Source organism: Arachis ipaensis, chromosome B7 (assembly GCF_059453495.1).
Source record: "Arachis ipaensis isolate K30076 ecotype BB chromosome B7, ASM5945349v1, whole genome shotgun sequence".
Classification (NCBI taxonomy): Eukaryota; Viridiplantae; Streptophyta; class Magnoliopsida; order Fabales; family Fabaceae; genus Arachis; species Arachis ipaensis.
Genome location: NC_142442.1, coordinates 14,266,733 through 14,331,637, shown reverse-complemented (window position 1 = coordinate 14,331,637; position 64,905 = coordinate 14,266,733). Strand labels below are relative to the sequence as shown.

Genomic DNA, 64,905 nt, shown 5'->3' with positions numbered 1-64,905 from the left:
CCTTTCGTTACAGGAGAATATTGAAAGAAATCAAGCAAAGACAAGAAGGAAGAAGAGCAAGCAATAGCAACAAACAAGACAAGAAGAGAAGGACTAAATAAAGGAGCATCCAAGTCCATTCCCAGGCTACCCTCAACACCATGTGCCTCACATCCCCTGCCATGCACCTCACGCCTCACCAACCTCACCTCCCAAGGGCTGCTCTCCTGTCTTGTGCTTCATGCATGTGTTGGTGCGCTTCACGCAGCACACCATACGCCTCATGTGTAGCTTGGTGTGCTTCACGCAACCAAACAGAGGCCTCTAATTCCTTTTTGTTAGATTTGCGCTTCACACAAGGCTTCATACGCCTCACGCATCACTCATGGGCCACTCCCAAGATTTGTGATTCCTTGTTAAATCTCTCACTAATCTCCAATCTTTTAGAGCACTTGAATTGATGATTGAAGCAAGAGCACAAAGCCCATGATTTGAAGTATTGATTGGCAATTATGAAAAATTATCTATAACTTGATTTGAGAGGGAAAACTATTTGAAAAACATTATTGATTAGTTTAGATTTGATTCTGTTTTAATTTTGATTTGTTTTAAATCTTAAATTAGGGTTAGTATTTAAAGGGGAGAGACATTCACGTGACTCTCTTTTTTCAGCCATTTGAAATTCATAATTTTTTATTTTTTTAGCATCATGTGTAACTAATCTTTTCTTTAAGGTTTGGAGTTATGTTTATTATTATGGATTAATATTATTACTTTTTTATGTTTGATTAATGTATTAATATTTTCTTAAAAATTAAGTTTTTGTTCTTCATCACAAGGGTTTGAATATATTGGGAAATAGTTTGAATTTGAATTGAATTCTATATTTATCTTGAAAAAGTTGTTTGTTAGAATTAAGTTTGAAAACTTCTCTCAATTCTTTAAGTTTTGAACTTGGTTTGATAGGTGACATTATATCAACTAAGTTTAAGCATTGAGAATTGTGTGATTTTTGAATCAGTGTATGTGCTCACCTCTTATCATAATTCATTGATCAAGGAATTGACGGTTTGTTAAATTAAAAGAAATCGGATTATTAAGAGATTGATGTTTGATTAATTAGGGTTCGCCGTAAGATATATCTTTGTATGATCAAGTAGATAGTGAAAAGCATTCTTCCTAAAGTTTTAGTATTTGTTTGGGTGCCATTAAATCGATAAAAAAAATATTTTTTCAATGAAAAAAGATCTTTTTTATTTTTTAGTGTGTGTGACAAATTTCTAATAGTAAAAGTAAAAGCACTAGAAAAATTATAAAAAAAATCTTTTTTGAAAAGCTATAATTTACATCTTTTTTTAAAAGATCTTTTTTCTTAAAAAAAAAAGATGTTTTTACATAATAAATGAACAAAAAAGTACTTTTATCTTATTTTACCCAAACATAATTGATAGATAAAAAGATCTTTTTACATGATATATCCAAATATAAAATTATTTTTACTTTTATAAAAGATCTTTTTTGAAAATGGCGTCCAAACAAGCCCTTAAACATTTCCAAAACCTTAACCTTTTTTTATTCATATTACTTTCCTAACTGTTTACAATTTGTCTTCAGTTTCCTCTCTGTTGATACCGGATATTTTTAGAACCCTAATTTACAATTGTTTAGTTAGAATAATCGATTAACTCTTGTGTGCTCAATTCATTAATCTTTATGGAAACGATAATCCACTCTTATAATATTATTTAATACAATTTAATATACTTATCGAATTGTGGTTTTGCAAAATTCTACATCACTGAAATGGATATTTTTTTAATATTAAAAATCTTGTAGTCTTTCAAAAAAATTATCAAAACCCAGAATAAATATTCACTCTTTATAATCACACTTGTTCAAATACAAAATGCAAAAGTGAAAACGTCCACTAGCACCAAGTTATTAAAGATCAACGGAGGAATACCATATATTTTCTCTATCTTTTTGTTTTTACCCCTATTAAACTTATAAATTTTCTAAGTACTAAAATAGCATTTCAATTTGACATTAATATTGTCTTTTCCATTTCTTTCCCATCATATATAAAAATCTCAGATAGCATAAAAACTAAGTAGTGTAATAACAATAACAAGTCCAAATAGAGAAGATGTAGACTAAAATTAAAATCTCTTTCAATAAAGTAACTAATGTTCTTTACACATAAAAAGCCTTATAGACAAGAAAAATAATATACAGAGGAATTTTCCGTCTGTTGGTACATCGACAAAGCAACGCCACAGTACTTATATTCTCCAATGCTTACAAGCAAAGAACTATCTCCTATGCTTCAATTATTAGGATAGCTGTTTGGCAACATTGCAACACACCTCACAAAATGCTCCAAACGCATCAACTATGGAAACATTTCCAGTATTCCACAGTATTAATTAACAAAGACTAATAGCGGTATATATATAATGTCAGCAATCATTTATCTTCACTGCGGCAAGAAACAAGAATGTCATATCAGATCAATGCATCTTATAAAAGAAATTGTTTGGAAAACAGTAAGTAACTGAGTAATAATTAGATGAGAAAATATTAGAGAATATGATTTCAAAAGCATTTCCGAAATATAATGTGTACTTTTAGCCTTAGAGATCGGATAAAGTGCACATTGTAACCGTTGATGAAAAATCAAGGGCATAATCATCTTAATGATAAGGATATATTTATCTTTTATAATTATTTATGAGAATATTTTTATATATACAATAACAACAAAACCTTGTCCCACTAGGTGGGGTCGGCTACATGAACCAAATGACGCTACTGTGTTCTGTCATGTATCATGTTTACAGAGAGACTGTTTACATGTAGATCTCGTTTGACCACCTCATGGATGGTCTTCTTAGGTCTTCCTCTGCCTTTCACTCCTTTTCCATCTTCCATCTCATCCACCCTTCTGACTGGGTGTTCTGTCGGTCTTCTTCTCACATGTCCAAACCACCTGAGACGCGATTCAACCATCTTTTTCACAATGGGTGCTACTCCAACTCTCTCCCTTATATCTTCGTTCCTTATTTTATCCAATCGCGTACGACCACTCATCCATCTCAACATCTTCATCTCTGCCACACTCAGCTTATATTCGTGCTCCCCTTTAGCCGCCCAACACTCTGTACCATAAAGCATAGCCGGTCTTATAGCAGTGCGATAGAATTTACCTTTAAGTTTTAAAGGCACTTTTTTGTCGCATATAAAACCAGATGCACTCCGCCATTTTGACCAACCTGCTTGGATCCTATGGTTTACATCCTGTTCAATCTCTCCATTATCCTGTATGATGCACCTAAGATACTTAAAACTTTTAACTTTTGGTAGGATATTTTCTCCAATCTTCACCTCTATATTAGGGTTTTCCCTTCTCAGACTGAACTTACATTCTATATATTCCGTCTTACTACGGCTTATGCGCAGACCATACACTTCTAAAGTTTCTCTCCATAAGTCCAACTTTTTATTAAGGTCTTCCCTTGACTCTCCCATAAGGACGATATAATCGGCAAAAAGCATGCACTATGGCACAAACTCTTGGATGTGCTCTGTGAGTACTTCTAAAACTAATGTGAAAATATATGGACTTAAGGATGATTCCTGGTGTAATCCTATACTAATAGAAAATTCCTCTGTCACACCACCTTGAGTCTTCACACTAGTTGTGGCCCCATCATACATGTCTTTAATTGCACGAATATATGCGATCCTTACTCTCATCTTTTCTAAAACCTTCCATAAGACTTCCCTTGGCACCCTATCGTACGCTTTTTCCTAATCAATAAACACCATATGTAGATCTCTTTTATTACTACGATACCTCTCCATCATCCTTCTTAACAGGTATATCGCTTCGGTGGTGGATCTGCCTGGCATAAATCCAAATTGGTTCTCTGTTACTTGTGTCTCTTTTCTCAACCTCCGTTCTATCACCCTTTCCCATAACTTCATGGTATGGCTCATGATCATGATCCCTCTATAGTTTTCGCAACTTTGTATATCCCCCTTATTCTTGTAGATAGGTACCAAGGTGCTTTTTCTCCACTCATCAGGCATCTTCTTTGACCTTAAAATCTTATTAAAAAGCTTGGTTAACCAGTTGATACCTTTCCCTCCAAGGCCTTTCCAAACCTCAATCAGGATATTATCAAGCCCTACTGCCCTGCCATTTTTCATCTGCTTTAGAGTCTATTTTACCTCGAAGTCTCGAATCCTTCGATAGTAATCAAAGTTTTGATCTTCTTCCCTTTTACATAACCGACCAAGGCTCGGAAGAGTCTTCTATTCTTCATTAAATAGCTCGTAGAAGTAGCTCTTCTACCTTTCATTAATCTTCTCCTCTTGAGCCAGCACCTCTCCATCCTTATCCTTTATGCACTTAACCTGATCCAAATATCTCGTTCTTCTATCACGGCTCTTTGTGATTCTATATATACATTTTTCTCCTTCTTTCGTACCCAAAGACTGGTAAAGACCCTCATATGCTCTTGTTCTTACTTCACTTACATCCACTTTTGTCTCTTTCTTAGCCGCCTTGTATTTTTTCTAATTATCTGCATTGCAGCATAAAGACCACTCTTTAAAGCACTCCCTTTTTATCTTTATCTTTATCTTTTCTTATACACTCGCATTCCACCACCAAGACTCCTTGTCTCTTGGTCCTATTCCTTTAAATTTACCAAAGCTTTCTTCTGCTGTAACTTCTGCCATCTCTCTCCACATCTCTTCCGCGCTTTCTTTCCCATCCCATTTTGCCTATTCTTCTACCCGTCTTAGCAAGTTTCTTTGTTCATCACCTTTCATCCACCACCACCTCGTCCTTGGGTTCTTCGTATGATGTCTTTTTCTCAACTTTGCTCAACGTGAAAATCCATGACGAGCACCCTATGTTGTGTTGTCAAACTCTCCCCCGAGATAATTTTACAATTAATGCAAATTTTTCAGTCGATTCTCCTCAACAAGAAAAAGTCGATTTGAGAGCTTGTGATGCCACTCTTATAGGTTATAAGATATCCGTCTCTCTTTTTAAAACATGTATTTGCGATGAGAAGGTCAAAGGTTGAGGAAAAGTCCAAAATAGTTTTACCCTCAGCATTGATCACCCCGAAACCATGGGTTCCGTGAATACTTCCATACCCAGTCACTTTTCTTCTAACATGGCCATTTAAATCTCCTCCTAAGAAAATCTTATCTGATGAAGGTATGCCTTGGACCAAACTCTCTAGATCTTCCAAAAACCTTATCTTGTATTGTTCGTCAGAACCCACTTTCGGTGCATAAGCGCTAATCACATGAAAAGTACCTCCCTCTACCACAAGTTTGATAGAGATGATCCGATTTCCCACCCTCTTAACATCCACTACGTCCTTCTTCCACTGCTTATCCACAATAATTATATAATATATTCTAAAAAATAAATAAAAACAAATGCTGATAAAAATAAGTATAATTTATGTGACAAATTTTTATTCGTCCATCTTTTATATTGTATTGATACGTATAAATTAGTTATTGTGTCGAAGTAAGTACTAAAAATTAATTACATAAATAATTTAATTCGATATTACTACACGAAAAATTAATATTTTGGATTTTTTTCTTGATATTCCTTTTTAGGACAATAAACTTGAAATTTTGATAAATACATTTTTTAGAAAAATAACAAAGGTGGTATTAATTAAGAGAAGTGCTAGAAAACAACATATTTTATAATTTGTAGCCATCAATTAGTTATAATTAGTGTTTTTATTCTCATTCAAAGTATGTTTTTTCCTTGAAATCCACAAATACCCATCCCTTGCAGTACACATCTTGTTAGAGCTAGGAGTCCAATGCTAGCCCGAATGAGAACCAACCAAAGGAATTAAATTATTAACTTAATCAGACCAATAGGTAAAGGGGTAGCTAAGTGGTTAAATTTTCAATTAGAATTAACCAGAACATCACTAATCAAAAAATTAGTTTCAGAATTATGAATAAAAAGGGGAGTACCAAAAGGAGACTATTCATCACACCACAAGGATTGATCAGTAGATCCAATGTACCAAGCAAAACTATCTTTAATATGATTGTAAACTGTTACCATGTTCCTCCAAATCCTTGAAGCATTCTATGGAATGTTACCATCCCAATCAACACCATACTTCAAATATTTTTTTTAACATGAGTTGCACTACCCGAAGCTTATCTTTACTATTAAGAAGTTGCCAAACTAACTCATCCATTAATGCAATGTTAACACTGGAAGTGTCTCTAATCCCAAGATTACCATTCTTTTTGGGAGAAATAATGTTTTCCCAGTTAACAAGAGAAAAGCACATGTTATTGGTCTTTTATTTTAGAGATAAGTATTGTTTTGGTCCCTCACATTGAGGGTCGGAATCGAACCCGTCCCCGATGTATATTTTGATTTAAAATCGTCCTTAAAGTCGCATTTGAATTTAAAATCGTCCTTTAAGAAGTAAACTTTTTATAAATGACGATGATACCCTTCTGAAGTTTTTGTGTTTCGCGCGAAACACCTCACCCCTTCATATGCTTCCTAACCCTCAACGTAAACCCAACATTAATCATAACGTTTCACTTCACCAATGTTGTTCCACCGTGCCCTAGGGAAGAATCAGAAACGCTAGAAGGTGTTCTTGGAGTGAAGATCGCAGCCGAGTCTGGTTTACTGGAAGGCAGGGTCGTGCACATTCTATCAGGTATGTTTCGCTGTTTACCGTTTACTGAGATTAGGAATAAACATCACTGTGTGGTTTAGGTTTTAATTTTTTTCTTCTATTTGTGTGATATGGCACTGTGTATAGGTTGTTGGAGAAGCCAATTGTGTACTTTAAACTGAAAGTCTACCATGGGGGATGGTTTACCTATCGGAATGGGCCGTTAGAGTATGTGGGGGGAGAAACAACAGTGATAGAAGAAATTGATGGTGATCCGTGGTCCGTATTTGAAGTTTATGCAGAGTTAAAGCAGTTTGGATATGTGGAGGAGAATATCCCTTTGTTGTGGTTCAAGGATCCTACACATGAAGACTTGGAGAAATATTTGAAGTTGTTTAAGTCTGATGCAGATTCTATTGCTATGTGCAAAATAACTGAGGTAAGAGATTATGTTGAGTTGTATGTAGTGCACAAGGTTCAGGAAGAGGAGGTGTTTCCTGCTTCTGGATACATTGATGTTGGGGGGGGGGGGAATCATAGGATGGATGATGTGGGACAACAGCTGGTTGTGTATGGAGGAGAAGATGCTGGTTTAAAAAAATCTGATGCAGCTGCTGATATCTCTGGGGCCGAGAATACAGAGGGTGGTGATGATGTTAATCTGGATACTAATATGAGTAACTATAGTGATAGTGATAGCTTTGATTCAGAGTATGAACCATCTGAGGAAGAGGAAGAGACTGAAGATGATTTACACTTTACCAGCAGTGAAGATGAGCTTGATCCTGCTGTCAGTGGATTTCAAGATGTTAATGTGCTGAATGAAAAAAGTAGGGCAGTGAAAAATAAGAGGGTTGCAACTGAAAACTTTGAGGATGAAGATGGAGCAGAGAGTGATGAAATAGAGAATGACCACAAGGTTGGAGGTGCTGTGTCAGATTCAGACCACCAGGGACAGAGTTATCCAGTTCACAAGCATCAAAAAGACATGAGCCAATACAAGTGGGAAGTGGGCACAGTGTATGCTACCAGGGAAGAGTTCAAGGACACTGTGACTGCATATGCTGTGCAGAGGGCTCGGGCAATCACATTTAGAAAGTGTGATCTGCAAAGGGTTAGGGCAGTTTGCACTGGCGAGTGTCCGTTTTGGTTGTATGCTGCGAAGATGAAAGAAGAGGATACTTGGCAGCTTCGCAGCATGAACTTGACTCACACATGTACACAAACATACAGGGTGGAGATTTTGCACTCTAGATGGCTAGGGAAGGCATTCAAGAAGAAAGTGGAATCAAATCCGAAGGTGAAGATTAGGGAGTTAGTGTCAAAGGCTCAAAAAAAGTGGAACTTGACTGTCACCAAGTCAATGGCAACGAGGACCAAGCAGATTGCACTTGATGAAATCCAGGGAACCTTCCAAGAGCAGTATAAGAGGATATATGATTATGCACATGAGCTGATGCGGGCAAATCCAGGGACATCTGTTCGCTTACAAGTGCAAAGGTTCCCTGAACTTGATAATGAGGTAGCCTCATCACAGACCAGTTGCTGTATCTTTCAAAGGATCTATATCTGCTTGGAAGCATGCAAGCAGAGCTTCAACCATTGTAGGAGCTTTATTGGTCTAGACGGATGTTTTTTAAAGACACCACAGGGGGGACAACTGCTCACTGCCATTGGTTGGGATCCAAACGACCAAATGCTGCCCATTGCCTATGCAGTTGTAGAGGCCGAGACCAAGGACTCATGGACTTGGTTCCTTAGTCATCTTGCAACTGACATTGGTGTTGAGAAGATGGGAAGAACTACTTTTATGTCTGACCAGCAGAAAGTAAGCAAGTGTAACCGAATTTAACTTATGTACATTGACACAATGAATTACTATATCTCAATGACTATTTGGTCCTCCATTTTCTGCTTGCAGGGTTTGTTGCCAGCATACGATGATGCTATACCAGGTGTGGAGAATCGATTCTGTGTGAGGCACCTATACAGCAATTTCAGGAAATGGTTTCCAGGGTTACAATTGAAGCAACTAATGTGGAGGTGTGCTAAGGCGACTCACTGGAGGGACTGGGAGAAGAACATGGCCGAACTGAAAGCTGTGAATCAGGAAGCCTATAGGTACCTAATTGTTATCCCCCCTAGGTATTGGTCTAGATCTAGGTTCACCTATAATTCTAAAGTAGATACACTGGTTAACAATATGTCTGAGAGCTTTAATGCTGCCATAGTTGATGCTAGAGAGAAACCTATACTTACAATGTTAGAGGAGATCCGGGTTAAATTGATGACTAGGTGGGCAGAGAATAGGGAGTTGGCTCAGAAGTATGCAGGGACAATCTTACCTAGGATTAGAATCAAGTTGGAGAGGAGGTCTAGATCTGCTGGTGACTGGCGTCCATATTGGTCTGCTGCTCAGAAATATGAGGTTATGAATGGGTTAGATAAGTTTACTGTTGATTTAGAATCCTCTGAGTGCTCTTGTAGAAGGTGGCAGTTGAGTGGAATACCTTGTGTCCATGCAATTGGTTGCATCAAGTTCAAAGGGCTTCAGTTGGAACCTTATGTGGCTGACTGCTACAAGAGAGAAGCATACTTGAGGTGCTACGAGACAGTAATTCACCCATTGAACGGCCCTGACCTATGGGAGATTACACCACATCCTGATGTAATGCCTCCCCCATACAGAAGGCCTAGTCACAGGCCAGTCAAAAAAAGGAAGCCAGTTGCTGGAGATGAAGAACAGAGCAGCCGCACTCACATGTCCAGGAAGGGGGGGGGAAACAGAGGTGCTCTATATGTGGTGTTGTTGGACACAATAAAAGCAGATGCCCTAAACCTATTGAGAATGAGGTATATTGATTAAATTTTTTTACACTGCTTGTCTGAGAATTTTTAACTCAGCCTTATATTCTTCTGTATTGACTGCAAATGTGTCATAGGCCCAAAATTCCAAGAAACAAAGCAAGGGCAAGCAATCCAGGGGAAGCAACAACTCTATCCCTCCAGCTGCTAAGGGAGGAAAAAAAATTGCATCTACACAGCCCACTCCCAAGCTCACTGTCAAGAGAAAAGTTGCTTCAGCAACACAACCAACAAGCTCAGCCCAGTCCAACACTGTAGCACCACTAAAAAGGCCTAAAGGCAGGCCCAAGGGGACCATGAAGCCCACACCTTCAGCCCAACCTGATCCACCAACTTCATCATCACAACCAACCACCACTGTTCTTCCAGCATCTCAGCCATCCTTTGCCACAACTTCAAGCCAACCCACTAGGCACTACTCTGTTAGCTCTGCTGGAGGACCTCATGTTTCTCCCAGGAAACTGAAGTTAATGGCAAAGTTGCCTCCAAAAAAATGGGGATTGCTTTAGGGAAATGACAACACTTAGCATGTTGGTTTATTTTGTTTTAAGTTTGTGTTAAGCTTCTGGTTAATCCAGTGTGGTTGTACTGAAATATTGGCTTATATTTTGTTGCTTTTTGTTGCTTATATTTTGCCTTTGTGCTACTGTTGGTTGTAGTGAAATATTGGCTTGTTGCCAGCCAATCCTTTTGATGGTTAGGTTGTTTTGAGTTAAGTTTCTATTAAGGTTCTGGTAATGTCAAACACTATGCTTATTATGTATTTAGGTTGTTACCATTTTAATGACACTGTTATTTTATTGTTCAATCATGAAAATCATGTTTTGCCAAGAAAAACTTTCACTCTCATTTCAATATGCAACCATGCTTACAAGACAGTCATATTACATCTTCAAATACATTCAACATACCACAATCAAGAACCCCCCTAATACATAAACCCCAGCCAGACCAATTCACCACCAAAAACAACAGCAGAATATACCTACACATGTTTCATACCAGGTTCAACGGAATGAGACACTGTTGCGTTACTTTAGACCAACTCTGCAACAACAAACATACAAACCCAACCCACCCAAAAAATCCTAACACTGCAACGAACTTCAGCTTCCACTCTGCCACTTTAGTTCTTGATTTCATCATCGAAAGCTTCTTCCTTAACCTAGCAATTTCTGAATACTCCACCTCTGTCTCTGGATCTGCCCAACGAAAAAAATTGCAACCTTCTTGCACCTGCACATACCCACAGAGATCACCATCCCTTCCATCACCAGAAGACCCAATTCAGCAGAAAAGTAAATAAACAAACCTCAAAGTAGACACAACCCCAAAATCTGCGACCTGGGTTCTCCTTGGTCCCCGAGATTCGCAACACCGGCTTCTCACCATGAGAACAAAGTAGCAGCCTACCTTGTGACGAAGATGGGATTCGAGACGAGGTTGAGCTTCGTGCAGCCATGGCGGTCTCCCTCCAGCAGGTCCTCACGGTGAGCTCTGCAACAATGGCTTCCACGCTGCTTTACCCTTTCCTCCTTTCAATTCAATGTATAATTATTAAACTTTCCCATTCATTTTAATTTCCTATATATACATATATATATTTATTATTATTTTCGATGATCATAACTGCCTCATAACGATGCAAGGACATTTACGTCCGAAAATATTATAAAGGACAATTTTAAACTCAAATGCGACTTTAAGGACGATTTTAAATCAAAATATACATTGTGGACGGGTTCGATTCCGACCCTCAACGTGAGGGACCAAAACAATACTTATCCCTTTATTTTATAAGAATTGCCGAATTGAAGAGTTATTAATTTTATCACAAGCATAAACAGGAAGAAGAGACACTTTTGCATATAAAAAATAGGAATAGAAAAAATTACTGATTAGTATTAATACTGTGACTTTCAAGGTAGAGTTCCATTTAGATTATGAACATGATTGGTATTATTGATGAATGTATCGAATTAACAATAGCTCGTGATTTGATATGAAATGTATAAAAAGAAAAGGGTTAAATATGAATCTAAATATAATTATAAGTCAGTTTAGTATTACTTTCAACAATATATATTCAATTTCTGCCCTAGTAGTTATGTTTTCTGCACAACCTTGTACACATAACACAGCAGACCAATATGATAATATCTCTATGTAATTTTTACATATCATAAATAAAATGAGTGGATGTAAATATGCATTATTGAACACATTAATACATAAATATTTCTCAAAGAAGTGATGTTTTTAAAACTGAATATTTTCACTTCATTACTTGTCCTTCCTTTTACTTTGATGTTTTTGGCTCCATTAGCTTCAGAAAATGATGTTTTTCAATTTTCTATCCACTGTTATTGATATGAAAAGAATGTGCATAACTTGTAACCAGAAAATTTCAGTAAAGGATAGCACCATATTTTAAAACATTAATTAAGTTGGAACTTGGAACTACTTTGTGATCTGTCTATATATTCCCCTTAACACACAACATAAGCAGAGGATAAGAAGATATTATTGCAAAGGCTGCTCCAACCCCAACGATAAGCAATATTCACAATTTGTTTGGTGACAAATACAAACAACTCCTTATTAAATCAATATGAAGTTTCTGTTTTGAGATAACAAGCAATACAAAAGCAAGCACTCTTCTGCAGGGTTTGAACCTGATCATATGTTTGTGTTCATCATTTTAGTTAAATTAAATAAATGTTGTCAAGAAAAGATATTCAACCGGAAAAGATAATGTCTCTGTACTATAGTTATTTTAGTTGATAAGACTTGAATTTTACGTTAAAAAAAAACTTGATCTTTATTTCTTAGATGAATTTCTTTTTAAAATGAAGAATTTAATAAAGTAATAAAATAATATTTAATTAGTCTCAAATTTTGTTTGGTAACTGAAAATAAATAACAAAAAACAAACAGACAAAACTAAGGACTAGGAGAAGAGGACATCTTCCCTAATAAAATGGATTCTAAACTAGACCAAAGATGCAAATAATACAACAACAACAACAAAGCATTGTCCCATTAAGTGGGGTCGGATACATGAATCAAACGACGTCATTGTGCTCTGTCATGTATCATGTCTACAGAGAGGCCGTTTACATGTAGATCTCGTTTGACCACCTCATGGATGGTCTTCTTAGGTCTTCCTCTGCCTTTCGCCCTTTGTCTATCTTCCATCTCATCCACCCTCCTGACTGGATGTTCTATCGATCTTCTTCTCATATGTCTAAACCACCTGAGACGCAATTCAACCATCTTTTCCACAATGGGTGCTACTCTAACTCTCTCCCTTATATCTTCATTCCTTATTTTTTCCAATCGCGTATGACCACTCATCCATCTCAACATCTTCATCTCTGCCACACTCAGCTTATGTTCGTGCTCCCCTTTAGCTGCCCAACACTCCGTACCATACAGCATAGCTGGTCTTATAGCGGTGCGATAGAATTTACCTTTAAGTTTTAAAGGCACTTTTTTGTCGCATATAAAACCAGATGCACTCCGCCATTTTGACCAACCTGCTTGAACCCTATGATTTACATCCTGTTCAATCTTTCCATTATCCTGTATGATGCATCAAGATACTTAAAATTTTTAACTTTTGGTAAGATGTTTTTTCCAATCTTCACCTCTATATTGGTATTTTTCCTTCTCAGACTGAACTTACATTCCATATATTCCGTCTTGCTACAACTTATGCACAGACCATTAATTTTAAATTAAACTAGTGAGCCTCATAAATAATAAAATAAATTAGATACAATAATGTGAGCAGAGATAACAGATTCTCCATTGACAAGCGTGAGCATTAAGCACTAAGCAGGCTAAATCAGTTGGGTCAGAAACAGAGAACACTAACAAGAAGAGCATCACTCTAAACTCTTAATCTTAATTAAAGTCAAATCACATAATTTTGCTTTGCTTACCTCAGCAACAACAACAACCTAGTAAACAGTAATCCAGCAAAAGCATCTATATATTATATTTCTACACTAAACCCCCATCAATTCTCACGCCCTTTCAACCAATCAACTATACAATCACAACAAGGACTGAATTATTATTCTTATTTGTCGTTGTTGTTTCTTGTTTAATGGCTCTTCACTGTGGAGCTTTATGCTTCAAAGGCATGGTGGTGGCTTCTTATCAGCTTCCATCAGGTTCAGTCAAGCTCAGTCAGACTCAGCCCACTATCAAAGCTTCGTCCTTTTTTTGCTCTTTCCCTCAGCCTCTCAGGTTGAATGTCAGAGGTAATGATCTATGAGGAGCGGTAGCACTGTTTTGTTTTCAATTTTGAATGGGAACATTCTGTTTTCATGTTGTGATATTAATTGAGAGCTGAAATTGAAGAAATTTGCTTTTACTTGTTGTTTGTTTAATACCCTGTGAACATAAAAAGATCTCAATATATGTTCTGTATCTAGTAATTAGGAATATGTATTTGAGAGGATTTATCGTTTTCTTATCCAAATCTTATGCACATGCTGCATTTGGCACAATAAAGATGAGTGAGTAGTGCTTTCTATCTTTTGTTTGGAACATTGGACGAACGGAAATGCTAGAGGATTATCAGAATTTATTGTTTTTGGCTATTAATTAGTCATTAATGTTTAAAAGTATGGGATAAAATATGTTGTTGGATTATTAGATTAAAGGAATTGAGTGGCTAAGTGATGGCTAAAAGCAATAAATTCTGATGGCCTCCTGGCATTTCTCTTAGAGGAACTGGGAGTAGATTTTTTGCAACTTGGGGTATGAACTTGTATCAAGCACCCTGTGGATGATTTTCTAATTGGAGAACTTGAGTTTTTCTGTTTTCAACTTTGTATGTTACAGGAAAGGCAGTTGCTGGTGATGGCACATCTGAAACAAAGGAATCACCTCTTGTGGTTTGTTTTGGAGAAATGCTCATCGATTTCGTCCCAACTACCAGCGGCCTCTCTTTGGCCGATGCATCTGCTTTTAAGAAAGCTCCTGGAGGTGCCCCTGCCAATGTTGCTGTAGGCATATCCCGTTTAGGAGGTTCATCAGCCTTTATTGGAAAGGTATTTTATACTTCTCATTTCTCAAGCTTCTTTCTATGCATTAGTCTCTATAGGAAGGATTTTATTTTAATTTGAAACTTAACCACACTGCCAACATTGACATAAACAGGTAGGTGAGGATGAATTTGGATATATGCTTGCTGATATACTCAAGCAAAATAATGTAAACAATGAAGGGATGCGTTTTGACCCCGGCGCACGCACTGCTTTAGCATTTGTTACATTGAGGAGTGATGGAGAACGAGAATTCATGTTTTATCGCAATCCCAGTGCTGATATGCTGCTTCAAGTAGATGAACTTGATTTGGACTTAATTAGAAAGGTGAAACCAAAGTTTAGTTTTGTGGTTAGTCAAACTAAACCGAAATAGTTTCTATTTGAGAAAGTTGTTCAATGTTCTTTGTATTGTAATTTTGTCACTCAATCTAAGTAGGTTCAGTTACTCAAAATCAATTCATTCAACTAGCAGTTTGTGGATTTCTTTAATCACAATGACTCACTGAGTAATGATTGAAACATTCATCCTCATTGCTGATATAGCATTCTTGTTTCTGTATTTTAACTTTTAAGAACTCCCTTTGGGGTTTCTTTTATATCAGACAAAACATTAAAATGATTGTGAGTATGTTATAACATTTTACACTTCCACTCCATAGTTGTTTATAGTTTAACATAGTTGAATTGATCCAAAGTTTCTTTCTTACAGGCTAAGATCTTCCATTATGGTTCTATTAGTCTTATTACCGAACCGTGCAAATCAGCACACATTGCTGCTGCAAAAGCTGCGAAAGATGCCGGTGTAGTTCTATCTTATGACCCTAACTTGAGGCTTCCTTTATGGCCTTCTGCAGAGAATGCCAGAGAAGGAATTCTGAGTATATGGGAAACTGCCGATATCATCAAGGTTCTTCTTAGTCTTTTTAGTTCCCAATAGACTTTTTGTTCTCTTTTTCCAGAACACAGATTACTACTGGCAACTACAGTACTAACCGACCAATCTGATTATTATCTTTCAGATAAGTGAAGAAGAGATTTCTTTTCTTACAAAAGGCGAAGATCCATACGACGATGCTGTTGTTCGTAAACTATTCCATCCAGACCTCAAGCTGCTTCTTGTTACTGAAGGTGCAGATGGTTGTCGCTATTACACCAAGGTAACCCTTCAAAAGAGGCAACAGAATCATCTAAACTTAGTTTCAACTTATCTAATACTTCTTTTTAGCCACCCTCTGGTGTATCTTCAAAGGCAGTGCCTGTAACAAGTAACAACTCACTTGTTTCTGCACACATTCCTGTCAACTTTAAAATTGAAACAAGTTATTTGACTTATTTCTAGCACTATAGATGTATAAACCATTCTCCGGAGTTCAGTTATCTAGAAACAAGGCTAAAAACAAGGCTTAATTTCCGTGTTCTAAATCTCGCAGCCTTATTAGTTGGAATGAAAATCATAAAAACAATATCAGAGATGTTTCATTACTAATTTAGTCTATTATATTAACCATAATCAAGAAACAAGTCTTGAAAAAATATTGGTTCTAACAAAAAGGTATGCTGCAAGTTATAATAATGTAATCATGGTATTTAAGATTTAAAACCTGTCCTACCTATTTTTTCTGCAGGAGTTCAGTGGAAGAGTCCAGGGATTTAAGGTGGATGCTGTTGACACAACAGGTGCCGGTGATGCCTTTGTGGCCGGAATATTATCACAATTAGCTGCAGATCTTTCATTACTTCAGGTGTGGATTGTGTGGTTCCAGTGTCATTGATTTTTTCTTTTCAACCATGTGTGTTGAATTGTGAAACTTTTCTTTCTATTTGCATTTGGCTCAGTTGTTAAGTACCAGGCCTGGTTTGTCTTCAAATTTGGAAGTATCATAACTATTTAACCGTTCTTTGTTCCTATACATTTCCTTTTAACTTGCAGAAAGAGGAGCAATTGAGAGATGCTCTTAAATTCGCCAATGCCTGCGGTGCGCTGACCGTGACGGAGAGAGGCGCAATACCAGCTTTGCCCACAAAGGAAGCCGTTCTCGAAGCCATGCTCAAGCCTGTATCGTAAATTCGCGGCCTAATCTCTAGTTCTGTGAGGATCTACTAGTCTACTACTACTTGCTTTTTGTAAATTCTTAGCTGCTTTAAAAGCGAAAAAGCTACAACGAATAAGAACTAATTGTTTCAATAATTTGGCAAGTTCATGCTGACTCAAGCAAAGTTTTCATATAGCAAACACTCCATTCTTGAGTTCATCCAACATCAGAGCATGTATTGCTTTCACTACTTAACATAGTGTTACTTTCCATGTATCAACATTCGGTTGATGTGTCTTGTTATATGTACATATTGTACACAAGATATTGTGTCGATTCACATCTCATCTACTAGTACACTATTGAATGGAACCTGCAACTTATTTAGATTCAAGTGTCTTGTAGATGTGTTTCTGCATAATTAATATACCTCTTTTGATGAGTTAATTGAATTATATTAAGATGAAGACAAATTATTTTACATAGATATGTATAAATAAGATTCTACGTGCAAAACTGCTTTACACTAAGGCTGCATCAAAATTAAACTCATCATAAATCACTATATTTAATAGAAAAAATTACGAATTTGAGGAATATTAAACAAGAATGATTTCAAACTGGAATCTTTTGCTTCACAAAGCATCTTTGGTGCTTTTTTATTTTTATTAATTACTATTACAAAAAGAAATAAAACAATGCATCATTGCTTACTCCATGTGATTCTTTAGTGATTCATTAATTTAACTTAAACCATACTTTAAACATTTATTCATAAGATAAGATAACGTAATTGATCACTTTTCTAAATCCAACATTGAAAATTTGAAACTTGATTGCCAATGCCCATAAAAGGCTTGGTCAAACCAAAGGCCGAAATGGTAACCATATCATTCTCTTGTTTTGCATCCATTTTTTTTTCTCTAATCAATTGTTTTTTTATTGATCAACCATTCTTCTATTGATTGAATGGTAAATACTTTCAAACTAAATAGCGAAAACATTTTTCAACCATAAAAATATAGAGAGTAAAAACAATTTCTGAACTATGCTTATTTTTGGTAATAACTTTCTTACCTTAAGTTGCCATACAAGGACACTCCTATATTTAAGGGTGTCCCTCTTTGGCAACTGAACTAAATCTCAAATTTCAGTGCAACCCCATAAGGCCATAACATACAATAAATAAAAAGTAAATTAAAAACAAAATCGTTGTTAATTTTTCATACACAATAGTTATTCTACAATGGCTGAGGATTCTCCAGAAGATATCGCCGATCGCGAGCGCATATTCAAGCACTTCGACGCGAACGGCGACGGTCAAATCTCTTCATCAGAGCTTGGGGAAGCACTGAAATCTCTGGGGTCAGTGACCCCAGAAGAGATTCAAACGATGATGGAAGAACTTGACACAAATAATGATGGATTCATTTCGTACGAAGAGTTTACGGTATTTGCAAGAGCCAACCGTGGCCTAGTGAAGGATGTGGCAAAGATTTTTTGAATTCTTTGCCACCTTTCAATCTTTGTTAAATTAATTAAATTAAGTTTGCTTAATTGTCTTTTCTTTGTGCTATGTTCTCTGCATGACCTTTTAATATACACGATGACAATGAGAGCCTCTTTCATTCAAATTCATGATGTGTAAGCCCCTGGCTTTCAATTTTCTTATATTAGAACCGTTTTCAATGTTATTCTATGGTTTTGCATTATGACTAGTTTCAATGCACATTATTGTTATTTTTATAAAACAAAGGCATGCACCTTGACGCAATTTAGGTGTGATATTCTAATCTCAAATTGGACGTAAAGTAAAACCTTAGGTAAACTTGTATGAAAATGAGTTACAAGTTGTTATGGTGCTTCTAATCAATAATTTAATATTTGTTTTCAATTTTTTTTTTCAATTTTAAAATTAGTTAGTTTTAGTTAATGACATGACCATTCTCTATTTTATATTAAGTGTCTTTTTTTATGCAACTAGCTATTCTTTAAATATTGTCCTTTATTCAGTTTTTAGAGAAAAGAAAAAATAAAAAATAAGTAATTTCTCTGATTTTTTAAACAACTGCTGGTACGTGAAAGTGAATATTCAGAGAGACTTTGTTATGCAAAATACATATCGCTAGGAAGGTAAAAGAAAACTAAGAATATAATATTAATTTAATTATTCTATTAGTCTCTATAATTTCACTAAATTTATAATTAATTTTTTTTTCTTTTAAATAGATTTATACATTATTTTTTATTTTGTAATCAGATCTTTCCTAATATAAAAAATGTTAAAATTAACTGGATATTTTTTATTGAAAATATCAACAATTAAAAATCTAATTAAATTGTTTATCATATATTTTTTTAAAAAAATATTCTATTAAATTTTAACATTTTTATATCAAAAGAATCTAATTATAAAATTAAAAATAATTTAAAATTAAATATATATATATATATATATATATATATTTAATTAAAAATTTGATGAAACTGACCAACAAAATAATTAAACCTGTTTTGTTTTCCAACTTGAATTGATGAAGAGTCATTACACTTCATGCCTTTCACAAAAGGGGAAGTTAAAGAGAAAACATGTACAAAATTAACCATCTTAACCCCATTTTCTAATAAATTAGTAGCAATAAAAATTGAATATAAAACTCATGCATACTATCCAAACCCTTAACCCTTCATTACATCTCTTCTAATGGCTTCAAGCTCCTTTTTTTTCCCTTCTATTTACAACAAAATGTTTTCATCTAATCCTTAGTACTAAAGAGGGAACCATGACAACAATGAAGGTAAGTTATGTTCTTTAGCGGCAAGAAAGATAATCATCATCATCATCATCAAACTCTGATACTCCAAGCATTGCCAAAGCCAAGTGACTTTTCAAATCACTATTATTTTGTTGTAACTGTGTGTAGTAACCAGACTTCCTCCTCCTAGAGAGAACAAGTTCTTGTTCACCTTTTAGTATCGCAAGAATCTCGTATATGCCGGGCCTTCTAGATTCTTCGAATGTAATACAAGCAGCCGCCGCTTCGATCATCCGAGCTATTTGACTCGAGAATCTCGAATTGCTATAGTGGAGTTGAGGATCAACCAACTTTTCAATAGCTAATTTCCCTTTCTGTAGCAAAGCTTTAGCCTGAATATTGAATGCCAAATAAATGTGTCACAAAAAAAGAGACCATATCCATTTGAATTTGATCTGATGCTAATAATGTTCTTTATTACAACTTCTCATCTAAATTAATGATAGATGCAAAAATTTGGTGTATGTTTTCTTCAACAAGGAATACATTAATTATAGTAAATAATACTCATGTTAATTGGAGTATTTTATAGGAACAATTTTTGTTTAGAGCATGTTGTTTATTTTCAATCATAATCTATAAAATTAGAAAATTGACATACCCATGAGACCAAGTTCTCTTCTCCTTGAGTCCTCTTTGCTTCAATTGGCTTCCTGCCAGTTATGAGTTCTAATAAAACCACTCCAAAAGCATAAACATCAGTCTTATCTGACACCTTTCCATGTTGAAAATATTCAGGGGCCAAATAACTGTTCAGAGAAGGTAATTTGATTATGAATAATTAAAATAAGAAGGAAAAAAGATGCAATGACCAAAAACATGAGAAAACTGCAGAATTAATATGAAGGGGTTAAGTTCCTACCCAAATGTTCCTTTGGCAGCTTTGCATAGAAAAGGTACTGAAGGTGCAACAGTCCATGTAGCTAGTCCAAAATCACATAACTTCAATTTAACAAAAACAATCAAAAGTAACGAATCAAACTCGAGAGTTTAACTAAACTCATGGACTTCATGAAAATTTGAATTGTTAAGCTAATTTCGTAAGAGTACTGTAAACTTGATTGGGGGTCTAAACAGATAAAATTTAGTTTACTAGTTAACTCGAGATTTCGATAACAGTTTGATAACTTGACTATCCGAGACAATTGAATATCAAACTTGAAATTAAGCATCTTACCTTGGGAATTTTCTTAGAGGAAAGCAAAATGTTTGAAGGCTTAATATCTCTATGAACAACACATCTTTCAGTTCCATAATGCAAATAAGCTATGGCCTTTGCAATCCCAATTGCAACTTTAAATCTCACAGACCATGGAAGTGGTGAACCTCTACTTTTCTTCCTCCCTATAAAAATAAGTAAAATCTATAACCAGTAACATTGGAAATTGGTAACATCATAAACTATGGAGTGAAGTAAAAAGTAAAAACAGAGAAATTAAAGTACCACTACCATGCAAGTGATGTTCTAAGCTTCCTCCTGAAACAAATTTGTAGACCAAAAACAAGCCTTCCTCTGAATCAATGCAAAATCCCAAAAGAGGTACAATGTTTGTGTTGTGAAGAGAACTTGCAATCATCAACTCTCTGCAAAAGGCCTTGGCACACTCTTTGTCTTCTTTGTCCAACCTTTTGATTGCAACAGTTGTCCTCAATATACCAACTTTACCCCTAAAAACACAGCTCAATGCCCCTCTTCCCAACACTCTACCTATAAAAAAAAACCAACAAATGAATGAATCACAAACTATTACTAACAAATGAAATTTGATTCCTTCAACAACATGCACCAATTGTCCTCCATATTAATATTTACTTGGGAAACAAAAAAAGTTACCTTTGGAGAAATTGCGAGTAGCATGCACAATTTCATGATAATTGAACCTGATCAAAGTGTTGGGCACTGGGGATATGCTCTTCTCCAATGGCTCCATTGTCCTCCATTTCAGAGACTCACACTCCAAATTCACCATCAACAAGGCTGCCTTAGCAGCAGCAGCAGAAGAACTCATGTTGAAGGATTCTAGCTCAACCTGAGAACGGAAGCTGAACCTGAAAGATGAATGAACCGATTGAGGTTCATTGTTCAGCAATTCTGCTCCAACCCCATTAGATTCTGCCAGCAACAGAGCCTTCTTGTGATCCAAAGTTATGTTTTTGAATTCTTTGCCATCGATTTTTCCACTGCTACAAGTGCATGGCGAAGCAACACATGCAAATGCAAAGTCCCATATCAGTTTTCCCAAAAAGTTTCTGTCTTTGAGGTTCTTGAAGTGAGAATCTTGGTCCCTTGTATCAGTGGAGATTCCTTGGGAGAACCCCATCATGGATTTGATTCCCAAAAACAGCACAAATCAAAGACAATAACAAAAATGGCAGAGAAAGTTAGGAAAGAAAAAGAGTGATTAGGAACGACTTTCAAGAACAGAGAAATAGCAATAGTGTATGAGGGTGATGTCACTGATTTGTTAGAATCTTAGTTATGGCAGAAATGTTTCTTTAAATTGGAGACAGAAAGAAAGAGAAGTTAGAACTGAAGAGGAAGGGAATATTGATTCTAAGCCCCAAATGAGGATAGAGACAGAGAGAAAAAGCCATGAAGATTGAAGAGAACACTTTCCGTTTTCAGTTCTTATTAAAGTTGGTAACTGGTATCGGGAATAGGAATATTAATTGCGTAGTTATCATAAACTTTGAACAAAAGAGGTAGTTGAACAAAGTATAAGGGATCATGAAATTAATAATCTTTTCTTGTTAGACACTCATATAATAATTGATATGGACGAATTCTATTTTATTTTATTTTACTTTGTATGATCTTGATATGGATGAATATATTCTTAATTGATAATGTATTTTTGTGTAGTGGTTAATGTGGTTTCTTCAGTAATAATATATCACAGTAAAAAATAGTTCTTTTTCATGGATATAAAAAGTTAATTATTATGTTTTTTCTAATACTATGATTATATTATTGTAAAAATATTTATTATTTTTTATGACATATTTTATTATTTTGATAAAAACTATTTGAATAATATGTATAAATAAATACAAATAGTATTTAATTATTAATTTTTAGTGATTATATATAGAATTTGTTTAAAAAAAAAAAGAAATGTCTAACAATATGTTTCTAACTTTTCTTAAAGAAAAGTTGACTTTTATAAATATGTCTGAAATTAAATTTATAAGATCTTTTTTATATACAATACAGCTAAATTATAAATATAACAATTATAATCAAATATTTGTATACAAATTTTATATTATCAATATATGTAACTATTTTTTTTTTTTTTTTGTGAAAAAGTCAACAATAAAGAATAAAAGTCACTTAACGGTTTGCCGAGGTTGGATCAGTGGACAAATTATTAAAAATTGATATGATTTCTTTTGGAGTCGAAATTGATAAGAATTTTTAACAAGAGGAAATAGTGTATGTATGTGCTTTCATACATTGCACTTCATGCAAAGTCTAAACGATTTGAATAATAATGGATTTTAAGTTTTTTAAATGGGACACCAAATCAGTATTATCCTATAGAAATGAAATTGAATATCCAGGTACAATATAGAATAACATCAACATCGAGGTCTGCAATTTGGTGACCGTACAACCGATCGAAAAAGTAGTAATGCAAGAAAAGACATACAACCGCTTCCAACCCCAACAGCCACCATTGACAAGTCACCTTCGCTTGTCATGTTTCTCTTCATCACGTCAAATCTTTGCCTTATCCTATTAATTAATTAAGGTAAAGACTCACCTGCAAATATTTTTTTATGAAATTGATAATTAAAAATCATTTTATGATTATTTAATTAAATTTATTAAATTATTTAATAATTTTTAATATTAATTTTACATAAAAATAAATGTATAAAATTTTTTACTATTAATTAAACTCACTAATATGAAAGCTGATTAATATATAATATTAAGTAATTTAAATTAAGTAAAAACTTACTTAATTATTTTCATATAAAATTAATAATAAAAAATTATTAAATAATTTAATAAATTTAATTAAATTATTATTTAATAATTATTAATTATTAATTTTATATAAAATAATTATATATAAGATTTTTATTTTTAATTAAATATATTAAATTATTTAATAATTTTTAACTAATATTTTTAAATAAATAATTATTTTAATTAAATCATCATAAATTTGGACCATGCTTAATCTTTGTGGAGATAGAGACTATATTCGAAAAAGGCATGCACCTACATTATGGAGCATGCACCGCCCATTGATCTACAACCATGTTTGCTATAATTATTTGGAACTTGATTTAGAAATGATTTATGATTGTGATGGGCTATTTTATTTTTTATTTTATTTTCCAAATTATACTAATACTTTGTACAATTGACATGAAATATTCTTAAAAATATACTACTAGTTTTTTACTGAAGTTGAAAGTTCTTAACAATAGATATAAAATAAAATATTAAAAAAACGTTGATATCTATTTATACGACCAACTAGTCACATGCGGACTTACGGGGCGAGTGAGGTCTTGACCCCCTAATTTTTTTAAAAAAAATTAATAGTAATAAGTTATTAAGTATGATTTAATTTTTTTTAAAATTTATTTAGTATTTAGTCTAATATAAATAAAAATCTAATCTAACCTAAATATTAATAATTTTTAATATCTAAAAAATAAGTAACAATATTAAAAAAATATGAAAATATATTATTACTAATATTTTTTAATTAAATAAAATTTTTCAATTCCCATAAAGTAGATTTTTTTCTTCTTGTGAATGTCCTTTTTGATTCATTTAATATTAATTTTCTCTGTTTCAACTACTACAACAACTGAGAGTTCTTTTTCAGTTATGAATATTATGAACAATAATTCAGAAACAAAATGAAAGATAAATTTCTTGCTAATTGTCTTTTAATTATATTGAAAAGAAAATTGCAGAAAAATTTGACACAAATTCTATTATCGATGAATTTTATGAAACGAGGAATCGACCACTTCGTTAATAAAAAGTACATATATATTTTTTGTACTTTAAAATATATTCTCTATCAGTATATTTTTGTAATAATGCATTTTACATTATATAATTTTTTTTGTATAATTTTTTAATATTATATATATTATTGCCCCCCATGATACTATTTCTGGATCCGTCCCTAATGCAGACCCTCATATAAAAAAAGGGATAATACCCCCAACTTTCAATATTTTTTGTACATTATAAAAAAAATTTATAGTTTAGTCCTCTCAAAATTATTTATTCTTTTGTTAGAATTATTAATTTTTGCACCTTTCTAAAATTTAACCTAATTCTGCCTTTTTCATTAAAAACCACTCTATGTAACTTTTTTTTTGTGGAGTAAACATTTAACTTAGTTTTGATCTATTTTCACAAAAGATAAGATAATTATTGTTTATAAAAAGATACTTCAATCTCAATTTATTTTATTTTGGGATAATATAAATTTGTTATTAAAAATTTCATCAAATAATAATAAAAAGTGATTTTGTGAAGATTTTATTTATAATATGTGAAAATTTTAAATCCACACAAATTATTAATAAGTTTATTTTTAAAAAAAAAATTTATTAGTAGTGGTTAAGTAAAAAAAGACTATTGCTGGAAGTGATATTGCAAGAAGAAAAAATAATTACAATACAAAAATTTTTCAAAGAAAAAAAAATAGCATCGAACAAGAATTAAGAAAAGAGAATGATGATGATAGAATTGGTGTAAGTGTTAATAATAGTAGAGGACATAATAATGATGATAAATTATGATTGCATAATAAAAATAGTAGAGATAGAAGTTATAACGACGAGGATGAGAAAGATGTTGGTAATGGTGGTGATAGTTGGATTAATTATGAAAGATATGATTAACTACCTCGACAAAAAATAGAGAAGAAGATATAACTATTAATGAAGAAAGAAATGAAGTGAAAAAAATGTGAAGTGTAACACCCTACCACATAGAGCTTTACGTCTAGAACGTAAATCAGAGGTGGCAAGGCGCTATAACCTCTAAAAGTAAAAATACTTATATATGTGATAAGAGTAATATAACTAGGAACCTTGAAAGAAACGGTACGATCAAAATAAAAGCGAAGATACAACGCTCATGGCCAACGATAAGACAGAAAATTTATATAGAAAACCAAAAGATAGATATATATAGGATTCCAACCGGTAAATATAATCAAGTTCTAGACTCGACCTGCGAAGTAAAGACCGGCTAGAGTGTGTATATATATATGACCCCAAAGAATACCCTAAACCCAAGCTACAAACTTATTTTTCCAAGTCAACCTTTAGAAGGGACAAATTAAAACATAATATATACAAAGTGGAGAATCTATATATATACATGTATAAACATAAATAAAATACAACCTTAAATTTCAAGAGTTCTGAGCTTCCAGAAAGTCTCCAGAATGCTCAGTGCAGTGCTGTCCGATCTGCATCTGAAAAACAACATGTATGGAATGAGAACCGGAGGTCTTCAACATAGTAAAGGTGCCCCACATAGTCAATATAAATTAAAAGGTCCCGAAAAAATCAGAGGCAATCCTAGAACTCCGATACTCAGATATAAAGCTTAGAGTTAAAGTTTAAAATCATACTACAAGGTGGATTATCTAAAGTTCTTAAATCTAACTCAATTCTACTTATTTCCTCAGCTTCTCACCTTCCTCCAATCCTCCAAAACTCCGGTGCACAGATAAACAATACAGACAAAGCAAACACAAGTAGGATACATATACAGCAGGTAGTAAATATAGCAAGTAAGTATAATAAACACATAGTCAAGCTCAATTAATGCACAATCAAACAAAACACACATATGCATATGATGTATGCCTGCCCTATGCCTAATGAGTCTCATCCATCGGCTATAAAGTCAAACCCGATATGTCCGGTAGCTAACCCTGTACAGAACACCAAACACGGACCAAGTGGGACAACGTCTCAACCCTTGCATCTTACCTGCGTACCCGAAGTAAGGGAACAACCTCAGCCTTGCCTCTTATCCAGGCGGTGTTTCAGTTCTCAACCTGAAGCAAGCGGTGACAGAACTCAACCCTTGCATCTTTTCTGGAGTCTTGAACTCTTATCTGAAGCAAGTGGATAATACCACAGCATCTTACCCGGCTTATTGGCTCTTACCCGAAACAAGTGGATAACACCACTGCATCTTACCCGAAGTCACATTCAGAAATTCATTCTCATTATCTTTACAATTCATTCATATTCATTCAATTTCATAGTCAAACTCATTTCTCATCATTCTTCTTCCTCATCTCTTTTCCGGAGCATGTGAACAACACCACTGCCTCTTATCCAATCACACATATCTCATTATCATTATAATTTATACTCAAAACACAATTCATTCTTTTCTAAAAGCAAACTCAAAATGTAATCTTTTTCTTTTTAACTAAAAACCAAATCATAAAATTCTTAAAAATCCAAATCTTCCTAAATAACCACTTCAAATGAAACCTCCTATTTTCATAAAAATTTTGCCAGCATCTTCTCTAAAACTTGGACTTTGCCACTCTTCAAGGGTCCCAACCACCGAACCAAACACCTCTCGGTCCCATTTCCAATATCAAATTATTTCAAAGCAAAACAAATTCCAATATTAAATCTTTTCCAAAAACCAACCAACTCTAATAGCAAACCGTTTACAAAATTGAATCACACATCACATACTATATACACAATCCATCAATAATTTATTCAGTTCATTCCTATCTTAATACCTTCTAGCCTAAATTTTCACATGACATTAAATATTAACTACGAGAAACCAAAACCATACCTTGGCCGATTTTTCCCTAATGCTCAGAACACTTCAAATATCCATCGTTCCTCAAGCTCTAAAACTCTAGTTTCTCTCCATTGAAAATTCAACTTCCAAGGTTCACTCCCAAGCATCCAATTTCACCAATTCAATCTCTAATTCAACATAAATTTAATCTAATACATACAATTCCATACATAGTCACAAATCAATACCTAAACTTCACAAAATTAAAATATTCACAAGGGATACAAGTTTCTCACTTTATCTATGGATGATATGCGTGAAACCCAATAATTATCCACTACTAGAGTACTCCTAAACCATCAAAATCACAAAATCTCTCAAATACCAAAACCTAAAATCACGAATTGAAGAGGAGTGAGAACTGACATGAAATATTAATTTTCTTACCAAATTATTGGGTGGATTTTGTAGAGAATTTCGAGACGAACGCATGGTCGCTGACGGCTTGTCAATCGGAGATCTGGATTGAAAGTTATGGACGATTGAATTTTTGGAGGAATAAGGGTTAGGTTTTAACGTTAACCAAGCTTCTTCAACGTGTTTGCAGGATTGAAGAAAAAGAAGGCTTATCCTCGGTATTTAATAGGTTGGGCCTTGGGTCCGGTCCAATTGATTTGGTCCGTTGGTCTATTTTTGGGCCAGAATCTTTAAATTTAGTATCAAAAATTATATTTTAATTATTTCTACTTTTTTAAACTATAAAATTTAAGTTTCTAATTTTTTTAAATAATAATTAATTTATTAGTTAATTATTTACTAATTACCCAGAGTTTACATGAAAAAAGGCAGAGAAAACAGATGGAAGGAGTGTGAGGAGGGAAACTCACATTTTATTTGTTGAAAATCTACCTGATGAGATAATTAAAATAGTCCTATACAAAATTTTTGGCAGGATGTAAAGGGGGTTTCCAATTATGTTTACATTCAAGGAAACCAAGAAAGGGAGTAAGAGACCGTTTGCATTTGTTCGATTTAATTCAAGAGAAAAGCTAATCTGGGCGGTAGAAACTAAATGAAAAAGTTATCAGTAGAAGAAAAATTACAGTAGCAGAATCAAAATATTCCAGAACCTTTTATCGAATACAAAAAAGTCATAATTGGAATGAAGAAGGGGGGTTGTAAGAGGAATATGGTGATGGATAAAAAGAAAAATGTTGTTGTTGGTAACAAAAAGCAAGTATGGATTCAAACAAAGTATAAATATGTGATGCACAAATCTTTATGCCAGCATTAGCAGCAGAGGAAAACGATGTAGGCAGAGTACTCTGAGTCTTAGAACTTAGAAGGATCTTCTTAAAAGAAGGATCATTGGTGCTAACTTTTAGCTTAGGTTTAATTATTCTGTTAATTTTTATAATTTATTAAATTTGTAATTAAGTATTTATACTTTTTTACTTTCAATAAGATTTTTACACTGTTTTTAGTTTTATAATTAGGTCCTTTTCATGTTAAAAAATGTTAAAATTAACAGAATATTCGTCCCAAAAAATATATGGTCAAAGATCTAATATGGTTATTAATTATGGATACCTTCAATTTATGAAGAAATATTTCGTTAACTCTAATATTTTTTACATTGGCAAGAACTTAGTTACTAAATTAAAAGAAGTGTATGGACCAATTGATAAAAAAAAAGTATAGAAACCTAATTACAAATTTGATAAAATTATAGAAACTAATAGAATAATTAAACTTTTAACCTATCAAGTTTGGCTCTATGATGTATAAGATTAGAGATGGTTGGATAGGTTCGGGAATGATCGGATGTAGGGACCTTGGTCCATACAAATGTGTCTTTACTCTGAAAAGTATTGAAGATGGAGATAAGGCTCTTAATAGTCCGCTTCTTAATTTCCTATTTTGATGAATTGAGGCCACAGTGGAATTTTATGTGAACCATGAGCAGACAAGTTTGGATTGAGCTCATGGAAGTGCCTGTTCAAGCATGGTTCTTGGACACTTTTTCAAAGACAGGAAGGAGATGGGAAAATTTACTAATAATAGAGGATTTAAAGGAGGCGAAAGTTTCTTTTAGTGTAGCAAGAATTTTAATGAATTCATACCAATGGAAAGTCATTTAAGAGTAGTTCACACTTAAGATACAAGGAGGTGAGTATGAGGTTTATATGAAAAAGATGGGGGAGAAAGGTTTACAAGGCACATGTTCACTCGGATAGAAGGGATAGACACGATGTTGTTGAAAGTGAAGGCAAGAATGACTATAATGGACCTCGTTGGACCCGCCAGGAGAAAAAAAATGATCCAACAGCCATGGATGCAAGAGATGAGAGCTCAAAGGTAGTGCAAGAGTCAGTCTTAGGGGATGAGGGCCAAGGGAGACACGTACCAGGTGACCCGATTCTTGAGGAGTTGATAAATCAAAATTGAAAAATATGTTGAGCTGTGATTGCGGCAGCTTGAGGATGGGGGTGTACATTAGAAGTGGAGTTTAAATTTTTTTTTTAAGGAAAAAAAATAACAATTTAAATAAGTCTAATCTAATATCAAACCTTTAAAAGAAGGTTGAAAGTAAGTGAAATGCTGACCTCTCTTGAAGGAGAAGGGATGAAGGTTGGGTTCTTTAAGGTGTTTTTCTTTCTATATAAGTTATTTGTGCTCCCTCACTCAATCCATTCATTCATTTCATGTATAATATCATTAGCCATGTCTCCTTCTTTTGTTTGTATTTATTTCTTTTGCATTTAAAGAATGTGTACTGCTCCTTATTGCATTAAATAAAATCTTGGTGTAACTATCGTTTACCATGCATTATGTAATCATTGTTATTCGGAGCTACCAATTTCTCTTATGTATAGCTTTCCCCTTTCATTTCAGACTAATCAGCTACTCTGTTACATGCCTGATTTCAATTAATATTTTCATTTTGTCTTTAATTCCATTCTCAAATCCTTCATCATGTACCCTTTTCTCTCTTCAGTTATCGTAATTCTATCATGCCCCATGCCTTCAGAATTTCCACTCATTGGCTGACCTCTACTACAATGGAGCATTTAAAGGTTTTTCAATCTAATGCAATCAGATCCTCTTTATTACAACATGCTTTGGTTATCATTCATATACCTGAATAAATATGCATGCATTTCTTAAAAGCAATATTTTTGTGCAAAACTAAATCTTTTTCTCTTTGTTCTTCCCCAAACAGTTGCTTTTGTCTTTCTATATTTGTCAAGGAAGTATGAGAACTATTTTTAGGCTACTTCATTCTGTCTGGAAATCAATTCTGATATGTTTATAAATATATTTGCATTTATTTTTTATTTTTATTTTTTTCCCGTGGTCGTAATTTCATACTCATTTTCTGTTTTATATCATGTTAAAAATTTAGGACGTTGGAGAGATCACTGCATTATTCTATAGAAGCTTCATATATGTTATTTCTAACTCTTTGGTATTCATAGATGCTTACTGTGATACCATCGACATAAGAATACAGAAAGGGAATTGTATTGCGATCATAGTTGAAGGTTACCAACAACTATTGGAGAAATATCATCTTAATTATGGTGGTTGGCTTAAGGTCAAATATGTTGGTAGGAACAAATTCTTTATTGATCAAGTAATAGACCACAACATGCACTTAGTTTCTAACTATACAATCCCCATTAAGTTTTTACTGGATAACAATAAATTTGTCGTCAAAGACGTCAATGTGGACTCAACTGATCATGCAATTCTATTGGTTGACGGGGACGCATACGTTCCTTCAAGTAATGTAGGCCTTGTATGTCCAACACAAACTCCTGACAATTTGATGATATCCTTAGATCATCCTTCCTCTGAAAATCAATTTTTTATGACCTCAATATTGTGCAACTAAATTCCTCTCGATATTCATAATTATATGTCTTTTATGAAAATTTTAGGATTTTTTTAATCATAGCGTGGAATCCTATTTCATGAATTTTTTCAATTAAGATGCAACCAAATCATCTCCTATCTATGACAATTCTGCAGAGTATTAAAGCTTTCAAAAAAGATGAGGCTTATTGCTGAAGGTACTATTGAGTTGATGATGATGTCAAACATTTTGCAGAATGGTTAATTAAGATTAGTGATGGGTTGACTGGTGATTCAACTAATGGTGAGTCTCAGGTTGTCATACCTGAAGACATTCTATTTAATGATACCCATGATGGGTTTCAAAAACTGGTTTCATTTGTCTACGCAAAATTATTGCCAAACTTGAATAACATTAACTACTTTAAGGAGCGCACAATTTTAGCACCCACACTTAAAGTTATGCATGCGGTCAACAATACAATAATGGAATACTTTAACACTAATGAAAAAGTGTATTTTAGTTCGGACTCATTATGTGCTGAAGAGAGCAACATAGAATATAAGTTGGATGCTATCACAACTGATATTTTGAATTCTATAAATTATTCAGGTTTACCTAGCTACGAACTGAGACTTAAAGGTGGTGTACATGTTATGCTTCTGAGGAATATAGAACCAAGCAATAGATTTTGCAATGATTTACAAGTTAGGAGATTAGGTAATCATGTCATTGAATGCAATATCTTGACAGGTGATAAGTCTGGCAAAGTAGTTTTAATCTCACACATGCATATGGTGTCTAACAATAAAATTCTATCATTCAGATTTCAACGCAGACAATTTTATTGATAGTCTCTTTTACAATGACAATTATTAAATGGTTTAATTACTCTATTGGTCTCTATAGTTTCGCGAAATTTTTAATTAGGTCCCTATACTTTTTTTCCTTTTAATTGAGTCATTGCACCAAATTTTTTTTAATTGAGCCCCTATACTTTTTTTTTCCTTTTATTTGAGATCCTGTACCAATTTTTCTTTTTTTAGTTGGGTCCTTATACAATTAAGCCAATTACTACTAAGAGGGACCTAATTGAAAAAAAATTGGTGTAAGGGTCCAATTAAAAGGAAAAAAAAGTATAGAGACCTAATTAAAAATTTTGCAAAAACTATAGGAACTAACAGAGTAATTAAACCTTATTAAATCACACGGCCAAACTTTGAGCACAATAGGGCTATACCTACCAAAACTTATTTTCGCACATGGTCAATTATACGTTGCTTTGTCTATGATGAAGTCTAAAAGCAATTTGAGAGTTCTAATCAAGAATAATAGTTTACTTAAGGGTAGTTCTACTTTGAATGTTGTGTACAGAAAATTTTTTTATAATATGTGAGACTAAACTGTTAAATTTTTATGTTTAAAAACTTCTCTATTTATATAATTCGGTATTATTGATTAATAAATTGTGGACACATTTATAAGTAGAAGTTTTGATGTTAGTAATTAGGTGTTAAAATATTAAGTGTGTTATTTTTTGTGGAACATGCTTTATGTAAATATGAAGGGGGATGATATATGTGTAGATATAATTTAAGTTTCTTCTAGTGAGAAGAGAGGGGGGGGGGGTAAGAGGACTTTGCAGTGTCAAAATGATAGTGAGAAGAGAGGTGCACAATAATTATAAAAGAAAAATACACAATAAAATAATTTTAGCTTATAAATAGGAGGTGTCGTTTTGTTTTTGTGTTGCTAATAAGATAGAAAATTTAGTGAAAAAGATATAACTGTTAAGTTACATGGCACCGGATTCGATGGTCCCAAAACGTTTGAACCATTAAATGGTTCCATAACAAAACATGTTTTTTAAGTTTTTTAATAATTGTTAAATAATTCTTATTTAATTCTAATTACAAATTAACCCCATATATTTTATTTAATTATAAAAACTAGTTTTTATTTTATAAATTATTATTTTATCAGTCATCTATTATGTTTATTAACAATCAAAAACAAAAACAATAATGAATTAGATCTTCCATTGATCGTAATAACTTTTGGCAATCCCAATTAATGAAAAATTTATCTTTAATCTGTTACATCTGTCGAGGGTTGTAAAATCGTGTTTCTTAGAAAATCAATCGATTGAATTTCAGGTTTTCCATAACTCAATCGATTGGACTTCAGGTTATCCCAAAACAATCGATTGAAAATTGCAAGGCAGTATGGTTTTTGCAAAAATCAATCAATTGGTCAATTTACCCAATTGATTGAACAATGACTAGAATGTGAGTTTTTTTATAATTCAATTGATTGTTTATATTTCCTAATTGATTGAAGGATTCAAAGCAACTTGAGGTCTCACAATTCAATCGATTGGTTGTGTTGCCCAATCGATTGAAGTTTGTACGTGACTAAAGGTGTATTCAAATTCAATCGATTGGTATGAGCATTCAATCGATTGGAATGTGATGTAAATAAGTTTTTTTCTGCATTCAATTGATTGGTAAGATAATCCAATCGATTGAATTTTGAATTGCGCTATATATTAAACCTGGTAACCATGTGTATTCAGCCTCCCTCCCATTTTTAAAACATAACAACACCATTTCTACATTTTCCTCTCTTCTCTCTCTAAATCCAAAAAACTTCTTTCTTCTTCTTCTCCAATCTCACCAACATCCACTCTAAACTACATACATATTATTAATCCTTATCTAAATCCCTACAAAACTCACCGAATCAATATCCCCAAAATGGCTAGAACTAAAAACTCCAAAAGAGCTAGGGTTGAGGGTGAAAGTTTTGCATCCACCAGACTAATTGCTTCATCCCATTACATGGCAAGGTGGCTGCCGTCTCCGAGGGCATTGAACAATTATGTGGAGAAGTTCGAGTCAAGGGCAATTGTTCTTCCCAGGTACATAACAACCGAGTTCATTCATGATAAACATTATAATTTGGTCTGGAATACTTTCCAAACACAACACTTAACTGATTTTGTACAAACTAAGGATGATTATTATCCCCACTTGGTTAGGGCTGTTTATAGTACTTTAAATTATGTTGTTCTTGAAACTAATAAAGAGGGTGAAGAACTAATGCCGCTGATTGAGTTTGATTTAGGGTCACGACATTATAGAGTTACTTTGGAACAATTAGCTGAATAATGGAATTTAGTTTATCATGGGGCAAAATTTACTGGAGGTATTGCGGCAGATAAGGAATGGGGTGAATATAATAGATTGGTTGGTTTGCAGAGTCTGCAGTATGAGGATCCACATATGGATGTTAGAGGTAACATAAGTTGCAGTGGTTTGGGTAATGAGCAGCGTATATTGATGTATTTATTTTCATACATGTTGATTCCAAGAAAACATAATCATGGAATCTTGTTTAACTAAGATATTCTAGTGCTTTAGGCTATGGTGACTGGAAAGGAGATAAACTGGCCTTATTTTATGGTTCATCATATGCTTGAAATGAAGAGAGGAAAATCAAGTATTAGTTTAGGATATGCTTGCCAATGGACCAAGATTTTCAAATAGCTTGGAATTGACTTGAGTGAAGAGAAAAGTATCATCTTGAGTAATGTAGCCAAGATTGATGACAACACTCTAAGACAGATGAAAAAAGACCCGGATGCCCAAGAACCTCAGATCCAAGGACAACCACAAGACCCTGAGGTGCAAGCACAACCCCAGGAATCCCCACCGCCACCGCCTCCTTTGCCAACAATGCAAGATTTGATGGATGAATTGCGAAATATAAGATTATACATGGAGGAACAATTTGCTGAGATGAGGCAGTGTCAAGACAGGCAAACTGAAGCTATCAATCATCAACGAGAAGCAATTGATCTTCTATACAGTAATCTAGGCATCACAAACCCAAGGGGCATCATCTCAAGGCCTGGACCATGAAGAAAATGTGTCGAAGAATGAAAAAATTTTATTTATTTGTCTTGAAATTGTTTCAGTTTTTCTTAAAATCAATTGATATGCAATCAATCGATTGAATTAGGAAACAAATCGATCGAAGTATGCTTGTAATCAGGAATTTGTATGCATTCAATCGATTGTTTTGTTAGTGAAATCGATTGAAGTATCATCAATTACTAATTCAATCGATTGTTTGGTTAGTGAAATCGATTGAAGTATCCTCAATTACTGATTCAATCGATTGTTTTGTTAATGCAATCGATTGAAGTAGGTTCAATAACTAATTCAATCGATTGTTTGGTTAGTGAAATCAATTGAAGTATCCTCAATTACTGATTCAATTGATTGTTTTGTTAATGCAATCGATTGAAGTATGTTCAATTACTGATTTAATCGATTATTTTGTTAATGAAATCGGTTAAAGTATCCTCAATTATTGTTTCAATCGATTGGTAAGTGCTTGAACACGTATAGTGCTATTCAACTAATTTGTTCCTATTTTTATTTAATTATTAGTGATCGGTCCAATATTATTATTATTATTATTATTATTATTATTATTATTTGACTATTTATCGACTTAAAAGTAATTATAGATAAGATATAATCATATGAATTAATAAAATTTATTTTGTTAAATTTTAAAATAAAAATCAAGATAAAATTCAATTTGTATTTAACTTTAACCAAAAGATAAGATAACATGAAAATTTTTAGAATTGTTCACTTAATTTAAAAATTAAAAAAAGATAGATTTAAAATTTGACTATCTTTAATATTTGTGCTCTGTTTTGGCTCATTGTTTTGAGCACTTTGTGTTAGAGAATTTCAACTTGAGCTCTGATTATATTTTGAATAATTTATTTGCTTAAGTATACATATATGTGCTGTCTGGATCAAGTTGTGAAAATAATGGCTCGGTCTTAAAGGTTTCATGTTTTGAAATCTTTATCTTCTTGGAACTCTTTAGAGCTTGTATACAGGTGATGGCCTTCTTGAATATTTTGTTAATCAGGCACACATCAAAGGGGAGCACATTGAACAAAAGAAAAGGGGAGATTTTGGCAAATCTTCAAAGGGAAGTTATCTATCCTAATTATTTCAATTCAGTTTAATAATGCTTGTCATCAAGAGGGAGATTGTTGAGTTTGAAAAACTGAAATGATAATCAAACATTATTAAAATATAAATTAAAAATTATTAAAATTAAGTGTCTTATTTAATGCTTCCAATGATTTGTTTGATATGTTTATTAGCGTGCAGGAGGAAGAAATCAATTTTCTAATGGGTCAAAAAGATATAGCAGCCCACTTTGGTCAAAGAATTATTTTAGTTTTGTGCAAAATCAATTCAAACATAAAATGGCTGAAATTTGAAATGAAGATAAGCCCAAATCATAAGCCCATATTGATAAAAGAAATAAAGAAGGAAATGGTCCAAAGATGCCATACGTTGATCACAAAAACAAAGGGGCCCAATTTTGTTGAAGCATATTTTGGTTACCAATTCACTTGGGTAGAATTCAAATTTTAATTAAATTGATTGCATGCTTTCCACGGTTACCATTCCCTTCTCCAATGGATTATGAAATTCAAAATTTGATTAAATAGATTTAATGCATACATTGGTAACAGGAAAGAGAAAATTTGAAATTGATTTGATGGCATTAATTGATTTACACGTTACTAGGCATGGGGAGTGGAAAATTAACTCATTTTAATTTCCTTTCTTAATTCCATTGAAAGCTTTTCTACATTCTCTCTTCTCTCTTCGGTTGTCACTTCAGCAGGAAAGAAGGAGATGCAAGCTATCAGTAAAAATCACAGAGAAGCTAGAAGCAAGGAAAGGACTAAGGTGATGATGTCCTTAGCAAAAAGAAGATCTACAGTATGGCGTGGTTGAGATCTTTACCACTAATGGTAAGATGTGGTGAAGAAGCCTCAAGATCACCATGCCTAAAAATGGTAGAAATCCAATTCGGCTAAAGAGAAAGATCCGTTAGGTGAAGCTCGTCTCTACTTTTGTTCATCCATCACAGGAGGTAGCTACTGTAACTACGTGGGGAAGAAGCAGAAGATAGAGCAGATGGAGCTGTCAAGGATCAAGGGTTTATCAAGGGTCAGAAATCCTTCTTGGGGACCAAGTCAAGATGGAAGGCTCAGATTGATGAAGCTTGATGAGATGGGATGAGAGTGAGGTAATTGCATGTTAGCTTTTGCATTCGGTTTTCTCTCTCTTTTCTCTGTCCGAAACGATTTTGGTGTTGAAGAAGAAGAAGTTGGCTCGGTTGAACCGTTTCAACCTTGGAAGCTTCCCCTTCTATAATAAGGGAGAACGGCCAAGTATTGAGACAAGGAGTGAGAGCACACGTTCGGGTTCCCATAGCTCTTTGAGATGTTTATTCTTCTCCTTCATGACTTTCGTTGAATATTTCTTTTTCTCAGTGAGTCTGTCTGTGTTTCATTGGTAAAAGGCAAAATGTGAGGTTTTGTAAGAAAAAGCCAATGAGTGGAAAAAGGCAGAGAGTTAAAAAAAAGTCATTATTATCTCAGAAATTCTTTGTATGGCCAAAGGTTGAGACAAGGAGTGAGAGCACACGTTCGGGTTCACATAGCTCTCTGAGCTGTTTATTCTTCTCCTTCATGACTTTCGTTGAATATTTCTTTTTCTTAGTGAGTCTGTCTGTGTTCCATTGGTAAAAGGCAAAATGTGAGATTTTATAAGAAAAAGCCAATGAGTGGAAAAAGGCAGAGAGTTAAAGAAAAAGTCATTATTATCTCAGAAATTCTTTGTATGTATTTCTATTTTGTTGTCATGATCCTGAGAGGATTTTCTTACAAGTTGGGTTAGAACTTTGCGGTTGAAAGCTAGATTGAGGTCTAGTCAAGTTCAGGTTGGGGTAGAATCTGGACTTGTTCCCTTACAAGTTGGGTTAGCACTTTGCAGTTGAAAGCTTGGTAGGCGACCAAGTCAAGTTCAGTTTTGGGGATAGATTCTGGACTTGTCCCGGATAGGAATGGGTAGTTCCTAGGGAAGAATTGGTGTCTGTAATCAGTTTGATTATAGTGAGAGTCCGTCACTGTTGTGATGGAGACTGGATGTAGGCTGCATTGCACTTAGCAGTTGAACCAGGATACTTCTGGGTGTGATTCTCTCTTTCTCTTCTACTCCTTTACTGTTTCTGTTCGTGGGAGACAAAATTAAAAAATATCTCCTAACCGGTTACGAGACAAAAATAAAATGTCTCTTGACCAATTATGAGACAAAAAGTAGAAATATCTTCTGGAGCTATTCTAAAAAGCAGAAAGTAACATTCAGCAAAAAGAGGTCTAAGATTCAACCCCTACTTCTCTTAGCCACTGATAACCATCAAAAGATTTTTTTAAAAAATAAATATAGAGATTATTATATAAAAACTAATTTAAAAGGTACAAAGACTTTAGGGTATGATATTAAATTAGTTAAGTAAAAAATATTAGTGAATTAAATAATTAAAACATAAATCCATTACATAGTGAAAAATAATACATATAAAACTATTAAATTACATAATTTTTTTATTTTTTAAATACATATCTTATATATAAGTATAGTTTTTTAAAATTTTGGGGGGTCGAGGCCACTACTCGCCCCCTCTAGGTCGTTCCCTGATTGCTAGCTAATTAATAATAAAAAATAATAAAATTTATTTACTTTTTAGTATTTTTCAACGTCGGTGAATTATTAAAAGATAAAAAAATATTTTTTCATTATACAATCAATTTCACGAATAAAGTATCAAAACAAAGAATTGCAAAATTAGAGATTCTATTCACTGACCTCGATTTTGTAATCAAAACGGTGGATTGTTTTTTGAACACTACAATAAAAAAATTGATTGGATCTTTGTTGATTGTTGCAACTGTAATTATCAATTAATGATAAACAAATATTGGATATTAGATAGATGGATAAAGAAGAAAGAACATTAGATATTAAGTAAATGGATATCCGAAAGAAAAACAATGAAATTTTTTATAATCAAAGAGATTGATACACGATTCCAATTGTGGGATTGAATAATTGGTGATAGATTATTCACCAATTTATAATCTTAATATTAAAGAAAAGATAATATTAGAGTATCTAAATCAAAATAAAAACTTAAAAATTGAAGATAGAATTTTAAAGATAATAATTTATAAAAATGATAAGAAAAATGAGAACGGCGTAGTGCATAATTCAATCGATTGGGTAACACAACCAATCAATTGAATTGTGAGACCTCAAGTTGCTTAGAAGCCTTCAATTGATTGGGTAATATAAACAATCGATTGAATTATAAAAAACCCACATTCTAGTCATCGTTCAATCGATTGGGTAATATGACCAATTGATTGATTTTTGCGAAAACGATACCGCCTTACAATTTTCAATCGATTGTTTTGTGATAACCTGAAGTCCAATCGATTGAGTTATGGGAAACCTAAAATTCAATCGATTGATTTGTTAATCCAATTGATTGATTTTCTAAGAAACACGATTTTACAACCCTCGACGGATGTAATAACGGATCAAAGATAAATTTTTTATAGATTGGGATTGCCAAAAGTTATTACTATCAATGGAAGATCTAATTTATTATTGTTTTTATTTTTTATTGTTAATTAAACATAATAGATGATCAATAAAATAATAATTTATAAAATAAAAAATAATTTTTATAATTAAATAAAATATATGAAATTAATTTATAATTAAAATTAAATAAAAACTATTAAACAATTATTAAAAAATTTAAAAAATATATTTTGTTATAAAACCATTTAATGATCCAAATATTTTGGACCATCTAACCCTTTGCCAACTTACATGTTGAAAGAGATTTTTCTCTTTAAGAAAGGGTGTGGATTGTGTCAAAAGAATTTAAAGGTATGGTTTTACACATTTTAAAATAACATGTCTATTATTCGTGGAATAAGAATGAGTATTCTTTGGACAGAGACGAAACCTCATATAATAAATGTCCTTAGATGATCTGCACCTATAATCAATGTGCTAATCTAATGTCAATATTGTACTTGTAGTAATTAAGATTAAAATTTAAGAACCACTTAGTTTGTAGCTAAACATATTTTGCATCTTGATAATTTAGAACCCTACTTTGACAATAATATCAGTTTTATTCATAGTTGTTAGAACCAAATTAGACCATACAGTTCAATAAAAAAATCGATCAACACGTAATTAACCTGTTGAAAAATGTCCAAACCCCGCTGAAGCACAAAATGTAGCCACCGCAGGCAGGGACAGAACTTAGTTAAGATAAGGAGGACCATGGCTCCTAAACTTTTGTTAAAAAAATTAGTAGTACTTCTTCAAAAAATAAAAAATAATTTAGTTGGTTCAAATACTTTATTATGATTTAAAATATTAAAGTTCAATCTTCATCTCTTGTTTTTATTGCACAATTATTTTTAGTTTTAAACATTCAAACCTTGTTGGATTTGGACTGAACTGAATGTATTCGCATTTCGCAACTCTCTATTCAATAAGCAATACTCCTTCTACCTTTGAGTTCAAATACCAAAAATTAGGTATTTTTTTATTTATATAATTTAATATTATTTTATATTTGACTGTTTATTTAATTTAATTTTTTATATGATAAAAAATATTAGAATATTCAATAAGTATTGATATTATTGTATTTATATAAATTAATAAAAAAATTCAATAAATATTATAAATTTTAATATTTGTCCTTCTAATTTCTTTTTTACATATTTTATTGGATATATATTCAAATTTTTATACAAAATAATCATAAAAAATCAAAGAACTGATACATTTTTAAAAGGAAGGCTAATATTCAAGAAGGAGAACATATAACTTTTACAATATCAACACCTGTAGATAGTTCTTCTACTTTAATGAATCACGAAAAAAGTAAAATACAACCTTCAAAAGTTCAAAGAGTTGCATCTTATGAGTTTGACCTTAATTTTTTGGAACGAGATCTTAAAAAACGGCTTTAAATTTAACAATATCACCCAAATTAGAGAGATGAGGTTAGACGAACTTATCTTAAATGGGTCCATATTAAAAGCATTTTGATAATTATCTTTTATCTTGTCCCAAAATACTGCAGGTCCACCATGGTCAATGCGAAAGAGATTTTGAATTATTCTAAGATGAAATGGACACGATTTGAACCTGCCTGGAGCATTGAAAGGCATAATAAGTTTTTTTTGTCATCAGGCTAACTTTGACTTTACTTTTGTGTCTGCTGATTATTATGTATATTATCTGAAAATTGCTGTTAAATGTTATTTCTTATATTTTTGTTTAATTTTGATTTTCATACTCATATTTTCTCAAATTAATTATATTTTTAGTTTTACATGATTATTACAATAAACATTAAATTTTATTAAACATTTATAAATGTAATATGTTATATTGCATAAGTAATTTTTTTATCCTACGTTATATTTAAATCTGGTATATCAAAAATTAATCCGTGATGAATTTAAATTTCGTTTAAAATTTTTTTGTTAATCAATAAGTTATTATATATATAAAGTAAAATTTAAATCTTCGAAAGTTACTTAATGAATGATCTGACCGTTTATTGCATAAGTATTTTATTTCACGAACAAAAGCAAAGATGCAACGAACTAACAAGCCCAATGATACAATAACTTCCTCTCCTTCTTTGTTGGTGGGTGCCAATAGTTTTTTTACTGGGCCCTCTATAAAAAAAACTTGTGATTATGATAATAAACTCATCATGTCATGGATAAGTAGTTCCTTTGCTGTATAAAAATGTTTAAATTTATTCCATTATTCTTTCTTTTCATTAATTACTCTTTTAAAATATCGCTATTATTAGATTATTCTATTGACTTTTAAGTTGCTTAGCACGTTCCCGTATAACTAAGTGTTACGTAAGTAACCTGAGATAAATGGATTAGGTTTGAAGGATTGGCCTAAATGTTAGAAGAAGGTGGCCTCCGACTTATTTTCTGTCTGAGAGCCGCTGTCCGAGTTGTGTACGCGAGAGAATGAGAGGGTGGTACCTGCAAAGACACTCTGATGTCTAAGTTAGCAAGGAGGTAAGCAGGTTTAGAGCGTATTGGAACTTGGATTTACCTGAGTGTGTCAGTGTATTTATAGGTGACGATCCAATAACCACCGTTGGGGTAGTTCCACTTCTGAAGGTGGATAATCATCCATTTATCTTAGGGTTGTTGAGATATCTCTTCTAGAAATGGATGAGAGATTTTAGGGGGCAGTTACTTATTTGAATAAGTGTTATCTGCCAGCTTATGTCGAGCCCGACCTCTTTGAGGAGGTCGGGTAAGCGGTAAGGCAAACCTTTGGATTGGGCATTTTTGGCTTACTTGAGCCTGGACCATAGTATTGGGGCAGGGCATGAACAGTGCCCCTACTCGAGTCCGACCTCTTAGCTATGAGTTGGATTCGAGTGTTGATTGAACTCGGATTTGTTTAAGTCGGAAAAACGACATAATTTTAGTTTAAAACCGACGTGATTTTGAATTTCTCAACCGTCACGTCCGTTTAGGTATTTGCATTTACACGTGAGGGAGCAGTTATATTGGTAACGGTGTGTTTCTTTAATGACAGCATCATTTTATTATTTTGCCCCTAGTACGTTATAAATACTTTTCCCTCTCCTTTCTTTGTTTTCTTTCGTCTTTTCTTCGAAGTTTCCTCTCCTATATCTGCATTTTCTCACTCTGAACTTTGGATTTTTGGTGCTCCACCGCTTTCTTTCGCTGTGGCTACTCCTCTTTGATTCTACAAAGAAGGTTGGTTCTTCTTCCTTCGTCATTCATGTAGTACTTTCTTTATTTCTGTTTGGTGTACTTGTGTATATGAGGGATGTTTATGATTTTATCGTTCCTTTATTTGTAGTGCGAAGCTTTAGAATTTTTGCATGTTTATTTTACAAAAATCGCTTCTTTTGCCGCTTAGTGATTGTTTTCCTTATTTGCTTTGGAAGGAACTATCTTGTCTTTGGGGACCCTATTTTTTGATGATTTTATTTTTCCTTGTAGGTTTTATTACTTTTATATACATTCCCTCATTGCTGAAAAAATGTCTTCTTGTATCCCTGTGACCCTCTTGAGATGGGTAGATGATTCTGTCCTTTTTGAAAAACCTCTAGTGGACACTGTCTTCATAACCGAGCTTCGTACCCATCATAGAATTTGTAGTCTTGAGGCTGATGAACCAAAATACGAACTAGTAGCCTCAGATCCTGAGGATCGAGTTTGCTGTGGGAGGATCAATGATTTTGACCCTCACTTCTTTTTCATGTACGACTGCCTTTTTACCAGCTTGGGGGTTTTCTTTCCTTTTTCCGACTTTGAGATGGGAGTTTTGTCTCACTGTCGTGTTGCCCCTACCCAGCTTCATCCCAATTCTTGGGGTTTTATGAGGATCTACAAACTCGTCAGCCGCCAAGAGCTTGATTTTCCGATTTTTTAAAAAATCTTTTTCTGTCTCTTCCACTTGACTAAACCTTTCAGTGCTTCCAATAAACAAAACAAACAGCAGTGGGTGTCTTTCCGGGCTATTCAAGGTCGGAAAATTTTTTCCATCTTTGATGAGTCCTTTCATGATTTCAAAAAACTTTTTCTTCAAGATCCAGGCCGTAGAAAGCCATCATCCTTTTTTCTTGAATGAGACCAACCAACCCCGATTTCCTCTATACTGGTTGGAGGCCTCCCCTGTTGATAAATATAGCCTAGATGACTTGGATGAAGTAGAGGAGGTCGTTGTTGGGTTTTTTCAAGAGGCCTAGGGGCGAGCTCCAAATCTGGACACTAAGAAATTCCTTCTTGGCCCTCCGAGTTTCATCCAAACCGAGCTAGGTAGTTTTTGTTTCTTTGTGGCTGCCTTTTGATGAATTCCGACTTGCTATATGTTCTTTTCTGATTTATGGGCTGATCAAATTTTATTCTTTCTTTTAGAAATGGTGAAAAGCGGGTCAAGCGCTACTTATCAGAATGTCCAGGAAGTGAAGAGGAAGGCCTGTAACCAAGCTGATGCTGCAAAGGTCGGAGCTTCTAGTACTCCTCCTCCTTCTCAGGATTTGGGGACCTCCTCTCGTCCAATTTTGTTAAACCCTACCTCTGCTTTTCCTCTTCCTCCTCCTGCTCCTGTCCCCCAGTCCGGCTTTCTTCCGAGCCTGAAAAGAAGAAGCGTAAGACCTCAAAAACCGGATCCTCTGGGGAGGTCGGTTTTGATGGTCTGAAGTTCATTCGGAAGCACATCCTTCCTCATAGCCAAATTGCTATGGATGATGCTTCCCTTCGAAACCATCTTCAGATTTTGGTTTGGGGGGGAGTTTGGACTGCAGGGATCTGTACTACACTTCTTGATATACTCGACAAAACTCCCTTGAGTTCTTTTCAAAAATCCATAGAGGACCTTCAGGGGAGGATTGTCCTGTATCAGGAAGAGGAGAAGAGGCTGCAGGAGGAGAATACCTGGCTAAAGGATGAGCTCGCTCAGTTCCAGAAGAGGGAGAAAAAGTTAATGACCCAATGTGCCTTGGCTGAGGGGATGAAAAGCAAGGCTGAGGAAAATTATGTGAGGGTTTTTTCTGAGAATATTAATCTGCAGCAGCAACTGAAGTCGAATCAAGAGGCCTATCAGGACCTGGAGGATTCTATTGTTGAGCGCTCGGAAGAGGCATTCAGTGTGTTCAAGGAAAAAGTCGGAGTTATCGCTCCTGACTTGGACCTTTCACCCCTCCATCCTAATAAAGTAGTCATTGATGGGGCGATTGTCTCTCCTTTTCGTCCTGTGACCAATTCTGAGCTAAAGACTCGTGGGCAGCGTATTATTGAATCCCCTCCTCGTGAGGTGGAGCAAATGGAAGGATTCCTGCTGAGATCTTCTTCTCAAGTAGTCGAAGTTCCGACTTCTGCCACCGAAGAGATCCCTCCAACCCTTCCGACTCCTACAGAAGACCCAAGTTCCACTCCTGTTGATGATTCCAATCCACTCTCCCAATGTTATAGCTATTAGGGCCCGGCTTGTGGGCCCTTTTTGAACAATTTATTTTTATGTGTTTTTTGTGTGTTGGTTCCTGACGCTTGATCCTTGATAGGGTCATTAACAAAATTTATTTGTTTTGCTGGTCCTTTTTTGGGATAAGGACCTTTTAACAAAAATATTTTTAATATGCACATTTGCGGGCGTTTTTGATGCTTGACAAAAAATAGTTTTTTGTTGAGTGATTTTATAAGGCTTTTTGTGAAAAAACCTTTGTCGTTTTGATCTCCCTGGTTTATGAAGAAAGTTTTTTGTCTAAGTTAGACAATTTTACTATCGTCCAAAACCTTCCAAAAATTTTTTTTGAGAAAAACATTCGTTTCTATCCTTGGGAGATTTTCGTAACTTTTTTGTGTTCCATTATTTCGATTTTACATATTTATTGAACTGTTTTCATAACTTAAGATATTTTTGCGATGCATTTTGTTTTTTCTCGGGCTTTCTGACTTGTGAGTCGCTAGCGATATTATTTCCGAGTTATCATGATCGTCTTTTACAACCTCTTTACACTGACTTGTTCCTCTTCGTTTTATCTCGCCGACCATTTAGGTCGGTCAACGAATTTTCACGCTTTTTCGAGCTTAAATCGGTGCGTTTCGTAGAATAATAACAATAATAACAAAATTATGAAGAGATAAAATAAATGCTTGACGATTTGATGGGGATAACTTTTACAAAAGTCGTTTTTAGCTACTAAGAGATTTAAAACTTTTAGCCCTTAGTCCCCATTTTGATGCCTCGTTAAAACCCCTTTCAGAAAAAATCCTTTTTGGAAAAAACCATGAAGTCGGAAAAAGGAGTATACCAGGGAGCGGAGTTCGCTTCTAGTTATAATACCTCCTCATGTTGCAGGCATGCCACGATCTGGGGAGATCGGCGCCGCTCAAGTCGGATACTTTGTAATACCCCTTTCCAAGGACTTCACTTATTTTATATGGCCCATTCCAATTGGCGGTGAGATATCCTTCACCCGACTTGTTTACGCTGATGTCATTACGAATCAAAATCAAGTCGTCTAAGGCGAAGTTTCTACGAATGACTTTCTTGTTGTATCTGTTCGTCATCCTTTGCTTTAGTGCTACTTCCCTTATCTGGGCTTGTTCTCGGGCTTCAGGGAGTAGCTCGAGTTCTTCTTTATGTGCCTGAATATTGCCGACCTCGTCATAGAACCTCACCCTTGGACTTTGCTCGTTGACTTCAACTGGTATCATGGCTTCTATGCCATAGGCAAGTCGGAAGGGTGTTTCTCCAGTGGTGGACTGAGGTGTAGTCCGATATGCCCATAACACTTGAGGGAGCTCCTCGGCCCACGCCCCCTTTGCGTCTTGAAGCCTTTTTTTTAATCCGGCCAGTATGACTTTATTGGCTGCTTCTACTTGCCCATTTGCTTGTGGGTGCTCAACCAAAGTGAACTCATGCTTGATCTTCCTACTGGCTACCAAGTTTCTGAATGTAGAGTCGGTGAACTGGGTACCATTATTCGTGGTGATGGATTGGAGAATTCCATACCTGGTAATGATATTTTTATAGAGGAACTTCTGACTTCTCTGAGCCATGATGGTGGCCAAGGATTCTGCTTCGATCCACTTTGTGAAGTAGTCTACTCCCACTATGAGGTATTTTACTTGTCCAGGCACTTGGGAAAAAGGTCCGAGTAGGTCCAATCCCCATTTTGCAAAAGGCCGTGGAGAAGTTATGCTTATAAGTTCTTCGGGGGGAGTGACATGAAAGTTAGCATGCATTTGGCATGACTGACATTTCTTCACGAATTTGGTAGCATCCTTCTGTAAGGTCGGCCAGTAGAACCCAACTCGGATAACTTTCTTGGCTAAAGACCTTGCTCCGAGATGGTTTCTGCAGATGCCATTTTGCACCTCTTCCAAAATTTCTGCCGTCTTTGAGGTCGGGACGCACTTCAGCAAAGGTGTGGATATTCCTCTTCTATAGAGGATATTTTTCACCAAGGTGTAATTTTGTGCCTTCCTTCAAATTTTCTTGGCTTCTTTTTCCTCCTTGGGTAGGGTGTCAAACTTTATATATTTGATAAATGGGGTCATCCACCCGAGTTCTAAGTCGGATACCTCTAGGACATCTTGTTTAGCCTCTATTTTTGTGACAGAGGGCTCTTGGAGAGTTTCCTGGATCAGACTTCTATTATTTCTTCCTGGCTTGGTACTTGCTAACTTGGAGAGGGTGTCTGCTCTGCTATTAAGATCCCGAGTTATGTGTCTGACCTTGGTCTCTGAGAATTGCCTAAGATACTCCAAAGTTTTTTCTAAGTACCTTTTCATATTTGGATCTTTAGCCTGATACTCTCTGTTGATTTGAGAAGTCACCACTTGAGAGTCACTGAAGACCACTACTTTGGTTGCACCGACTTCTTCTGCTAGCTTCAACCCAGCAATTAAAGCTTCATATGCTGCCTGATTATTGGAGGCCGGGAATTCAAATTTCAGGGAGACTTCTATTTAGGTTCCTTCTTGGTTGACCAGTATTATGCCTGCACCACTTCCGACTTTATTGGAAGAGCCGTCCATATACAACTCACAAGTTGTAGAGGCCTCCACTTGATAGCAGAGTTTCATACTTTAGGTTGAATGTTACGTAGGTAACCTGAGGTAAATGAATTGGGCTTGAAGGATTGGCCCAAACGTTAGAAGAAGGTGGCCTTCGACTTACTTTCCGTCTGGGAGCCGCCGTCCGAGTTGTGTACGTGAGAGAATGAGGGGGTGGTACATGCAAAGACACTCCAATGCCTAAGTTAGCAAGGAGGTAAGCAGGTTTAGAGCATATTAGAACTCGGATTTACCTGAGTGTGTCAGTGTATTTATAGGTGATGATCCAATAACCACCGTTGGGGTAATTCCACTTCTGAAGGTGGATAACCGTCCCTTTATCTTAGGGTTGTTGAGATATCTCATCTAGAAGTAGATGAGAGATTTTAGAGGGCAGTTACTTATTTGAATAAGTGTTATCTGCCAGCTTATGTCGAGCCCGACCTCTTTGAGGAGGTCGGGTAAGCGGTAAGGCCAACCTTTGGATTGGACCTTTTTGGCTTACTTGGGCCTGGACCATAGTATTGGGTCAGGGCATGAACACTAAGAATTTCATATTCTCTATTTTGGATTGTTGCTTAAAAAATGAAATGTATACCTATAAAATAAATAATGAAAAATTACATTTTATCCTCTAAAAAAAATTCAAAATTTAGAGAATCCAAATTCTAAGATATCATCTCACCAGATATTATAGCAATTACTTTAAATAAATAAATAAAAGAACGCAAAAATGAATCTTCTTAAAAACAAAATTAAATAAAATTACTTCAAGCTCAAGGAAGGAATTTATACGGTTACACAAGGTTTTAAACTCCTTTGTTTTTTGCTTTTATACTACAATATGAATTACTCTCTCTCTCTCTCTCTCTCTCTCATACAAAAGTAACAAAACTTGTATTCTAATCACTCATAATTAATTCACAAATTATATTCTATTTGAAAATGATCCAAGCCAAAAGATCATGATTATCAAGTTAGCAACATGTATAAAAAAACGTTGAATATTATCGGATTTAGTGTTGATGGTTTTCAGTGGCTAAGAGAATGGGGTTGAATCTTAGCCACTTTTTCGCTTGTTAAAACTTGTTGGTCTTTGAAACAACTTCTGGAGACTTTTTTTATTTTTGTCTCGTACCTATCCACGAGACTTTTTCTTTTTATCTCGTAACCCAGCACGATATATTTTTCGGTTTTATCTCTTATGCAGCAGAAACAGAAATGTAGTAGAAGAAAGAGAGAGAATCACACCACAATATATCCTGGTTCAGCTGCCAAGTGCAATGCAGCCTACATCCAGTCTCCATCACAACAATGATGGAATTTCACTATAATCTTCATGATTACATACACCAATTCTCCCTAGGAACTACCCTTCCTATCCGGGACAAGTCCAGAATCTAAACTCCAATCCTGAACTTGACTTGGTCACTGCCAAGCTTTCAACTGCTAAGTGCTAACCCAACTTGCAAGGGTATTCCCACAGAATCATGATACACAACACAGATGTACAAAGGACCTCTAAGACATCTATGGCTTTTTCTTTTAATTTTGTATACTCTGCATTTTTCTGCTCTATGGGTTTTTCTTACAAACCTCACTGTTTGCTTTTTTCAATGAGACTCAAGACAGATAAAATTAAACAGAAAATTATAAAATAGAAAACATTGAAGTAGAAGAACTTCTGTTAGCTTGGGGAGCTATAGGAACTTCTGTGCTCACTCCTTTCCTTATCTCCTTGCTTCAAGCCCTGGCTGTTCTCCCTTATTTATAGAAAGGGAAGCCTCTACAGTTCAAACTGTTGAACCAAGCTAAACTTCTTCTTCTTCAAACTAAAATCGGTTCGGTCAAAAAGAAAGGAGAGGAAACCGAATGCTATATCCAATATGTAATTACCTCTGTGTCTTTCTTTTACACCAATCTTCACCAATCCGAGCCATCCATCTTGACTTGCACTCCAAGAAGGATCCCTAGCCCTTGATGAGTTCTTGATGATGACAGCTTCTTCTACTCTAACTTCTGCCTCTTCCTCACGCAGCTACAGTAGTTACCTCCTGTGGTAGTTAATCAAAAGCTGAGACAAGCCATCCCTTAAGGATCTTCTTCCTCTAACCGAATGGATCTTCTTCCATTTTTGAGTATGGAAGGCTTGAGCTTACTTCACCATATCTTTCCCATTTTTGGTGAAGATCTCAACCACAACATACTTTTTGTTTTTTTTTTCTTTTTCTTGTCATCATTACAATGGTCTTTAGTTTGCTTCTAGCTTCTTCTTCATCACTCTGATAGGTTGCAAAATCTTTCATGCTTTCTCTATGAAGTGACCGAATGAAGAAGAGAGATGAGAGAGAAGAGAGAGAACTTTTAATGGATTTAAATGAAGAAATTAAAATGAATTAATTTACTTCCCTTTTTCTGCTTTAGGTGGTGTGTAGCATTGATGATGATAATCAAATCAATTGATAATTTCTCTCTCATTATTCCCATGTGATTAATGATAATTGAATTAAATTTGGAATCCTTCACATGAGAGAGAAATCCGTTGGAAGCAAGAAGCATTTGCTTTCTCTCTTTTCTTCATTTCGGACCAAGCAAGCCAACAAAAATTAATTTGGGCTAATAGTCATAATGATTGAATTCTGGCCCAACTAAACATAGAAATAATTCAGCCAATTAATATAATTATTTTTGCTCAAGGCTGAATGTGTTTTTCTTTAACACAATTGGGCTTGTTTAAATCAACCTGTCCCAATAATCAAAATATTACTTCAGCCACAACATTTAACAATTTTTATAACCAAGGCTGATTCACTTCCAACATCTTGGGCTTGCTATTTTTTCAGCCCAATAGCAAAATCTGCACAGCAAAATTATATAATTAACCTATATGAATCAAATTAATAATTCTGCAATTAATAATGTATAGTCATCACTAATTTAATTTAGAGTTTTTCAAACTCATCAATCTATCCCTTGATGACAAACATTATTAAAGAAATTGAAATGGAAAGAAATCAAAGATTAGAATACTCCCTTTGAATATTTGGATTCCTTCCCTTTCCAATTGTTACATGTCTCCCCCTTAATGTATGCTATTCTACCAAGGGAAGCTTTACCTGTAACCTTTTAAAATCAAGCTTAAGGCAACTATGTTATTCAACATATGAAATTTGAGATGTTGAATGGCTTGATTTATGAGCAGAGTTGAAGGTGATAAACAAAACTAATTTGTTATCATAAAAAGATTTTCTGCTCAATCCAAAAAATATTTTGAGTACAGAGTACATAAAAATAAAGAGAAGCACTTGATAATTCCAAAAATATGCTTGCCAAAACATTTGATTAAACAACATTTTCCAACCACCATTTCAAAGCAAATTAATTATCAATTTATAGCAAGGAAAACATTTTTAATCAACCATAATTATTTCAAAGCATAAGGAAAATATCAACATATCAAAGCTTAAAGGGATTATCAAGTCACAACTAAATCCTAAATGCTACAAATATTTCAATCAAAACAGAGCATGAGGCATCAACACAGCAAACCATAAATGGATTATCAAAAAATAACTAGGTTCCAACAGTTATTTCAACAATTCAGAACATAAATCACCAACATCAAAAGGCATCAACAAAGCATATCATGATCAACAATATCTAAGTTCTAAAACTAGCGACCAAAACATATCATCAGTTTGTGGACAGGGGTGATCATAAATCACAAGAGATTTCAGCCCCTGTTTCTTTTAACTTTTCAATTTCAATTTTTCAGCTTTCCTCCCCCTTTTGTCATCAAAGGGGACCTGCAAAAGAAAGGACAATGGTATGCAAAATATCTAAAATATAAACAGCACAAAAATAACTAAGAGTTTAACAAAATGTCACAGGTCTAAAGTATCCAAATAGCCTATAAAGTGTCAAAATAAGCCAAATAGAGCCAGAAATCAACAAGAAACATAGTGGTCAATCATCAGATAAATTGTACTCAGAGCCATCTGCATCATCATCATCGGCAGCCCCAAATTCTTCTTCAAAATTCTAAAGCATCAGTCCCACTCTTTCTTGGCATTTTGTCCAAGCTTTTTCATTTTTGAATGCTAGCTTACGAGCAGCCTTGTATGATTGCACCATCAGATTGGACATGTTAGAAAACTCAGTGAGGACTTCCTTGATCGATTCTGCCACCTTGGACGGTGACAAACCCCAATTCGAGGATCGATCTCGTGCTGATTTCAGGGGTTTTATCAATGATTTCACACACTTTCTACATGAAAATACAGGATTTTGCATCCCTCTCCTAGTTTTGCCTCATGAATGAAAACATGCTTGTTTTGCACTAAAATAGATACATTTCTAATCTTCTCTTGATGCCATTCGATGCCGTGACATGTGTGTTAAGTGGTTCCAGGATATAGGGTAGGAATGGACCGAAAGAGAGAAAGAAGACGGGTACGAAGAAAGGAAGCATGAGGATTAAGCCTTGGGAATTTCCGCAGAGGCGCGTGCGCGCACCTGGCGCGCCCGCGCGGATACGGCTACGTGGAGCCGAAGCCAAGAGCCGGCTTGAGAAGCGGCTAAGCCAGGATCTCCATGGGCGCGCACGCGTACATCACGCATTCGCGCACATTACAAGACGTCTCAACGGCGCGTGCGCGTGCCTTGCGCGTGCGCGCCGATTTGCGGATATGATTTTTTAAGAAGTCACGTGACTTAGGCGTGGAGGCAGTTAAGGATTCCACTCTTGGAGAAACACCTTGGCGGGAAAAGCTTAAGAAGACCAAAGGAACAAGGGTTGAGGACACTTTTAGTTCATTTCTTCTAGATCTAGATATTTTCCCTTTTTTTTGAGAGAAGAGAGAGTTAGTTACATTTTTTTTGGGAGAAGAAGAGGGAGATTCCAAGCTTCACTAGGGTTCATCCTCTTCCAATTTCTGAATTTTCAATGACTTTTTGGTGAGATCCACTACAATTCTCACTCCACCTTGTTCATGTCATAGATTTTCTTCTCCAATTTCAAGTAGTAGATACAATTGATCAATTCTCATAGATCTAGAATTCAACTTTGTAATTTTGGATTTCATCTCTATTTTGGACTTTCATTGCTACTCTTTGAGACTTGTTGTTAGATCTTTGTGTTGTAATACTTTCAATTTGATAATTTCTTCTCATTTTACTATGACTTTCCTTCTTGCTCATCACATGTTTGATAAAATGACAACACTAGTTATGGAGTAGAATTTTCACACTTGGCATAGGGTTTGGTTTTTGGAAGAAGTTGAATAGTTGTATCAATAGTTGATTTGGAATTAGGGATTGCTAGTTAGCTTGGAGTGCACTAAAGCTAGATTCCCATGAGGTGAAGCTAGGACTTGTGACTCAAGTTGATTACTTTCATTTGACTTTCCTCTATACCTAGGGGATAACTAAATGAAGCAAGGCCTAATTGTTGTCAACATTGAATGAACTATAAGGATAGAATTTCTAATGCCAACCCTAAGCCAAGTCCTTTGATAATAGATTGTTCATTTCTCATTACTTGCTAAACCCTTCAAAGAACTCCAACAAAGGCTTACTAAATCAATAAGATGCACACTTTGGTAATTCCAAGGGAGGACGACTCGGGAGACTAGTACTCTCGGATATAGATTGTAGAATTGTTTGATGAAGGATTTTGCGTCGGTTTAGACTATACTACGATTGATCATTTGATGATTTCTATACCGACAAAAACGAATTCACCAAAATGGCGCCGTTGCCGGGGAATTTGCTTAGTGTGCCATGTTATTGTTTTGGATTAAGTGTGTATATATGTACATAGTTGCACTTCATTGTAAATTGTTCAATTGACTAACTCTTCATCGTTACAATGAATTCCATTTCTCCTTCATTGCATGACGCGTTCACAACCAAATCCGAGCTTAGCCCCTTTTGATCCGGAAATAGAACGAACTTTATTTCATATTAGACAAGCTCGGAGGCGGCTAAGATTTGGAAAAGGTGAAGGGGTTTTCACCACCTCAACCACCTTACTACAAGTGAACATTGAACCGTCACTCAAAGAAGGCATTAATCATACTCCCATCAACCTCACTAACAATTCTTCTTTTGTTTTAGGTACTAATACTATGGATGCTCCAAGGAGAGTTACCATCAAGGAAGCGGGTGCACCGGATTATGTCCTTCAACCCCTCCATGTAACTCACCCCAATTTGAATGCGAACTTTGAATTGAAGACCGCTTTGATCAACCTCCTACCCAAGTTTCATGGGCTTCCCGCACAAGACCCTATTCGACATCTCAAAGATTTTCATCGCATATGCTCAACCACTAGACGGGAAGGTTCCGATGAAGTTGCTATATGGTTGTTTGCTTTCCCTTTCTCTCTTGAGGACAAGGCCAAAGAATGGTTCTACACTCTCTCTAGTGAAGTTACCTCCGATTGGGACCTACTTAGAAGGGGATTCTTGGATAAATTCTTGCCCCCGGAAAAGATGGATAGGCTAAGGAAAGAAATGTCTTGTATTGTGCAAGGTGAGACGAAACCACTATATGAGTATTGGGAACGGTTTCGCAAACTACTAGATGCATGCCCTAATCACATGCTCGACACTCAAGTATTGCTTGGATACATATGTCAAGGGATGCGAGAGCAAGATAGAACCCTCTTGGACACTTCTAGCAATGGTTCTTTGTCCAAATACAAAACCGCGGAGGAGGCATGGCAACTCATTATTGACTTAGCCGAATCCAATCAACATATGAGGCGAAGAGTCAACCGTCCAAGGACCGTGAACGAAGTATCAACTAGTAGTGAAGCCACCGCTTTAACTCAATCCTTGAATGAAATGACATCCATTTTGAGGCAACTCCAATTGAATCAACAACAACCACAACAACCTCAATCATATCAACAACAACCTCCACCATCTCAACAACACAACCAACAACAATTGGTCCCTCAAAGAGTATGTGGCATTTGCTCTTGCTACTCTCACTACACGGATGAGTGCCCAAACCTTCAAGAAGACAACACTTTGGCGGCCACCCATAATTTCTATGACCGCCCCAATCAAGGGTACTACCAAGGAGGTAATCCTAACCAAGGGCACCCTTATCAAGGAGGAAGCTACAACCAAGGTAGTGGACACAATAATCAAAATTGGAGAGACAATCATCAACAAGGGAATAGGGATAACAACAACAATGGAGGAGGTCAAAGATGGAACAACAACTCGCAAAATTTCTCACAAAACCGACCATACAACTTCCAAAATCAACCATACAACCAACAAAACTCACAAAGAAACTACCAAACATACCAACCACCGCATCAAAGACCACCACCCAACCAATCACAAGCCCCTCAACTCACATATGCAACCACCCCCTCCAACCAAGACGAAACACTCCGGACCATCATCCAAGGCCAAAAGGAACTACAAAACACACTTGCTTCCGGCCTCACCGGCCTCACCTCTACACTACAAGCTCTTCTTGCACGTATGGACACACCATCGACCTCTACTCCTCAACCCCCAATCCAAAGTGTCATTCCCTCTCAACCTCAACCAAATCCCAAGGGGGGCATCAATGCCATCACCCTTAGATCCGGTACACAACTAAAAGAAAAGGAAGCAAAGGACCCAAGTCCTATCTCAACCGCCCAAGAGGAAGAGAGAATAGGTATAGAGGAGGTAGTGGAAGAGGAGACACCACAAGCCATAGTTGAAGATGAAGCCCAACCAACAAGGGAGGCACCCAAGACCAAAAGAACCTTAGAAGAAGGAATTACTCAACCACTTCCATTTCCAACACTTGCAAAGAAAGCTAAAAAGCGCATGGAACTCGACCCTAAAATGGTAGAAATGTTCAAGAAAGTTGAGGTAACCATCCCCCTCCTTGATGCCATCCATCAAGTTCCTAGATATGCTAAATTCCTCAAAGATTTATGCATAAACAAGGATAAAATTCTTGAATTGGAAACCATCCCATTGGGGAGTTCTATTTCCGCTTTGATGGGAACATTACCGGAGAAGTGTGATGACCCGGGCCCTTGTATGGTCACTTGCACCGTCAATGGAGTTCAGTTTAGAGATTGTATGTGTGACCTCGGAGCATGTGTCAGCATCATGCCGCTCTCCGTTTATCGGGTATTGAACTTGCCCCCACTAAAAAGGTCGACGGCAAGATTTGTCCTAGCGGATAAGAGCATAATAACCGTAGCGGGTGTTGCGGAAGATGTATTGGTGAATATAAAGGGGTTGGTGTTTCCGATTGACTTCTATGTCCTCGAAATGCCGTCAAGCGAAACCGAGAGAGCATCCTCTATCCTACTTGGAAGGCCCTTCTTGAGAACTTCCAGATTTAAACTTGATGCTTACTCGGGGAACTACTCATTTGAAATTGATGGAAGAATTGTAAGCTTTAGCCTAGAGGAAGCAATGAAGCATCCACCGGAGAACCACTCTATATTTCGGTGTGACCCAATCGATAACATAGTAGCCGAAGTGCATCTTGCAAGATTGGATGAGAAGTGCATGGTCAAAGAAGCAAATGAAGAGTCGAGCGAACTAAACACCACACACCATACAAACCATCCGGAAACTCAAACTTCAAGGAATGACAAGAAGATGGAATTGAAACCACTACCACCTCACTTAAGGTATTCATACCTTGATGAAGCCCAAAAACTACCCGTGATAATTGCACAAGAGTTAACTCCTCAACAAGAAGAAAAATTGCTGAACGTATTGAGGAAAAACAAAAGGGCAATTGGGTGGAGTTTGGCGGATCTAGTGGGAATAAGCCCCCAAGTATGCGAGCATCGCATATTCCTTGAAGAAGGAGCAAGACCGGTCCGACAACCTCAAAGGAGACTCAACCCAACTATTCTTGAGGTGGTAAAGAAAGAAGTCACCAAGCTACTTGAGGCGGACATCATCTATCCTATCTCGGATAGTGAATGGGTAAGCCCGGTCCAAGTAGTGCCAAAGAAGTCCGGAGTGACAACCATCAAAAACGAAAGTAGTGAACTTATAGCAACAAGAGTGCAAAATTCTTGGAGAGTATGCATAGACTACCGAAGATTGAATGCGGCCACAAGAAAAGACCATTTTCCACTACCATTTATCGATCAAATGCTTGATCGTTTAGCCGGTAAATCATACTACTGTTTTCTTGATGGCTACTCCGGATACTTCCAAATTCATATTGCTCTAGAAGACCAAGAAAAAACCACATTTACCTGCCCCTTTGGAACGTATGCTTACAAGCGTATGCCATTTGGCCTATGCAATGCACCGGCAATGTTTCAAAGATGCATGATGAGCCTATTTGCGGACTTTCTAGAGCAATCGATGGAAGTTTTCATGGATGATTTTAGTGTGTATGGTGACTCATTTGAGCATTGCTTAGGTAACCTTGAAAAAGTCTTAGAGAGATGCACCAAAACAAACCTTGTCTTAAATTTTGAAAAATGCCATTTCATGGTCAAACAAGGCATTGTTTTGGGACACATAGTATCAAAGGAAGGCATCTCCGTAGATCCGGCAAAGATAAATGTCATATCCAGTTTACCTTACCCCTCCTCCGAGAGGGAAGTCCGTTCTTTTCTTGGACATGCAGGATTCTACCGGAGATTCATCAAGGACTTTAGCAAGGTGGCCTTACCTCTCTCTCGATTACTACAAAAAGACACCGAATTTGAGATGAGCAAGGAATGTATGGAAGCATATGACAAACTCAAGGTAGCATTGACACAAGCCCCTATTGTGCGAGGACCCAATTGGACTCAACCCTTTGAAATCATGTGTGATGCCTCGAATTATGCGATAGGAGCCGCGTTAGCACAACGCGAGGGTAAGATTTCCTATGTCATAGCTTATGCTTCCAAAACATTAGACGGAGCCCAATCCAACTACACTACTACCGAAAAGGAACTCCTAGCTATTGTTTTTGCTTTGGACAAGTTCCGAGCCTATCTTCTTGGTTCCAAGGTAGTAGTGTACTCGGATCATGCGGCACTAAAGTATTTGTTGGCAAAGAAGGAATCAAAACCGAGATTAATTCGTTGGGTGCTCTTATTACAAGAATTTGACTTGGAAATCAAAGATAGGAGCGGTGCCCAAAACCTAGTGGCGGACCATTTAAGCCGCCTTGAACATACAAAAGGCGACACCACTCCTATCAATGATTTCTTTCCTTTAGATGCTTTGCATGCAATCTCGGAAGTGATTCCTTGGTATGCCCCAATAGCAAACTATTTGGTCTCACGCACTTTCCCTCCCGATCTCAACAAACACAAAAGGGATAAGCTGAAAAGCGAATCCAAATACTATATTTGGGATGATCCCTATTTGTGGAGGTGTGGAGCGGACCAAATAGTGCGACGGTGCATACCTCAAACCGAATTCCAAGCAATCTTGGACGCTTGCCATGCTTCCGAAGGAGGTGGTCACTATGGGCCCCAAAGAACGGCAAGAAAAATCCTTGATTGCGGATTTTGGTGGCCAACTCTTCTCAAAGATGCTTCTCTCTATTGCAAATCTTGTCCCCAATGTAGTAGGTTTGGAGATATTTCCAAGAAGGACGAAATTCCCCAACAAAATATGCTTTTTTGCGAAATCTTTGACGTATGGGGAATCGACTTCATGGGACCATTTCCAAATTCCAATGGCTTTCTCTACATCTTGTTAGCCGTCGATTATGTGTCAAAATGGGTTGAGGCAATCCCCACCCGAACGGATGACGCTAATGTTGTGTATTCTTTTGTGAGGAACAATATCATTTGTCGCTTTGGCGCCCCAAGAGCAATCATAAGTGACCAAGGATCCCACTTTTGCAACAAAAGAATAGACGGCCTCATGAGAAGATATGGCATCATCCATAAAGTCGCCACGGCTTACCACCCTCAAACAAACGGCCAAGCCGAAGTCTCTAACCGGGAAATCAAGCATGTGCTAGAAAGGATTGTAAAGCCGAATAGGAAGGATTGGAGCACCAAACTCCCCGATGCACTATGGGCCTATCGAACGGCTTACAAGACACCCATTGGCATGAGCCCCTTCCGGCTTGTATACGGTAAAGCATGTCACTTACCGGTGGAGATCGAACATAAAGCTTATTGGGCCGTAAAGGAGTGTAATATGAGCTTGGGTGGGGCCGGAGTAGAGAGAAAGCTCCAATTGGCGGAATTGGAATGTTTGAGATTGGAAGCTTACGACAACTCTAGACTCTATAAGGAAAAGTTGAAAGCCATCCATGACAAAAACATTAGGAGAAGAGAATTCCAACCCGGTGACCTAGTCCTTCTCTACAATTCAAGGTTGAGATTGCTACCCGGAAAGCTTAGATCAAGGTGGGATGGACCCTACCAAGTGGAGAAAGTAGAACCTTATGGGGTCTACCACTTGCGCCACCCATCAAGCCCGGACATCTTCAAGGTAAATGGGCACCGCCTCAAATTGTATCATGGTGAGCAAAGAAGGAATGCCAAGGAATTTGAAGTGTTCCTCTTGAGGGATGCAACTTTTGAATAAACACTATAAGCTGCTGAAAGTCCAACTTAAGGACATTAAACAAAAGTGCTAGGTGGGAGACACCCCACCATGGTAAGATCTTTCTTTGAGACTTGTACATAGACACTTGACTTCATGTTTGTTAGCTAGATTTTAATGACAACTTCCCTTCATTTTTGCTATAGTGCTTAAGTGGCTGTATGGAAAGGGGGGTTTGAAATGTTGAAAAGGGTGTAACCACTTGCAAATTTAGCAAATACCCACCTCTCTGCGCGTGCGCGCACATGGCGCGTCCGCGCACATGAGCGAAATCCACCAATCGACGCGCAAGCGCATGGCGCGCGTCCGCGCCAATTGCTTTGCTGCCCCCCTAGTACATTCTACAGAGAGTTAAGCCTCTCTCAAGCCTACACTAAGCCACCAGCCTAACACCTTTGCCGCGTGCGCGCACCTGGCGCGCACGCGTCCATTCAAAAGCTAGCACAGAATGCGCGCGCGCGCCACAGCCGCGCACGCGCCCTTTCACTCTGCACTCCTCTCTGGGCCATTTCACAGAGAGTTGAGCCTCCCCCAGGCCCCTCTCATGCCTGGGGCGCAACCACGAGGACGCGCGCGCGCACTGTGCGCGCGCGCGCCAAAACGCGCTGAAGCCATCTCTGGTACTTTTTCCAGAGAGTTAGGCCACCCCTATGCCTCTCCTGTGCCCCCAGCCCAAGCGCATGGGCGCGCACGCGACCTGTACGCGCGCGCGCCCCTAGCCCACCTCGCTCCCTGCGCGAGCGCGCAGCGCGCGCGTACGCGCCGGTGATCGACGCCTAAAAGTAAAAGGGACACACTCACCCCTTCATTCTCATTCCTCCTCTCTTCTTTCTCCATATCTTCCTACTTCTCACAAGGTATTATACTAGGCCCCCTCTTAGTTCATTAATCTCTCATTTAATTGCACCATCTTTTAGGTAGCTTTCTTCTTCTTTTTCTTCTCTCTTTCCTCTTTCTTTAGTTCCTCCCTTGGGATGTCTTTGCCCCCTCTTCTCTCTCAATCCAATTCTTCATGAGCATACTAACTTGCATGCATAGATGAATGGTGTTACTTACTTTTCTTGCACTCAAATATGCATTACATTCATTAATAATGGATTGTGGAAAGTTACATTGCTCCCACTTTCACATAATCAAATACTACTTCAAGGATGCACACCAAGTGTTTGATGAAAGGCACACTTGAATTTTGAACTTCTTATGACTACCTTGCCTCTCAACCAATCACTTCTGAGTGCATCCCCACTTTCCACAAACCATTCATCCCCATTGTCTTCCATTTATGGTCCCCAAGGGTGTTGCTTCTCATGCTTCTTCCTTGCATGCTTAAATTACCCCTGCACCACATGAAAATTATTTGCCTTGCTATTCACACATTATCCTAGTTACATGTTGCAGCTGTCATGTAACTAAGACACCCATATTCTATGGCATAACTTTTCATCACATAGCGCTCATGTATCTCCGCTTCTTTGGGTTTGATATTTTCCTTTCTTGCTTCCACAGGATGGTTATCAAAAAGGACAACGGGAAAGGCCCCAAGAAGCCAGCTTCCAATAAAGCCCGCCAAGAACTAACGGCCAAGCCCCTCCTAAAGAAGACTAAGGGCCCCGTTGACGTTCTAGAGAAGGACAACCCTCCAAAGGATTCGAACAAGTTTCCCAACCGCTACTGCGAACATGTTTACTCCAGAATTATTGAAAGGAATTACCATCCGGAACCCCTCCTAGTCTTACCGGCTCACCTCAGTCCGATGGTGATGCCACACATTGACCGGAGGCATTGGAGATTCCTATTGAGGCAACCTACGGAGGCCAATCTCTCATGGGTGGTGGAATTCTACTCCAACTTCCACTCACCCCATCTCACATCAATATTTGTGCGCCGGAAACAAGTGTCGGTCACCGTGGAAACCATCCGAGAAGTCCTTGGGATTGCACCGTCAACGGATGCGTATGACGCCTACCAAGAAGTCTTGGCTGCATGCGTTGACCGCACATTCGATTGGAGCGCGATCCTCCGCGTCATTGCTTTACCCGACGCATTTTGGATTCGGGGAACCATAAAGTGAAGACCCAAGGGTCTAGATGTCCGCCACCTCACTCAAGAAGCTACGGCATGGGCCCAAATTCTAGCTCACTACGTGCTCCCAAGCACACATGGGTCATCCATCACCGCCGAGCTTGCCTTATTGATATGGTGCATCTTGACCGAGAAACCGGTCGACGTTCCGCATGCCATCCGCCAATCCATGGGGCGCATTCATGCCAAGGAAAACCTCCCGTTCCCCGCTTTAGTGACGGCATTAGTTGCGAAAGCCGGCGTCATCCGGGAGACTAAGGATAGGCGAACCTCAATACCGGTCGAGGGTGATATCATTCCGACCAAGAGATGCCTCAAGCCCCCGGAAGTCACCATGGACATTGCATTGCCCACACCAACTGGCCACGCCACCACTTCATCTACATCACAAAAATCGGCCGCCCAACGCCTTGAAGACCTTCACAACAAATTAGACCGCTATGAGAGGCGTAACCAACGCCGCTATGCTCATGTGAAGAGGCTTCTAAGCGTAATCACCCCACCTATGGAAGAACCCGATATCTCCACCTCCACCGCAACTTCAAGCGAAGATAGCAATGGCATTGGAGATGTGGCACACTCGGCCGAGTACGCCTAACCTCTAGCACGGAGGACCGTGCTAAGTTTTAAGTGTGGGGAGGTCGGCCGACCGATCTCCATAGGTAACACCTGAATAAATCTGAATAAATTAGAATAGGTTGCATGATTAGGTTTTAGTAGGTATAAGTCTGTTTGGTTGGAACAATGAAATTCTCTCTTAGGAAACCAACATTTTGGGGCAACCATGGCATTGCAAAAATTTTAAATGCTTTGATGCAAAAGTTGCATGAAGAATTATATTTTGGAACATGGTTTTGAGCTAAGAACACAAGCTTGTGAGATTTGAGCCTAATGATGTGGTTACATCTTATAACCACTTATTTCTCCTTCTTGTGTGCATTATTCTCTCTCTATGATTGTGATCTTTGATTTGTTTGATTCTTTATGTCCATTATTTGGCGTATTCATGCATTTATATGATTGAGGCCATCATTTCATTAGCTCACTCACCCAAACGGCCGTACCTTCTATCCTCCGTTGTTAGCCAACTTGAGCCTACGATTAACCCACTTTGTTCTTAATTTAGCACATTACAAGCCTTAAAGCGGAAAACAATAAAAGTCCCTATTTGGATCTTTGATTAGCTTAGGCTAGTGTGTGTGAGTATCATTCAAGTGTGGGGACCTTGGGGCATTAGGTGAATAGAAGGGTATTTTGTATTATTATTGGAATATTGGGAATTGGGTACATACTCATGAATTGATCAAATGTAAAACCTCGTGCATTGACGCTCTTGTATATAAAAATTTGAGAAAAACAAAAGAACAAAAGAAAAAGAAGAACAATATGGAAAAGAAAAAAAAAGAAAAAAAATATAGAAAAAAAAAAGGGAGAAGAAAAAAAAAGAGATAAAGAGAAAAAGAATATATATAATGAATAAGGGACAACATGCCCCAAAGTGAAGCTCAAGAGGAATCAATGCATAAGTATTGTGAAACGAAAAGAAAAATGCATGAGTATGTGGAAAAGTGAGGAATGGGTAGCTAGGGTAGTACCTAATTGTATAGGTCATTATATAGGTTAGGTGGGAAAGTTTAAGTTAATCAAAGATTCAAATCCTAAGTCCACTAGCCATATATGACCCTACCTTGACCCTAACCCCATTACAACCTAAGGAAAGACTCCATGATAAGTGTATGTATGCATTGAATAATTGTTGATTGTTAGATGAAAAACAAATCTTGGAAAGCGTGATTAGGGGAGAATTGAGAGAATAAACCCCAAACACCGAGTGATTAGAGTGAAACACCTCCGGTGAGGGTTCGAAGCTCAATCCTTTGATTCCCGGCTCTCGCGAGCATTCCTCATGCAAGGTTGCGCATATTGTATTTGATGCTTAGAAAGTGGCAAGTCCCATGCTTTGACCACCATCATGCCCCATATGCTCGCATATGTCCTAAGAATGCTAATTTGTTCCCAACCAAGTGATAGTAGCACTAGTCATAGTTGCATGCATATAAGTAGGTTGCACTTCATGAGTCCTATACTTTTGTGATCCCTCGGTCTTCCATGCTTCTTTGCATTTCTCTAAGCATGAGGACATGCTAGAATCTAAGTGTGAGGAGGTTGACAAACCCCAATTCGAGGATCGATCTCGTGCTGATTTCAGGGGTTTTATCAATGATTTCATACACTTTCTACATGAAAATACAGGATTTTGCATCCCTCTCCTAGTTTTGCCTCATGAATGAAAACATGCTTGTTTTGCACTAAAATAGATACATTTCTAATCTTCTCTTGATGCCATTCGATGCCGTGACATGTGTGTTAAGTGGTTCCAGGATATAGGGTAGGAATGGACCGAAAGAGAGAAAGAAGACGGGTACGAAGAAAGGAAGCATGAGGATTAAGCCTTGGGAATTTCCGCAGAGGCGCGTGCGCGCACCTGGCGCGCCCGCGCGGATACGGCTACGTGGAGCCGAAGCCAAGAGCCGGCTTGAGAAGTGGCTAAGCCAGGATCTCCATGGGCGCGCACGCGTACATCACGCATCCGCGCACATTACAAGACGTCTCAACGGCGCGTGCGCGTGCCTTGCGCGTGCGCGCCGATTTGCGGATATGATTTTTTAAGAAGTCACGTGACTTAGGCGTGGAGGCAGTTAAGGATTCCACTCTTGGAGAAACACCTTGGCGGGAAAAGCTTAAGAAGACCAAAGGAACAAGGGTTGAGGACACTTTTAGTTCATTTCTTCTAGATCTAGATATTTTCCCTTTTTTTTGAGAGAAGAGAGAGTTAGTTACATTTTTTTTGGGAGAAGAAGAGGGAGATTCCAAGCTTCACTAGGGTTCATCCTCTTCCAATTTCTGAATTTTCAATGACTTTTTGGTGAGATCCACTACAATTCTCACTCCACCTTGTTCATGTCATAGATTTTCTTCTCCAATTTCAAGTAGTAGATACAATTGATCAATTCTCATAGATCTAGAATTCAACTTTGTAATTTTGGATTTCATCTCTATTTTGGACTTTCATTGCTACTCTTTGAGACTTCTTGTTAGATCTTTGTGTTGTAATACTTTTAACTTGATAATTTCTTCTCATTTTACTATGACTTTCCTTCTTGCTCATCACATGTTTGATAAAATGACAACACTAGTTATGGAGTAGAATTTTCACACTTGGCATAGGGTTTGGTTTTTGGAAGAAGTTGAATAGTTGTATCAATAGTTGATTTGGAATTAGGGATTGCTAGTTAGCTTGGAGTGCACTAAAGCTAGATTCCCATGAGGTGAAGCTAGGACTTGTGACTCAAGTTGATTACTTTCATTTGACTTTCCTCTATACCTAGGGAATAACTAAATGAAGCAAGGCCTAATTGTTGTCAACATTGAATGAACTATAAGGATAGAATTTCTAATGCCAACCCTAAGCCAAGTCCTTTGATAATAGATTGTTCATTTCTCATTACTTGCTAAACCCTTCAAAGAACTCCAACAAAGGCTTACTAAATCAATAAGATGCACACTTTGGTAATTCCAAGGGAGGACGACTCGGGAGACTAGTA

General features: G+C 36.2%; 4 protein-coding genes across 4 annotated transcripts; 2 read left to right on the top strand and 2 right to left on the bottom strand.

Moving 5' to 3' along the window:
• Window positions 1-10,421: 10,421 nt before the first annotated feature.
• LOC107606756 (uncharacterized) lies at window positions 10,422-11,004 on the bottom strand. The gene is made up of 3 exons (XM_016308782.1): window positions 10,855-11,004; window positions 10,612-10,778; window positions 10,422-10,527 (listed from the first exon to the last, which is right to left on the bottom strand). The coding sequence occupies exons 1-3, from the start codon at window positions 11,002-11,004 to the stop codon at window positions 10,422-10,424; spliced, it is 423 nt and encodes a 140-aa protein (XP_016164268.1).
• Window positions 11,005-13,270: 2,266 nt separating this feature from the next.
• On the top strand, window positions 13,271-17,025 carry LOC107609403 (putative fructokinase-6, chloroplastic). The gene is made up of 7 exons (XM_088493545.1): window positions 13,271-13,813; window positions 14,400-14,608; window positions 14,718-14,930; window positions 15,315-15,512; window positions 15,625-15,762; window positions 16,231-16,347; window positions 16,536-17,025. The coding sequence occupies exons 1-7, from the start codon at window positions 13,657-13,659 to the stop codon at window positions 16,668-16,670; spliced, it is 1,167 nt and encodes a 388-aa protein (XP_088349671.1). The 5' UTR covers window positions 13,271-13,656; the 3' UTR covers window positions 16,671-17,025.
• A 772-nt stretch (window positions 17,026-17,797) lies between these two features.
• LOC107608653 (polcalcin Ole e 3-like) lies at window positions 17,798-18,339 on the top strand. Its single transcript, XM_016310376.3, has one exon. It carries the CDS (start codon window positions 17,885-17,887, stop codon window positions 18,140-18,142), a length of 258 nt encoding a protein of 85 aa, XP_016165862.1. The 5' UTR covers window positions 17,798-17,884; the 3' UTR covers window positions 18,143-18,339.
• Window positions 18,340-19,138: 799 nt separating this feature from the next.
• On the bottom strand, window positions 19,139-22,163 carry LOC107609512 (putative serine/threonine-protein kinase PBL7). Its single transcript, XM_016311505.3, has 6 exons — window positions 21,289-22,163; window positions 20,905-21,162; window positions 20,632-20,798; window positions 20,317-20,396; window positions 20,056-20,203; window positions 19,139-19,786 (listed from the first exon to the last, which is right to left on the bottom strand). The coding sequence occupies exons 1-6, from the start codon at window positions 21,776-21,778 to the stop codon at window positions 19,451-19,453; spliced, it is 1,479 nt and encodes a 492-aa protein (XP_016166991.1). The 5' UTR covers window positions 21,779-22,163; the 3' UTR covers window positions 19,139-19,450.
• Between the last annotated feature and the right edge of the window lie 42,742 nt (window positions 22,164-64,905).

Excerpts from the sequence above, each read along its gene's own strand:
- LOC107606756 (XM_016308782.1), bottom strand. The coding sequence starts at position 11,004 with ATGGCTGCACGAAGCTCAACCTCGTCTCGAATCCCATCTTCGTCACAA. Across the intron at positions 10,779-10,854 it reads GGGGTTGTGTCTACTTTGAG|GTGCAAGAAGGTTGCAATTT; the intron begins GTTTGTTTATTT and ends GGGTATGTGCAG. Across the intron at positions 10,528-10,611 it reads GGATTTTTTGGGTGGGTTGG|GTATATTCTGCTGTTGTTTT; the intron begins GTTTGTATGTTT and ends AAACATGTGTAG.
- LOC107609403 (XM_088493545.1), top strand. The coding sequence starts at position 13,657 with ATGGCTCTTCACTGTGGAGCTTTATGCTTCAAAGGCATGGTGGTGGCT. Across the intron at positions 13,814-14,399 it reads TCTCAGGTTGAATGTCAGAG|GAAAGGCAGTTGCTGGTGAT; the intron begins GTAATGATCTAT and ends TGTATGTTACAG. Across the intron at positions 14,609-14,717 it reads CATCAGCCTTTATTGGAAAG|GTAGGTGAGGATGAATTTGG; the intron begins GTATTTTATACT and ends TGACATAAACAG.
- LOC107608653 (XM_016310376.3), top strand. The coding sequence starts at position 17,885 with ATGGCTGAGGATTCTCCAGAAGATATCGCCGATCGCGAGCGCATATTC.
- LOC107609512 (XM_016311505.3), bottom strand. The coding sequence starts at position 21,778 with ATGATGGGGTTCTCCCAAGGAATCTCCACTGATACAAGGGACCAAGAT. Across the intron at positions 20,204-20,316 it reads GCTGCCAAAGGAACATTTGG|TTATTTGGCCCCTGAATATT; the intron begins GTAGGAACTTAA and ends TTCTCTGAACAG. Across the intron at positions 19,787-20,055 it reads AAGAGAACTTGGTCTCATGG|GCTAAAGCTTTGCTACAGAA; the intron begins GTATGTCAATTT and ends TTCAATATTCAG.